The 71335-nt window shown below is 43.4% G+C and overlaps 5 protein-coding genes across 8 annotated transcripts; 3 read left to right on the forward strand and 2 right to left on the reverse strand.

Annotated features, from left to right (window-relative positions):
- Positions 1-5942: 5942 nt before the first annotated feature.
- On the forward strand, positions 5943-11305 carry LOC103654979 (uncharacterized). Its single transcript, XM_020552967.2, has 12 exons — positions 5943-6193; positions 6309-6380; positions 6454-6516; positions 7385-7486; positions 7649-7735; positions 7834-8412; positions 8521-8985; positions 9458-9519; positions 9618-9708; positions 10050-10129; positions 10235-10525; positions 10930-11305. The coding sequence occupies exons 1-12, from the start codon at positions 6116-6118 to the stop codon at positions 10964-10966; spliced, it is 2007 nt and encodes a 668-aa protein (XP_020408556.1). The 5' UTR covers positions 5943-6115; the 3' UTR covers positions 10967-11305.
- A 1213-nt stretch (positions 11306-12518) lies between these two features.
- Positions 12519-14631, forward strand: LOC100194065 (Protein WALLS ARE THIN 1). The gene is made up of 4 exons (NM_001139121.1): positions 12519-12943; positions 13031-13631; positions 13752-13903; positions 14053-14631. Exons 1-4 carry the CDS (start codon positions 12699-12701, stop codon positions 14240-14242), a joined length of 1188 nt encoding a protein of 395 aa, NP_001132593.1. The 5' UTR covers positions 12519-12698; the 3' UTR covers positions 14243-14631.
- A 4907-nt stretch (positions 14632-19538) lies between these two features.
- On the forward strand, positions 19539-21293 carry LOC542092 (nitrate transport 2). The gene has a single exon (NM_001111725.2). The coding sequence runs from the start codon at positions 19600-19602 to the stop codon at positions 21172-21174; it is 1575 nt and encodes a 524-aa protein (NP_001105195.2). The 5' UTR covers positions 19539-19599; the 3' UTR covers positions 21175-21293.
- Positions 21294-30359: 9066 nt separating this feature from the next.
- Positions 30360-32214, reverse strand: LOC606442 (putative high affinity nitrate transporter). Its single transcript, NM_001279422.1, has one exon. The coding sequence runs from the start codon at positions 32131-32133 to the stop codon at positions 30559-30561; it is 1575 nt and encodes a 524-aa protein (NP_001266351.1). The 5' UTR covers positions 32134-32214; the 3' UTR covers positions 30360-30558.
- A 2669-nt stretch (positions 32215-34883) lies between these two features.
- LOC103654984 (wall-associated receptor kinase 2) lies at positions 34884-40950 on the reverse strand. 4 transcript variants are annotated; one of them, XM_020552971.2, is made up of 9 exons: positions 40036-40950; positions 39786-39914; positions 39541-39690; positions 37802-39423; positions 36618-36697; positions 36411-36472; positions 36253-36323; positions 35429-35493; positions 34884-35142 (listed from the first exon to the last, which is right to left on the reverse strand). In XM_020552971.2, exons 1-4 carry the CDS (start codon positions 40916-40918, stop codon positions 38234-38236), a joined length of 2352 nt encoding a protein of 783 aa, XP_020408560.1. In that variant the 5' UTR covers positions 40919-40950; the 3' UTR covers positions 34884-35142; positions 35429-35493; positions 36253-36323; positions 36411-36472; positions 36618-36697; positions 37802-38233. The 4 variants fall into 4 exon arrangements, with proteins under 4 accessions (XP_020408560.1, XP_020408561.1, XP_020408557.1 ...); XM_020552972.2 differs by having other exon boundaries at positions 36411-36477; XM_020552968.2 differs by lacking the exon at positions 36618-36697.
- Between the last annotated feature and the right edge of the window lie 30385 nt (positions 40951-71335).

Raw genomic sequence — 71335 nt, forward strand, 5'->3', positions numbered from 1 at the left:
GTTGTTCTTGAGTCTAATAAATGTGTTGTGTCTAAACATGGTATTTTTGTTGGTAAAGGATATGACTGCGGAGGCTTGTTCCGCTTATCACTGCATGATGTGTGTAATAAACTGGTGAATTCTGTTAATTTTTCTGATGAGTCAGATTTATGGCATTCACGTTTTTGTCATGCAAGCTTTGGCTGTCTTATGCGGTTAGCAAATCTAAATCTAATTCCTAAATTTAACTTGGTCAAAAAGTCTAAGTGCCATGTGTGTGTTGAATCAAAACAACCCCGCAAGCCTCACAAGGCTGCTGAGGCGAGGAGTTTGGCACCTCTAGAACTTGTTCATTCTGATCTGTGCGAGATGAATGGAATTTTGACCAAAGGTGGTAAAAGATACTTTCTCACTTTTATAGATGACTCCACTAGATTTTGCTATGTGTATCTCTTAAAAACAAAAGATGAAGCGTTCAATTATTTTAAGGCCTACAAAGCTGAAGTAGAGAACCAACTTGAGAGGAAAATAAAACGTTTAAGGTCCGACCGAGGTGGAGAATTTTTCTCTAATGTGTTCGATGAGTTCTGCGTGGAACATGGTATTATTCATGAGAGGACACCGCCATTCTCACCACAATCCAATGGGATTGCTGAAAGGAAAAACCGCACTCTAACAGATTTGGTGAATGCCATGTTGAGTACAGCGGGATTATCCAAGGCATGGTGGGGTGAGGCAATTTTGACAGCATGTCATGTCCTGAATAGAGTTCCAACAAAGAACAAAGAGATCACACCATTCGAGGAATGGGAAAAGAGAAGATTAAATCTCTCATATTTGCGCACTTGGGGTTGCTTGGCTAAAGTGAATGTGCCAATCAACAAAAAGCGTAAACTTGGGCCTAAAACTGTTGACTGTATATTCCTTGGGTACTCTTTTCACAGCACTGGGTATAGGTTCTTAATTATAAAATCTGATGTGCCAGATATGTATGTTGATACTATCATGGAATCAAGAGACACAACATTTTTTGAGAATGAGTTTCCCATGAAGAATACACCTAGTGATACAAGTCATGAGACTATAATTCCCCATGAGCACGAACTGTCGATTCCTATAGATCATGCTGAGGATTCTCACGAGCACATCCCTGAGGAGGATGACACTATAGTCACTCGAAAGAGCAAGAGACAGAGGGTTGCAAAATCCTTTGGTAATGACTTTATAGTGTACCTTGTGGAAGACACACCAACTACCATTAGTGAGGCATATTCCTCTCCTGATGCTGACTTATGGAAGGAAGCAGTAAGGAGTGAGATGGAATCTATTATGTCTAATGGAACTTGGGAGGTCGTTGACCGTCCTTATGGTTGTCAACCTATAGGTTGCAAATGTATCTTCAAGAAAAAGCTTAGGCCTGATGGTACAATCGAGAGGTACAAGGCAAGGCTTGTGGCCAAAGGATATACCCAAAAGGAGGGTGAAGATTTCTTTGAAACCTACTCACCAGTGGCTCGGTTGACTACAATTCGCACATTAATAGCCGTGGGAGCCTCTTATGGTCTTATCATTCATCAGATGGATGTTAAGACAACTTTCCTAAATGGAGAGTTGGATGAGGAGATCTATATGGATCAGCCAGAAGGGTTCATTGCGGATGGTCAAGAGAACAAGGTGTGCAGGTTGATAAAATCATTGTATGGCCTAAAACAAGCACCTAAGCAATGGCATGAAAAGTTTGATAATACTCTTACAACAGCTGGCTTTGTTGTAAATGAATCTGACACGTGTGTATACTATCGGTATGGTGGGGGTGAGTCTGGTATGTTGTGCCTTTATGTTGATGACATTTTGATCTTTGGATCAAATCTCAATGTGATTGAGGAAGTTAAAAGTCTTCTATCGAGCAATTTCGAGATGAAAGATTTGGGAGAGGCTGATGTCATTCTAAACATCAAGCTTGTTAGAGAAGCTGATGGTGGGGTAACTTTGTTACAATCCCATTATGTGGAAAAGGTATTGAGTCGCTTTGGTTTTAGTGACTGTGATCCTGCTCCAACACCTTATGATCCTAGTGTGCTATTAAGAAAGAATCGGAGAATAGCAAGGGATCAATTGACATACTCCCAGATCATTGGCTCGCTCATGTACCTTGCAAGTGCAACAAGGCCAGACATCTCTTATGCTGTGAGTAAGCTAAGTCGGTTTGTGTCGAAACCAGGAGATGATCACTGGCGTGCTCTTGAGAGAGTGTTGCGGTATTTGAAAGGTACTATGACATACGGTATTCATTATACCGGAAACCCAAAAGTGCTGGAAGGCTATTGTGATGCCAACTGGATTCTGATGCTGATGAGCTTTATGCCACAAGCGGATATGTGTTTCTGTTTGGAGGTGGCGCTGTTTCCTGGAAGTCTTGCAAGCAGACTATCTTAACGAAGTCTACAATGGAAGCAGAACTCGCAGCATTAGACACTGCTGGGGCTGAGGCCGAGTGGCTTCGTGATTTCCTATTGGACTTACCGGTAGTTGAAAAACCGATACCGGCTATTTCCATGAACCGTGACAACCAAACGGTGATTACAAAGGTTAACAGTTCTAGGAATAACATGAAGTCTACAAGGCATGTTAAGAGGAGATTGAAATCTGTCAGAAAGTTGAAAAACTCCGGAGTTATAACTGTGGATTATGTCCACACATCAAATAATCTGGCAGATCAATTCACTAAGGGTCTATCACGCAATGTGATAGAAAGTGCATCGAGGGAAATGGGTATGAGACCCATGTGAGATTTACTCTAGTGGTAACCTGCTCTATGTGATCGGAGATCCCGTGAAGTAGAGTGGAGAAACAAGCTAGGAGTAGATTGTGAGGAAAGATCCCTTCTTTAACTCATTTCTGATGCACATCTTTCCTATCTGTAAGGCAAGATGGTTTTTACCTTAATGTATTCCAAGAGTCTTACAAAAGGTGAGATGTTGTCCTACAGAACATCTTTTAAGGAATACACCTATATGAGTCAGACTGCTGGTCACAGTCTATGGGACTTGGGTAATCCCTAAATACTCATGAAAGGCACTGAAGTGTGACTTATATGCTTCTAAACAGCGGGAATACCCTTTTGCAGCCTAGTATCAACAAAGGATTTGAGTGAATCTTATTTCGCACAAAACTGTCAATTCAAGGCATAGTCCATTGTTCAGTTGTGAATGAGTGAATCTCTTATTCTAGATGGATGTTCAACTTAACAGTCTCCATCGAAACACTGGTATATCAAAGGATTGTGATTCTGATACTTCATCATTACAAACCCTAGAGTTTGGTGGGGATTGTTGGATCTTTTATGGGCTTGGCCCATTTATTGAATAAACTCTATGATGTGTAATGTTGGAGAATACCAATAGTACCACATTGGAAGTCCAAGGGTCTTTTGCCTTGACTTATATGGTGGGATTTATTCCACTTAACTTGAGAAGTCAAGAAATGGACAAGGGCGTGCCACACGCGCGCGCGCGCCGCCGCCGCCGCCGGCCGGGCCGGGCGTGGCAGGCAGGCAGGCAGGCGAGCGGGCGAGCGGGCGGGCGTGGTGTGGTCGCTCGCGGGCGGGCGTGGCGTGGTTGTGTTAATTTTTAGCACTCACTAACCACGTTAACCTTTCAGTTGCCTGTCTCTACGTCAGCCGAGTGACCCTGTCTCTTCGTCTGCCGAGTGACCCTTCTCCTTCAGTTGCCGACTTATGGCGTGACTCGGCGAGAGCTGGCCGACTCATGGCATAACTCGGCTAGAGCTGGCCGACTCTTGGCGTGACTCGGCGACCTTTCTCCTTCAGCTTCCCTCTGCGAGAGGATAAATAGAGGAGCACCCCTGTCACTCGGTACAAGAGAGAGAACACTTTCAGAATCACAGTCCAGCCACCGAGTGAGGGTATTTCCATCTTGTAACTCTGCGCGCACAGAGAAGCGAGAGGGCAGGTGCCTCCGAAGCCAGTGTCGTTCGAGACCTTGCACGGGGGATCGGCAATTAGGTTTTTGGGGAGTGTCTACGCGACTGCCCAACGTCTGTCGTTGTCTTCATCGCTAGTTCTTGGTGTCTTCGTCTCGATCGGATGACAAGAGAAGTTGGACAAGGATCAGGATCCTCGGAGCGCATGGGAGGGTATGATCAATTTAGTTCATTACAGTTTTATATTCTGCATATTATATATGTCGTATATAGTTTTGTTCTATCGTATTATAATATGTTATATCTGTCTGTCTTAATTTTACAATCATCCTGTTTATATTATTATCTGTTTATTTCCAGTTGTTCCGCAATAATCCATGAACCATATTTATATACTTATTTATTTATATGATTTACATGCTTCATATGCTTTGTGTTCTCATGATCCATATTGTTATGGATATTTTTGAGATCATGTTATCTATGTTTGATTATCTATTATATGTCATCATCATAATGTTAATTTATGGAATTAAAATGGTACGAAAAATGCCTATAATTCTAACAACAACATCCTCAATGATCAGATCCTTGGTTGGACTTCGAGCACACAAATTTGGTGCATTCTCAGCTTCTTTTGCATGTGCACAACACACCAGAGCTCCTATAACTGTATTTAGGAGGTAAATTGACTCTTTCCACAAAAGTAGCATACAGTTGCCAGGAGGTGAGTTTACTCTTTCCATAGAAGCCACATATTATAGATGCAAATATGTGATGCTTGTAGATTTATCTCATTTCGTGAACTCTAATGCCTCTGAAGTTGCTAGATTTGCAAGTTTCGAAATCTCGTTGAATTTCCCATCCCTCATCAATTAATTGTAAAAAATATCATCAGACAAGATCACTGCAGATGCCCCTACTTCCATAACCCCTTTATTGAACCTGATATGCACAATCCACCAGATTGGAATAGTTCATACATGAGTTTCATTCAAAAACCGCTTTGGCGGTTCTGTGGAAATAATTCCATTGTGTTAACCAAATCAAAACTTTAGATATCTCTACAGGATTGACGTTTTTGGTTCTTTTGCAATTTTTCACTAGACTGTTATTTCACCATTTTCTTTCTTTTTTGCTGATTTAGGATGTTTGTTGTTGACAACGAATTCTGTAATAAAGGGATGTGAAATGGAAGAATCCTCTCACAGCTGCCATGCTCTAGGTTGACGAGGGCTTTGAATGTACTACAACCAATAGTTGGCTAAAAATTTGCTAGTGAAATTAGCCAGTTAACTACTAGCTAGCTAACTATTAGCCGATTTTAGCTAGGTTGAACCAATTAATGAACAAACAGATAGTTGAGTGTATATGTAGTAGTTAGCTAGATTATTAGCTAGAGGTCTTTGGATGTCTTAGCTAAAAATGACTAATATCTAAACTATTAGCTGGACTGCTTAAATATATCTTATATAGAAACATTAGTGCCTTTAGTTTTTAGTGCACCACATCTTTTTATGAGGTACCTAGGGCTAAATTATCGGATGTCATTTTCAATTCGTGAGTAAGTGGGGTTTGGTTTGTAGGTACTAATTTTTAGTCCCTTTATTTTATTTTATTATAGTTTTTAAATTATGGAATACAGAAACTAAAAATTAGTTCCTAAAAACCAAACATATAAACTACTGTGTTAAGTTGGCTTTAGCCATTTTAAGTTATATCTACTTCTATATTAACTATCTTGCCAGTTTTTATCTACCGCACTGTTGACCTATAACCTTTGATGTAACATAAAATACGATGTTTTATTAAAATACAAACATATATAATTATAATGAAATAACTTAAATTATATAGTTCATAAAAGCAATTAAAAATTATATAACTCAAACATAAAATAAAAAACAAAATTTATAAATAAAATTTTATAACTTAAACATAAAAATCTAGTGCTCCCTCTATTTTTTTATATTTGACGTTTCATAAAATTGATCTAACCAGTGTCAAATAAAAAATAGAGTAGTTTGGTACCGTCCCAGCCTTTCTTACTTTCTGTGCTGCACAGCCAAAATCCCAAATATACAGATTGTTCGTTTTCATTTAATCTGTACCTTGTACCTGTATCTTCGCTGCTCGATTTCCCCACCACCGCCGTTTGATCTCACACCAAACTGCAACTGGCAGCAACCAGTAGATGCCGCCGCCGGAGATGCAGAAGCGGAAGCTCGCCCGTATCTGCGACCTCGTCTCCTCCTCCCTGCTTCTCCACCTCGTAAGCGAGCAATCCGGCTCCGCACGCCGGCATTGGCCTTCCTCCCTTCTTTCTCCTGTAACCCCGCGCCGCTCTGCGCCTACATCTAACCCCACTCGCGCCTCTCGCACCGCAGGAACCCGCGCCGTCGCCGCCGCGGCAGCTGACGCGGGAGGGCGAGCGGCAGCTCCTCCTCGCGCTCTCCACGGTAACTTCAGGCCATCTTCCTCCAGTTTATAATCGTCTTTCGTGGTGGTTTGATTGGGACTAACCTGCTGTAGGTGAACAAGACGATACGGCGATGGGACCAGGAGGAGGATGAGTGGGCTTGTGAATTGTTTCAGGTATCACTTCGAGTTTCAGGATTTTTTTTTAAATAATTGAATCTATATATACCATTAAAAGATTGCAACTTTAGATATATACCATTGGCTCCACATGTCATTGACTCATCTGAACCCACACGGGTGAGATAGCAATGGTATATATCTAAAATTGTAATCTTTTATTGGTTTCGTTGTTAATCCGCTGATGGAGCTTCGTGTTGGTAAATTGCCTCTGTGTTACGACTTACAAGGAGTGCTATAACTGTGTTGGGTCTAGCACGTCCAATGGAGCAGCTGGGGACTGATAGTAACTTGGCTTCACTCTGTGTTTGGTTTTGTATCGCTTCAAAACTTTGTGCCCCATTTCTGTGAGAGCCTACTTATAGTTATAGCCCACGGCTGACCTTGGAGCAATAACCAGTGAATCTTCAAAAATCTGTGTCTGACGCTTCTGTAACCTTCGAATCTCAGACCACACTGGATATAATCAATAATTTTTATGTTTGATACTTACATAACACTTCCAAACTCTATCCATATTGGATGATAGCTTGCAGCTTCCATTTGTAGACATGAAATTTGTCATTTGTCAATACTTGGAAGCTGACTAAATCCAGAGGAAAAAAATCCTAATCGCTGTTATCAATGTACTGGCATATAATATCATGTTACCTTTTGCTCTACTCAACTGTGATATTTTTGAGCACTGCAATGTTAATGTGATATCATTTTTTTCATGGTGGAAGTATCTCTGTTAACTTATCTATGTGTAAACTTGTGAACCTGGCATCTGTACTTTTTAGTCTTCACAGCTATTTGCCATGTTATGTGCACAACTATCACAGGAGATAATGAAACATATTCATATCTTTCTCTTCTCGTTTAGGAAACTCTTTCTGATTCTGGAGAAGTTCATAGTTGCTGCTTACTACCTGAAGCGCGTCCATATGATGGATTTGGTTGCCTGGCAAATATTGTCTCTATGCTGGTAAAAACTTTTTTTGTTTGGCGAAAACTATATCATTGTTTCACTCTGCTCACTTCAGTTTTATGTTTAGCTAGTATTGTCTCATATGTGGCCTGTGCATTTCTGGCGGACCAGTATGAGTATCAGGTTACCAAAACTTATATCTTTTGTCATCCTTTTCAGGTTGGTTTCCTTGATTTCTGCAGCGACTATGTCAAACACTCAGCTGGCAACATCCTCATTTCCGTATCTAGTACCCTAATTAAGTTTGTACGCTTCTCATACACTTCCCTTTTCCTCTTTTGGTGCATTCAGTTCCATTTTCTGTCTACTAACTGTTGACTCCACGGCTGTTGCTCTATTCCTAGGAATCCATTTGGATTCAGTTCATTGAGCTTGCCTGGGGGGCTATACATGCAGCATCAAAATGTGTTCATAACACTTCACATTCTACAACCGACTCCAACAGTGATGACAGCACTAGTTCAGGCACAAGAATCACAAGCTTCATGACAGCACTTAGTGAGCATCGTCTTAATACCAGTCGGCAAACCATGTCCAGTCTCTTTCGAGTATTGCATGCTATCCTGAAGTTCCTTAAACAGAGTGACAGTGACTTGAAAGACGACTTCATTTGTCTATCCATTCATCAAATTCATAAGATGCCTTGGAATTTGTTCCATCAATTACATGCTGGAGGACTTGCCAGCTGTGCCAAGGATAGCAGATTTAGCACCAGTAATGATTCAGCACAGTCTAGAATTCTGACTGGCAGTCTTCTCCAGCTGTTGGGCTCTTTACTTGACCAAAGCTACCTGAGAGACACAGACGGACAAGATATGTTTGTGAAACTTGTGGATGTAGTTCCCAAGATAGCATCGTTGTCCTTAGGAGGACAGCATGATGGATCCAAAAGTCTTTATCAGTACTTAAAGCACAAAATTCTGGTAAGCTTTGACACTCGGAGCTCTTTTGTGTCATTTGCATTTTGCCGCTGATTATTTTGGCTTTCTAAACATTTTTTCACAGCTTAGGATTTTCAGTTTTGAATGCAGATGGTAATGATGCGGCTTAAGCCATACATACAGCAAGATTGTTCGCATATTGTTAGTTGGCTGAAATTGCTTCGACGTTACTTTGGAGACCTTCTTCATCAGCCTATCTCACAACATATTGCTAAACCAGAAAATTGTTTAGAAGATTCTCCGTTTTTATTGGACATGGTAGATTTAGTCGAGAGTCAGGATAAGTCAACTCGGCACTTGCAAAGGCAAGCTATCTATTTGTTCCTTAGTTGTTCCATATGTTTGTCTTACAACAGAAATGATGGTGCACTTCAGTGTTCATGCAAGCGTGATGAGTGTTTGTTGGGTGACAAAGTACAAGGCTGTAGTAATCATTGCAACTGTTTTGGCTTATCCGAAATTTCAGACTGGTTTCAGAAGTGTTATCTAAATGGGAGTATCGACTCAAAATCATCAAGTTTCGCGTTATCCTTTCTGGAATTGTATATGGAGGAGGTACACATCTATGCTATTATGCTCAAATGATGGTAGCTAAAAGTAACTTGTCCATTGTTCTAGGAAACACAACTTACCTCAAGTCATTTGATTTTATGTATGTTTGTTACAAAATCTAGATTGAAATCAGTTGTACAATCTAGTCCAGTTTGTCACCCCACTGTGGCTAGTTTCATCCTCTTTTTTTTTTCCTAAACAGGGTAGTTTCTTTCGATACAGTTGGATATTTGGATTCTGTTAATGCACATTGCCAGTGAGTTCCATTTTACTGCTAATTGCTACTAAGACAATCTATCAACTCTATTATCTGTATCTGTTCAAAGTGAGTTAGAAAGAATGCTGTCTTTTTTTTCCCTGTTATTTAATATTAACAAATTCATGCTTCATTCTGTAATCGAAAAGAACGCTTACCACTGGCTTTATGAAGTCCTAACAATCTTGGTAATATGTTCAATATCCATTCATATTTCAGGATGACATGCTATTCAGCATCCTCTTACAACTTTTAGATGCTCCACTCGTTTTCCTAAAAATGTAAGTAGGAAAATATGGTTTATTACTGAAGCAAGGAAAAAGGTCATCCTGACAATAGATGCTCATGTAACTTATGACCTTTTTGTCCAAACTTGCAGAGCTAACTTCGAAACTAAGGAACTTGTTGGTGTAAAACTGTTCTCAAGCATTTTTGACCCAGTTCACCTTTTCCATCTGCTGCTTTTTCTGGTGAGTCGATCAAAATGTTCTCATTATTTTTCAGGTCTGCTGGAGGCACAATATTTTCTTGTAAGGTAGCATCTTGACATTTAGTTCTAGTTTATGTTGTGGTACAAGTGATTGACTTTATTGTATGGGTTAATTATTCAGTGCTGCAACCATCATTGAGAACCTGGTCAACGTTACCATTTGTAATTGGACATGCTATGCAAAATTAAGTACTTTAGGACTCATAATTTTGCTCACACATAGTACTTTCTTCTATTAATCTTTCAAAATTTTCCCCTTTCACTCCATAATGCCTGTTTTGAGCATAATTTTTTTTTTCATTCATTGATACTATTCTGCAGCTGCACTATGATCACATGGTACTCGTTGATTATCTCATATCTAGGGATGTTGGTGTGCTTTGTGCTCAGTATCTATTAAGGTTGGTACCTATCTTACATTTTTTAACTATTTTTGCTGACGTCTTCAGATGGAACAAAGTGTCTTCTGAATTGTGACCTTTGACCTCTCTTACACACTTGCACAGGTGTTTGCGCTTGGTTTCCCAGTCTTGGCATGCTTTTGTTGATGATTCAGTTTACTCAACAAAAATAGAAAAGCTTAACTGTAAAAGGCAGAGGATTTCTGGGGATAAAGATAGCGACAGAGCCAGTTCAAGTAACCAGTATAAGAATGGTTCTGGTTGTGATAAAGAAGTCGAGGATTCACGGAAGCTTTTCCTCGATGCTAAAAAATGTCTTTATTTATTAAAGAGAACATTGGAAGATCTGCAAAAGAAGGATTTGTTCCCTTACAACCCCAAGCCTCTTCTTAGAAGGTCAGTCGTATGACCATGGGTTTTGTATGTTGTCTGGTACTTCAGTAAAACCATTTTCTTGTTCCTGCATTTGCCTCTTCTATTATTCTTTTGGCATATCAACTCCATGGCATTGTCAATTTAAATGATTGAACTGGAAATTCTAGCATATCAACTCAATGGCATTGTCAACCTAATGATTGAATTGGAAATCTTGGCATATCAAATCAATGGCATTGTCAACCTAAAGACTGAATTGGAGTTTTTGGCATATCAACTGCCAGGCAGACATGGTAGCTAACAAAATTGTGGTAGATTATAACTCATGTCTGCTTGAAACTGAATCTTAATTTCTCGCTTGGACAGACAGACATGTTATTTTATCATATGTTCATATGAATCATGCTTATAGTTTGTTCTTGTAGCTTGGCCCGGTTCCAGGAGCTGGGTGAGCAGGGGTGAAATTCGAGTTAAACCTGGTGAGGAAGCTACTATCTGTAGAAGTTGAAGAATGACCCTTGGGCAGATAGTTGTATCGATATAGTAGTTGGTAAAAGGGAGCTGTGAATATAATATATATCTCTTCTAATTCATGATCTGGTCTAGGACTTTGAGTCGTCTGAATCATACAGAGAAATTCCAGATGCTGCTACCTCTTTCTTTTTTTTTTTGCAAGTTGCCTGCTACTCTGATGCATTGGGCCATGCGAGGTCACCTATCATGCAAGACACCATTGTTCATTATACATTAAGTAGCATCATATCATGGTGGCACTTCAATTATACATCAATCATTTTGTCCTGTGCTCTTACCCAGGTCAATGTATAAGAGTGCAGAGCTGAACAGCGATAGACGATATATTCACGCATCCGCAAACACATGACGAAAAATTTAATGGTTTGCGGTTAATGTACCGAGTGTTTTTTTAAAATCTGTTTGTGTTTGAGTTTGGGAAACCGAATGAATCGCTCCCTGAAACGATGGTTTTGAAGGCTGCAATTTGATTATTCCTAATAACGTTCGGCCCGCAATGTATAAGTGATCACTGAAGTCCCACTTATGCACGCTGTTGATACAAAAAAGTCCAATCTCTCATGCCTTGCTTGATCCATAAATAAAAACAATAGCATATTTGTTCAATAAGAAACAAAAATATACTGGTGTCTGAATTTCTGTCGGTAATTTGCTGCCTAGCCTTCCTTCTTGGCGATTTGCTGTCTGATCCGCACGCACGCTCACATGCTACTGGTTACTTTTGATCTGCATTCATACATAATTTACATGTAAAAGGAGTGGACCTTAGATTTGCATTGATGTTCGCCAACACTGTGTCCCTCTCGCATTCACAACTTCTTTAATTAAAAGATATACATGCATACATATATATACTTACACTGCTGAAGAAGCTGAGGTTTCTTCTTGGGATCACCACAGAAGCACAGATCGATCTCATTCACCAGCTAGCTAACTAACTAACCACAGGCAAGGCAGCGCGGCGCAGGATTACTCTACTAGCTCACATGGGTACTCTCTCCTCCTCTCCCATGAATCTTTTTTTGAGGTGGCGCTGCATGATATGATGTGATACACAAGGGAGGCATGCAGCAAGCAAGAGAATCGTGTAGCAGGACCACCAGAAGGAATTGCATTGCTACAACGATCTCTCCAGCTAGCTAGGTGGTTCTGCAAGAATGTGAGTGGACAAAGGCACAAAGAAGCTTGTGGCGTCTGCATCTGCATGCGTTGTTGAAGAGGACATGCCTGAGCTCAGGCGTCGTGGGCCGTGGTAGTGGTCACCGACATGCATGTCTGGCGACAGCAGGTCATGTCCAACCACACTGCGACATGACATCTGGTAGCTCCTTCCCCCCCTACCACCCATGGAGACGGAGCACGCGCGCGCATGCAAGCCCCCCCGGCTCACCGGTCACGCACGTCGTCTCCTTCCCTGCCACTAGTCCACTACCAGTATATATACGGGACTGCACCTGCAGCCGCAGCACCATCTATTCCTCCATCTTGGCTTGCCGCTTGCAGCAAGCACCTGCACACTTGACACAGTCCTGTGTGTCCATCGCTACTTGCAGCAGCAGCTGCAGGTGTAGTGGACCTAGGTAGCTAGCTGTGTATAGCACGTGGCCACGTTCGTGACCCTGCACTGCAGCTGCAGCAGCAGGTAACGGGTGATCCTATCATGGGCGACGACGTGCGTGGCCTGCGCGCCGCCGCCGTGACGACCGCCGCCGGCGTCGTGCCGGCGAAGACGCCGGAGCGCGCGCGGCTGCACGTGGCGATGCTGGCGCTGCAGTTCGGGTACGCCGGCTTCCACGTGGTGTCCCGGCTGGCGCTCAACATGGGCGTCAGCAAGCTCGTCTTCCCCGTCTACCGCAACCTCATCGCGCTCTGCCTCCTCGCGCCCTTCGCCTACTTCCTAGAGAAGTACGCACGCGCTTCGTTCGTTCCCGCATTGCATTGCTATCATATTTGCACTGTCCGCCATGCATGAACACGAACGAATCCGTGCAGGAAGGACAGGCCCGCCATGACGCCCGCCTTCCTGCTCCAGTTCTTCCTGCTGGCGCTGTGCGGGATCACCGCGAACCAGGGCTTCTACCTGCTGGGCCTGGACAACACGTCGCCGACGTTCGCGTCGGCGATCCAGAACTCGGTCCCGGCCATCACCTTCGCGATGGCGGCGGCGCTGGGCATCGAGCGGGTCCGCCTCCGCCGCCGGGACGGCCTCGCCAAGGCGGCCGGCACCGTGCTCTGCGTCGCGGGCGCCACCGTCATCACGCTCTTCAAGGGCCCCGCCGTCTTCGGCCCGGCGCCCTCCGTGGCCGCAGCCGTGCCCGTGCCCATGCCCGCGCCGGGCGGCGGCAACAACAACAACAACAACAAGAGCTGGGCGCTGGGGTGCGTCTACCTCATGGGCCACTGCCTGTCGTGGTCCGGCTGGCTCGTGCTGCAGGCGCCCGTGCTCAAGCGCTACCCGGCGCGCCTGTCCGTCACCTCCTACACCTGCTTCTTCGGCCTCCTCCAGTTCCTCGCCGTCGCCGCCGTCTTCGAGCGCGACGCCGCCGCCTGGGCGCTCGGCTCCGGCTCCGAGCTCCTCACCATCCTCTACGCGGTGAGTTAGTCGTTGCATTGCATGCATGAGTTTTTTTTTAGCTCGGGTTCGCCGGTATGACATGCATGGCGCGACGACATGACATGACATGGCGCACGATCGAACGCATGCATGCTACAGGGGCTGGTGGCGTCCGGCGTGGCGTTCGCGGTGCAGACGTGGTGCATCGACCGCGGCGGCCCGGTGTTCGTGGCTGTCTACCAGCCCGTGCAGACGCTCCTCGTCGCCGTCATGGCGTCGCTGCTCCTCGGCGAGCAATTCTACCTCGGCGGGTACGTAATAAACGTGTCCGTCCGATCGATATCTTTCTTCTTCTCCTTCCATTATATACCTCTCCCTCCATCGGTAGGGTAGGGTGATTAATTAATCAAAAGTTTGCATGCATGATTCGTGTTTCTCTCCTTGCAATGCATGCATGCAGGATCATGGGGGCAGTGTTCATCATCGCTGGACTCTACCTGGTGCTGTGGGGCAAGAGCCAGGAGAGGGCGCTCGCTGCAAAGCAAACCGCCGCCGCCGCCGCCGGAAGCGTCTGCGACGACGACGCGGCTGCCTCCTGCCTGAAGCAGCCGCTGCTACCGCCGCCGCCGGCGACCTCGGAGGCCGTGTGATCTCCAATCGGACCCGACCGATCATTTTCATACGGCGGAGGAGTGTATGCATGCATCTGTCATCGCGCCTCATCATCAGCATGCATGTTAGGTTAATCCATCCATCCATCACCTATCACATGGCTAGATCTGAGTACCAATACAAGCAGTTGCGTGGCGAGTAACATGTACAACGATTGCAACCTTTCGTCAGCGAACTGCAGCTGCTCCCGTTTTTATATGATATTGCAACTGGACCTATATATTTTAATTTTGTTTAGCTTAAGTGGGACAGCAGTTGACCGAGCATGAGTGGCAACTGCCATGAATGTCGTCGATCATTAGGTACAATCCATGTGATCGGTGCTTTAGAGATCGAGTTATTAATTCTCACAAAAAAAACTTATGATATGAGACGGATTTTGAATGTTTCAGGGCCTGTTTGGTTTGTGGCTAAATGTGTCACACTTTGCCTAAGGTTAGTCGTTCGAATTGAATAACTAACCTTAGGCAGAAAAGTTAGGCAAAGTGTGGCAACTGAGGTAGTGAACCAAACAGGCCCTCAGTACCTTATATATATTCGATAGAACGGAGGTGTCCAAAGTCTCAAAATTGTCCTGAATCGCAGAATCTTTTTTTGAATTGCTCAACTTCATGCGTACCTTGAACTAAACATGATGCTGCCTGAATTGACTAACTGTCAGGCAAAATTCAGTGGCATGCAATGCATAACAGGCCTTCTTTAAGGTATGCCTTGTCAGTAATTAAGTTAAACAAATTAACTAATTAGCGAAGAAGGGTACATTAATATTTTTTTGGTAGACTACTAGCTCATTGTTGGGTCCTCAAAATTATTTAGACACCTTATAATTCAGGATAAAGACATATATAGAGCATTTAGACATTCATAACACGAGATGTAATAGTTCATGGTAGAATCTCTCAATTATATTGGACTCAATCTCCATTTTCTTCTTCCTTTAAAAAGGTATATGCCATGCACATGCCCATAGAAAACATGAATTAAATCAAACAGCTCTAAAGCACAATTAATAATTTAGTTGAAGATGGTGGCTGCCAAACTAGCTAGGACAAAGGGAGAGAGCAGCTTGGTGAGGAGAGAGAGGAATGAATGTTCGCTTCAGATTAAAACCGTCTGCTTAGACTGCTACAACTACAATTTATAAAGACAAAAACATTAGAATCCGGTACAGAATAAAACCAAACGAACATATGACGGTTTGGAGATCAAAGCGGCTAGGATTTGGTGGAGAGGACAGAGGCACGCGCGCTAGAACGTAGGGGCGACAGCTGTCAGGAGGAAAAAAGAGGAGAAAAGGAAGAACAAAAAAAATGCTTAACTCTACCATCTAATGCTTCAGATCATATGGTATCCTAAAAACTCGTTCGAAAATCAAACAAAACAAGTTACTTGTGTACCTGGCAGTAGAGCTCAGTGTGCCCATGGCCCGGCCTTTCTAACCGTGAACCAAAATGCCGCTACTAGACAGCCCACATGGACCGCGTCTTTGCGTCAACAGATGGAGCATCCAGATGTATAATTAGTCCAGGAGACACCGCCACCTATAATATTCGTATAATTATGTTCACAGCAACTTTACTACTAACCATGCTACCCGGCAATGTATAAAGTTACTCCGAGCTATTCAGTTTTATGCACTGTGATAAAGTACCGCTACTAAAACTGTATAATATAGATGGTGCTTGAATGCGCTAGAGTTAATAGATAGTTAGCTAAAAAATTGCTAGTAGAATTATCTAACTAACAAATAGTTAGCTAACTATTAGCTAACTAGCCAAAAGTAGATAATAGCTGAATTATTAGTGTTGGACATCAAAATGATCGCGCAGATGGTCCAGCCCCGAGTCCGGACGGTCCGCGGACGCGCAGAATCAGTTAGGTTCCGAGTTTCTTGCGGGATTTGGCTCGGGATACGGATTGAAACGGGCCCAGACCTCCCCACTTTATATATATGGAGAACTACGCCCGATTAATAAACAACAATCGAATCAATAATCAATTTACATCTCGTTTTACCTTAGACATTAGGAGTAGTTCTAGTTTAGCCCTAGATTAGTCTTCCTCAACCCCAAATTCTCCGCTTCTCTTCGGCTAGCTCTACGTCGATTAGAGGTGTCTAGAGTGGCCTGTCGACCCTAGACAAGGCCTAAGACCTCTCCTCCCAGACGTCGCCGGCGAACTCCGCCGTCCTACGCACGCGCGGACCGTCTGGCCTACAGGCACGGACCATGATAAAGGCCCTGTTTGTTTCGGCTTCTGGCAGCTTCTGGCTACCAAAAGCTGCTGCGGACTGCCAAACGCTCAGCTTTTCAGCCAGCTTCTATAAAATTCGTTGGGACAAAAACCATCCAAAATCAACATAAACACGTAATCGGTTGAGTCGTTGTAATAGTAGGAATCCGTCACTTTCTAGATCCTGAGCCCTATGAACAACTTTATCTTCTTACACACGTAATCGTAATGATAATCAGATTATTCTCCCCAGAGCCAGATCCTGAGCCCTTCGTTACAGGAAGTGAGCCGTATGATTGCTAGGACTGAAAGTGAAGTCGAGCTTTTTTTGATCAGATGGATGAAGACTTCGATTGGGCAGGTGATATGACAAAGCATCATCAGGTTCGAAAGTGGCTTCGTGTTAGCTGCACTGAAGTAGATGCTGTGGTGGCAAGTCTGTCCAAAAAGCCGTCAAGAAATATGTCATCTGGGGGCATTGCTTTAGACATTACTGATACACCTGAGAAAAGAAGGGGGGCGGCCAAAGGGTACTGGCAAGTACTAACTATATCTACAGGGAGATTGAAGATGAAGATGTTGAAGAATCTGATGAAGATTCTGAGGAGAGGAATACTGCATCCCTACCTGAAGAAGGGGAAATAGGGAAATTCGAAGATGAAGAGGACAATGATGAATCAGAGGAAGAAGAGCCAACGAATGATGATGTATATGAATTTACTGAAGGACCAAGAAGCAGAAAAGCTAATAGGATGGAAGAAGCTGGTCCAACAGGCTCTTTTTTCTGGAAGCCGGAGATTACCACCACCTGTACCTTCCTCATCTTCAAAAAAAATTGCGGTCTCTATCTGCATTGGAAGCCCGCCAGGCTCCTTGTCAAAAAGAAAGCTGTATGTGTTGACACATGTTGTTATTTATCTATTTTGTTGTTTCCTTGAATTTCTGTGTCAACTGACTATATGTTCATGCTTTTAACTGGTGATTTGCGGCTGGATGACCTAGATGAAGGTGAGATTGCAATGTCTGGGGACTCACATATGGACCTCCAGCAGTCAGGGACTAAGGCTCTCTTGACTTGAATACCTGCAGTGCAAAAATGTGATAAGCAAGCTTTGGAGGAGGATTGACAAATAAGGTCATCAAATGATACCCAATATATCTTCTTGGTGGCGGAGGAATGAAAATTCCTCATTGAGAGGTCCGGCTGGTAGGGGTAGCACCCTTGACCTAGAAAAAATTGAAGAGCGAGTTGATGGATTGGAGTATGGTGCTGAAACTGGAGTTCATATATAGCGGACATGCAGCAGATGTTGAAAAGTGTGGTTCAGCACTTCAGCTGTAGGCATGAGGTATCAAACATTGTGCCATCTATTATGTATATGCTTCTACCTGTTATGGATCTTGACGCTATAAGATGACTAATCTACTCCATCCGACTACATGATGCAGGTCCGGATAGAGGCTGAGACCCTCCATAACTTGTTTTTCAACATAATGAAGATCGCCTTCCCAGATTCAGACTTCAGCGAAGCTAAGAACGCAATGTCATTTTCGAGTCCCGGAGGATCTGCGAGTGGTGGCGCTGCTGCTCCTGCAGCCCCATCGTCGAAGCACACCGCATCAGGCCATAACTTGTTTATCATCCGAGCAGTCTGGGATTCCACTGTCCTGTTGACGGGCATGGCGTCAATCTGTAGTGCCGGCACATGGCCGATGGGTTCCATTCTCGTCAGAGCACCTGCAAACAGTTCCAGAATCCCTTCCTACTCATCTATATCGACTGGAGAAGAGAAGCACAAACGCCTTCAACGACAGGAAAGGCCAAGCTACTCAGTCAAACGCCTTCTTTTGCAACACAATGCACGGTTGCCGGTAGGTGAGCTGAATCGTGTCGCAGACCGTCGTGTAACCGTTCGATCCACTGATGGTATCGCGACTTGTTTTCTCTGCTGTATTATATAGAGTAAAATATATTAGCGGCCTTTGAACTTGGCACGCTACGTCACTAATTTTTTTTAAAAAAACCCCCACTAAATTGGGTCATTGGACTTTGCTAACCTGTGCAAAACCGTTTAAAGTCATATTTGCTCAAATCGGATGCCGACGTGCCGTGTCATGCTGAAGCGCACTAATGCTTAAGCTCACTAACGAAATTTTAGTGACCCAAATAAAAAAGCAAACTAAGTTCGAAAACCAAAGTGACATAATATGTCAAATTTGGAGGACTGCACATACTAGTTGGCACACAACAAGTGTGGCGAGGCTTCAAGGTGGCATGCCGCGATGTCATCTGAACGATTTTGAAAAGTTAAAGAACCCATCTTTATGGTTTTTCACGTTCGGTGATCCAAGTGGTACAGCGTGCCAAGTTCGAGAGACTCCTTTATCTTCTAATTTAGAGAGGCAGGCATTATAGTCGTCTCTAAAGTTTGTGATTAATAGTGACAGTAGAGCAGAGGATCGGAGGAGGAGGCTGGTGGTGGGCACGTGCATTTTTTATTCTATGCCGTTTAGTCGGCTGCTGCTGCTGGGTGCTGGGATTCTGGACGCCGCATCACCAACAAGGATAGCTAGCTGCGATAGGAAGGAGATTCTGATCCTTGGCTGATCCCACGGGATGAGGCCAAGCCCAAGGTCAAATTCCTCTGCCGGTGATGCGGCGCCGAGGAATCCATTTAATTAATTTCTTTGCTAGCTAATACCAAATGCCAACCTCCAAGCATTCTCTCTAATCTATTCTTTGTAGCCTCTGTTCCAGTTCTACTAGCTCCAATCTAAAGATTAACCCTGCACCGATGATTCTGTCAGACCCAATAATTGCCTTATTAATTCAGCTCTCAAGCTCAGCTGAGCTTGACGACGACCCTTCATGTCCATGACACGCCAGAGCTCAATCTTTCTTTATTTCTTTTTCTTCTCCTTCTCCCACGCTCGATCGAGAAAGTGATATAATATATCGAGATGCCCAAAAATGTCAACCATGCACCACAGCTCACTATAAGTATAAATACGTACCCCCACCGATTCCATTGCCGGAACCTCAAGCACAAGCAACCAGCCAGCTAGTTTCCAAGGGATCACCTGCTCTCTAGCACTAGCAGCAATGGCGGCCGTCGGCGCTCCGGGGAGCTCTCTGCACGGAGTCACAGGGCGCGAGCCGGCGTTCGCCTTCTCCACGGAGCACGAGGAGGCGGCGAGCAATGGCGGCAAGTTCGACCTGCCGGTGGACTCGGAGCACAAGGCGAAGAGCGTCCGGCTCTTCTCCGTGGCGAACCCACACATGCGCACCTTCCACCTCTCCTGGATCTCCTTCTTCACCTGCTTCGTGTCCACCTTCGCCGCCGCGCCGCTGGTCCCCATCATCCGCGACAACCTCAACCTCACCAAGGCCGACATCGGCAACGCGGGCGTGGCCTCCGTGTCGGGCTCCATCTTCTCCCGCCTCACCATGGGCGCCGTCTGCGACCTGCTGGGCCCGCGCTACGGCTGCGCCTTCCTCATCATGCTGTCCGCGCCCACCGTGTTCTGCATGTCGCTCATCGACGACGCCGCGGGCTACATCACCGTCAGGTTCCTCATCGGCTTCTCCCTCGCCACCTTCGTCTCCTGCCAGTACTGGATGAGCACCATGTTCAGCAGCAAGATCATCGGCACCGTCAACGGGCTCGCCGCCGGATGGGGCAACATGGGAGGCGGCGCCACGCAGCTCATCATGCCGCTCGTCTACGACGTCATCCGCAAGTGCGGCGCCACGCCATTCACGGCCTGGCGCCTCGCCTACTTCGTGCCGGGCCTCATGCACGTCGTCATGGGCGTCCTGGTGCTCACGCTGGGGCAGGACCTCCCCGACGGCAACCTCAGGTCGCTGCAGAAGAAGGGCAACGTCAACAAGGACAGCTTCTCCAAGGTCATGTGGTACGCCGTCATCAACTACCGTACCTGGATCTTCGTCCTCCTCTACGGCTACTGCATGGGCGTCGAGCTCACCACCGACAACGTCATCGCCGAGTACATGTACGACCGCTTCGACCTCGACCTCCGCGTCGCCGGGACCATCGCCGCCTGCTTCGGCATGGCCAACATCGTCGCACGCCCTATGGGCGGCATCATGTCGGACATGGGCGCGCGCTACTGGGGCATGCGCGCTCGCCTCTGGAACATCTGGATCCTCCAGACCGCCGGCGGCGCCTTCTGCCTCTGGCTGGGACGCGCCAGCACCCTCCCCGTCTCCGTCGTCGCCATGGTGCTCTTCTCCTTCTGCGCGCAGGCGGCCTGCGGCGCCATCTTCGGGGTCATCCCCTTCGTCTCCCGCCGCTCCCTCGGCATCATCTCCGGCATGACGGGCGCCGGCGGCAACTTCGGCGCCGGGCTCACGCAGCTGCTCTTCTTTACCTCCTCGACCTACTCCACGGGCAGGGGGCTGGAGTACATGGGCATCATGATCATGGCGTGCACGCTGCCGGTGGTGTTCGTGCACTTCCCGCAGTGGGGGTCCATGTTCTTCCCGCCCAGCGCCACCGCCGACGAGGAGGGCTACTACGCCTCCGAGTGGAACGACGACGAGAAGAGCAAGGGACTCCATAGCGCTAGCCTCAAGTTCGCCGAGAACAGCCGCTCAGAGCGCGGCAAGCGCAACGTCATCCAGGCCGACGCCGCCGCCACGCCGGAGCATGTCTAAGTCTACTACTAAGATGGATCGATCGACGATCACCTATACCTCTTTGTATGTACGAATATGCCTTGTTATTACTGTGCGCGCGCATATACAATACACGTGTGCTCCGTTGACATGAGTTATATAGCACTAAAAACTCTTTTGAATTCGCGTCTATTCAGCTCAATCAACGTATGTTGAAGCGATTAGGTGTTAAATTTAAACAAAATTTCACACAAAACCACTTAAACACATGTTATTTTACCACAATCCAACTTATATAATCTAAGATAAGAGGGCCATAAGATCCATACACAGACATGGAAACAAGTCCTATAATATCTGTTGAGGCACAAGTATGTACTAGTAAGTATACAAACTAAACTTACATTTTTGTTGTGTATAATAATGTGTGTTATTGATTGTTTTAAGCACAACATTTGTATCGACACACTTTGCATGCACATTGCCATTCCTTCGGTGCCACAAATGTTTTATGATGTGTAATTGGTGTACTGGATTTGGCACACTATCTTAGAACCAACAATCTCTGTCCATTCAAAATTCGCTTTCATTATCGAACTTCAAACTAACAGTGTCGACTTCGACTTTTAAGCAAAATATATCAGCGATTCTCGAACTTAGCATGTTGTGTCATTTGAGACCCCGAACTCTCAAAACCAAGAAAAACAAGTGATGTAACTTGGTTGACCCATCCAAAACCGAGTTTGATCAAATCGGATGCTGAAGCGACGTGTCGTGTTGGAGTTATTTAGGTCCCCGAATTGGCATGTTGTGTCACTTGGATGCCCAAACTTTCATTAGTGCTCCAGCGTGGCATGATGAGAAAGATTGTCAAGCATATGAGTTTATTTGGACGTATCTCATACACAAAGATTTGTAGCCACAAATATTGATTTATTATAGTAGATGACTTCTCGAGGTTCACATGGGTTTTCTATCTCAATGCAAGAGTGAAGTCTTCAACATCCTCAAATCATTTGTTAAGAAAGTGGAAATGAGTTTGAGTTTAAAAGCAAGGAAATGAGAAGTGACAATGTAAGTGAGTTAGAAACTCAAAAAATATATGTGCTATGTGATGACATAGAAATATGCATGAGTCGGCCAAGTACACTCTACAACTAAATAGCCTTGTTGAGAGGAAAAATAAGACACCTATTGATATGATAAGGTATATGTCAAGGGAATACAATGTGAGTATATTGCCACCGGTTATTGAGAAAGACACCATATGGGCTATTGATCGAAAGAAAACCATTCACCACATATTTTAGAGTCCAAGAGCATCTCCAACAACGTGACCTATAAACATGCCATATAATTTGAAAATAATTATATTTTATAGAATTTAGGGCACCAACAAAACACCCCGCTCCAACAGTAAAGCCCCAAATCTAGATTATATGGCAGCCCACTACGGTGTAGTATATTTGAGTCACTTGAGAGGGTGCCCTATAGTTTTTTGATAAAAAAATTATGAAATAGGGCACTGTTGGAGTAGTTTTTCCTGTGTAGAGCCCCATATTTCAATTTGAGGCACTAGTTTGAGGCATTGTTGGAGATGCTCTAAGGTGCTCGATTATATATTTATTGGTCTTGCAAGCTCGATCAAAATATCCATACAAAGTGATTTTCTAAATCTTTCTCCTTGCAAGAAAACCAATGTGTGGACCATCCTATCTCCATTATATCTTGTCCCTTTGTCACACACTATGTGTGCATTGCTATTTTTGACTTTGATATGTGACACGGGTTTGATATGCTCATTTGCAACAGAACATATATAAAACACTCATTAGTCATTTAATTGTTTTCTCATCCAACCACCAAAGTCCATTGGGGGTGGGGCGCAAGTTGCACTTTCAGGTACAATATATGTTAATTACACACTCACCGTCATAGAAGGATGCACTAAACAAATTATGTTACCTAAAATCTCTACCTAATACTTTTGCTGGCTCTGCAGGGCTGAAGATGAAGTATACTACATTTTTCAAGGTGTGAACATATATCACCCGAAAAAGGGCCAATCTTACATCACCATTTGGTTGTTCTATTGGGTCTATGTGTTTCACGTACTTCAGATATATGTAGGGACGGTAATGAATCGTGATCCAAATATTTCTTTATAATTTGTTTAAGCCCTTAATTAATTTTGGTTTAAAATTAAATAGAAATAGAATTTGATCGTAATTCGATTTGATCCTCAAATTTTATAGTGTAGAATTTAGAGTCCATTACCACCTATAGATATATTGTGAAGCTCGATTTCTCCTCACATGAAACGTGTACTCACGCACGGCCACTGTCATGACATTGTTGATGGCCGCTTATGCTTATCTGCAAGCTAGGTATTGGGAGGCACACACACACATGTATGTGTCGGCACAGGTGTACTTATCATGGTGTCGCTGTCACCTATATAAGCTAGCTATATATACAATTAATGATCTTGTATTGTTGATTGTTCCTCTGACTTTGCCTAATCTGACCACTGCAGCCTCTCCTGCTTGCTTCCTAGCGTCAGGCTAGTTGACCATTTGATTGGGGGCCCGGGCAAATAATATCTCCAAGTGCACATTTCGTCTGGCCCTTCATGCTGCTCAAAATCATGTCATGACTGATAAGCCACTGGATCGATGTGGACTGTGTGTGATCAGCTCCAACAAGATCCTGAGCTGTCCACCCAAGCTGTTTGTTTGATGCCACCCTTCCATGGACTTTGGGCTGCCCCTCCAATCCTTCTGAAACTTTTCTTTGAATGCTTCTGGTAGTCGGCAGCTATACTTATATTAGCTGAATTTTGGTTTTGTCATCTAAATATATTTATGTCAATGTCACAGAATGTGTTAATTAGTTGAGTTCTGGCCAGCCAGGTAATCTAAAAAATAAACTGAAAGCCAAGTTTTTCACGGCAGTTCTGGAACATAGGCCTAACAGGAAAACAAAAAAGTGGGCACCTGAATTTCTTTAGTAATTCTATTTTTATCTTTCGGTTTGTCGTTCCTTCTATATAAAAATAGCTTTGAATGCATGATATATCTTTGGGTTCTTTTTTTAATCCATTTAACTATTTGTATTTTCTATGAATATTTGTGTGTATAGCTAGACAGACGTACATATATACAGAACATTCTCAAGTAGTTCCTGTGGCAGATCTATAGTAGTACCCTGGCCTAGCGGTTGCATGGTTCGTTTGAGCAAATTTGCATTGCCAAACTTGAGCTACGTACTTTACACACGACACTTGCTAGTAAAAATGAACTGCGAAAGAACTTTTGCGTGTAAAAACAGAAACGCATCAACACCCCAAGACTATGTTTATACGGAGCATTGCCAACCAGCTCTCTAAATTAGTCCATTTATTTATACACTATTTTTATTTCTACTAGTTCCACTTGTTGCCCAGTTGTACATGTAGATTCAGAACCCCGCAAAAAATGCTTTCAAAAGTAAAAAAATGACTCAAACCATCTCCGATTGACCTTAAATTTGCCAAAGGCGTTCCCTAGGATAAATAGAAGCTATTCCCAAAATATCATCACCTAGAAAATATCATAATCAAACGAGATAAAAAATCATCTAGAAAAAAAAAGGATTTTCTCAAATTTTTCTCCAAATGGTGGACCTTCGCGCGCTCGCTCGTAAGGAATCTACGCAAAATGTCTGTCAGAGATGTTTCTTGAGGGTCCTAGCATGAATCTGTCCACTCAAATCGTCCAAGAAAACGCATGAAATTTAAAACCATAAAGAGAGCGAGAGGGAGACCGAGACCGAGAGAGAATGAAATAGCCAAATTCAATCAAAACAACAAAGACTCAAGCATGATCTTGGACAAGTGATTTAGAGGACATGATTAATTTATTCTAAGATCAGTTAGGTTTAGTGTTACACAAATGAAAGTTTACTGAGTTCGGGTAGTCATCTTTGGATCTCTCTCAGATGGCATGATTGAACTGTAAAACTAAACTACCAACAAACGATGGAACTCGAAGTGCGAGAAATGAAAGTTGGACTTTCATTTAAGAGCCTATTACACATCTCTAACTCGTTCTTAACTATTTTATACTGAACCATTTAACCCTACAGTCAAAATGGTCTAACTCTTCATCGATGCATCTAACGGCCACAAGCTCATCACGATTTTGCTTGAACTCAACGTAAGATTTGCGATGATGCCGCATGTTATTTCCTGTTTCCGTTGGAACTCAAACTAGGCTCTGAGGCCCAAAACCAAAAATCTCCACCCGATGGTTTTGAGATCCAAACCTCTTGTGAGTAATGTATTTGATATGCTCCCTCTATGATCTCAACACATGTCACCTCTAGTCCTCCATTGATCAACAAGTTCTTTAACACCTCCAACTGACTTGGTCAACCATCATCATGACTAGGTCAACATGGTATACTCATTTATATACTCTTGCACTTATGAATGTCCCCAGGTGTCACCCATTCACTCTCCTTGTTTCCTTGGTCGCCCGGTCCAAACCTCAAGGTGTTTATCTACTATCCTTCACTGCTCTTAGTTCGTAGGCATGAATCCGCTTGATCTTTATCATCACCTTCAATTGTTCATATAATCTTTACTACTTATTAAGACAACAAGGGGTAGGCTGTCATTCCCTGTTCTGCCATTTCTAGTTCTGTCATTCCCATTCCTGTTGTGCCATTCCCATCGTGAAACCGCTCCCCAGCACTACAGCCCACTGTTCCCTCTCCCCTTCCTCGGCCCTCGAATCTCAACCCGCTCGTTCCCCTCCCCCTCCTCCCCTTCTCCCTCGCGCCCGACTCCCCTATCGTCCCTTCTCGTCCCCACCCCGATGCTGGCAACCATCCCTGCGCTCTGCTCCCCGCCCCACCCTGACGCGATGAACGGGAGGTTCATGCCCGCCCCCTCCCCTCCTTCTCCCTCACATCTGGCAGTTTCCCTCCACAAAGCAGGCAGCAGGCAGCGTTGTCGACTGTCGCGAGCATCAACGACCACCGACGACCAACAACACCTTTCCTTCGGCCCAAGATCGGCATCTGCAAACTCCTTCAATCGTCCGTGCCTGGATCCAAGCTCAAACCACGGGCAAGCAAACACATCGCGTCTTCGGTGTCCTCGGATCGACAGCTTGTTAGGTGATAGAGTGCTCCGCCTCCCCTTCTGAGTTCCGAAAGTGTGTTCCCCCATTTTTTTTTATTTTTTTGGATGGACCCTAACTTCATCTTATCTGTATATGACCCTAATGTGGCATGACATTTTGCCTTCTCCTTAGACAAATACATTGTTGTTAGCTTATGGATTACCAATATCAAGTAGAGTAGCTTCGATTTGGGTTTAGGGTCGCATGACTTGGTGGTTGTGTACTTCAATCTGTTATTAATAGATCATGAAGTCAAGATTTGTTGCAAGAACCAAAAAATGCTCTCTGTCACCTAGCCATTCCCAGAAAAGAAAGGGCAAACTCCCTGGTTGGCATTGTATATATTTGCAGTAGGGTGAACTTTCAGGGTCATGCATATACACATAGGAATGACCTATGTTAACTTGGAATTGTTCAAGAAATATGTCATCGAAAGCAATGTCTTAGCATGTATGATGTACTTTTTATCACAGAATGGTTGTGGTATGGACCAATGAAATGCATTTATGCCTTTGGCTAATTTTTTAAGCTCACATTTTTCATTTATTCCATTTGTTTGTATACTCATGTGAGGCGATGTAAAAGGCATGGGCACAATTTCACCGACCACGACAACGAGTAGGAGATCGCCGACATGGGGTTGTTGCAGAATGGCGACCACCTCGACATGCAACTCAAAGGTATGCTCAACTTCTCTCCTCTCCTACCCTGCTCCTCTACCCTCATACAGTCATGCTCCAGACTGGGTATGACTATTCTATGGTGGATTAAGTTTATACAGGTAAAAGTTCAAAGATTATATGGTGGATTGAGTTTATATTGTTAGCAAAATACTTCCATCTTTGTAAATATATTCTTTTTTTGTAGTAACATATTTTCCCCCTAAGCCACCAGCAATCCAAATGAGAAAAAATGAGAACCCATCTAGTTTGAGAATAAGTCGCAATGTTCTTTTTAGATTGATTTTTCAATTGTTGACAAGAATAACTCTATATTTAGCTAGAATTTATATGTAAGCTATTGGAGTTGCTCTAACAAAATCACGACACAAAAAGAGAATTTCCTGTCCTTTTAACGTTACTTACAGTTTTCTTATCTCTATTTGCTCCTGCAATCTTCTGGTCCCAGCCCTCTTTGCTTGTTATAATATGAACATTTCCACCTTTAAAATCAAGCTTTTCTTCATCATCACGACGTACCTGAACAAAGTCCCAAAAAACATGTTAACTTCTGAAGAAAAACACTTGCAGTTTTAAGACTGATATTGTCTAAGAAGGTCACCTTTCCCACACAACCTCCCATTGCGTACTCCAATCAATAAAGCTGCCACACCAGTGAACAAAATGCTGCCTGAATAATGACATACCTATCGGTGTGTATCTAACCAAAAAAGGAGTTTCCGGCATTAGAAAAGTATACACACGTTCTGATAACACCAGATTTGAGTAAGGTGCATTAGTCATCCAAAATTAGAGATGGTCCAATTTAATTGTTCAGCAATGGATCAAGGGTATTTCTCTCCAACCTATTATCATCATGATGGTTCAGTCCTGTTGGCACTTGCCTTCCTGGGCAAGTAGATCCAACGGGAGAGTGGAGAGAGTGTTTGCAAAGTTCAACGGGGAATGACAATAGCTCTGTTAAATCTGGCCTCTCAAGGGCACTGTACAGGGGTATTTATAGGCACTCGAGTGACCGTCGTCCTTTGGTAAGGACGTTTATGCCCTCGGGTACCCGGACTATCCCCAGAATATTCTCACAAGGGGAGGTTATAGACCGTCATTACAGAAAAGGCTATTACAGACGCGGCCCGTAACATGCTTATCCGCGCGGGGCCCGTTACAGTGGGTCGAATCCCACATGGGCCTCCGAACGCGATGAGGACGTGGGACTAGTAGACTTCGACGGAGCCTTGCCTTTGTCTTGCAATGGAGAGGACGAAGGGCGACCGTGTCGGTCCTCATCCGGCCGACGCCCTCGACTCGCTCGGACGTGGTCTTCGTTGGTGTAGCGAGTCGACGAAGGCATCGAGCGAAGGGTAGCGTCTTCGCCTTCGCCCCAACAAGTCCAACTTCACATTTCTAGGTGGTGGTACCCGACCAGATCTAGGATTGATGGTAAGATGAGGCTATTTTTCTCTCCTTCAGCACTGCTATTATTTTGTCTATTTTTTTTCTTTCACCTCTTTCGTATATTTCTCCAGTGTGTGCAAAAACATAGGAGGCTAGAGCACCCCAGTCCCCACGTTACATCTGCTCCTGAAGCTGTATTGATGGAGAGTTGATTGAGCCTAACATAGTAACATGTTTAATGGAATTGAATATGCCTAATCACTTATTTTAGCAACTGCTAGGATAATGGGACATTGTGTTGGGCTACAAAATATGCACTAGGACATTTCATCCTGCTGCTTTTCAAACTCCTTCAGTGACTACATAATTACCATGAAACATTTGCACTAAACTCATGAATTCGCGTGGACATACTTGAGTACAGTCAATGCTGAAACTTGATTTTTTGTATGGCCTATTACAACCTGATTGTTGTCTTGTACTTCAACAAGAATAACATCCTCTGGCTCTCTAGATAACTGAAACATAAGTGGTAACGGATGGTTCAAGAGTACTATCTGTTTCCCTGTTCTACTATTGAAGATTTTCCATCTGAAATGCACTGTGAGCTTTAAGAAACCAAGCACAGAGGATGTCTTAGCATCCCAATTATCAAAGTTAAATATGCATATTTGGCTTACTATTATGTACTGCAATATCATTCTATTTGCTCCTTATCAATGTATGATGTTGCAGTGTTGTTGTAGGTTGGCAAAGAGAAGCTGGTTTTAGAAATTGGTTAGGCGGCTCTACAATGCCCTTGCTCTAAACCTTGTTTCTTGGGTCAAGCAACGTATAAACTACTACCCACTGAAATGGTGGATCTACTTTCTTGGGACACTTTGGTTAAAATCCGTAAAAATAATAGATCATCAGTCCCAAAACTAGCGGGTTGTAGTTGACTTCAACTACTTCTGCATGGTGATGCTCGCTCACCTTGCATTTGGATTTATAGCCCGCTAAATTGAGCTGGTACCTGTTTTTCTCACCCGATTGACAACCTGTAGAGGGTGTTGTCTTTTTGCCTTATTTTTAATATGTTTTACTTGTGTAGATCAAGAAAGCTAAAACCATATGTGAATGTTTAGTTGCATCTGAGAGCACAGACCTAGCGACTTCAAAGTAATGGAAATTCAAATTAAAAGAATTATGGATTAGATAAAAAGAAAGACATCAGTGACAAGGTCACTATGAACCAATCACTGGTATGTGGCATCTGTTCAATTGGAACAAATAAGCTTTACTATTACTTGCTCAAGGCTCATGGGAGACAACTTTTTACCATCAATTGTGGTTGAAGGATGTGACCCTTCTCATTTTGTGGATACCAAAGATTGTCTGCCATCTTTGGTACTAAAATCACATAAACCACAACATCTTCTGTTAACTATTTTAATTTTTCTAATTCTTATGTTAGATCAACTTTTTTGGAGCTTACTAAGCATGTCCTTAACAGAACCAAACAAAAACTGGGATGTGTGCGGCCCTCCCTTGGCTCGCCTCTAGACAGTCGCACATGGGGCCCACATCCGTAGATCTCAACTCCTTCACGACGGTGCCGTGGCGTGGGGTGACGTCACCGGACATGCAGTGAGAGCCACACATGGAATATGTAAGACAGTGAGGTCGATAATAATTTGTGTTGTTCGCTTTCACGTAATCGTTATGCACTAAAATTTTGTTGAATAATTTATATATCGTTGCAACGCATGGGTATTGTACTATATTTTTTGATGATGTAAACATCCACTTGATGCTAACTAAAATATAGAATAACAATCATTATTTTTTGCATATCAATGTATTTTATCATAGTCCTTTTATATCTCAATGTATCTTATAATTACATGTTGACTCCGTAGCAACGTACGGTCATCCACCTAGTACACACCATAAGCCAAGAGACGTGCTGTACAACATCACCCATACTCATGCTAAGATTAGTCAACTGTAAACCAAAGATGATATCTTTTTGGTAATCACTCATCATGATGAATATCGTTGGCACATCTCAACTATGTGTTGGTAACATGTGCTTTTGTATCAAACAAGTGCTCCGGTCCGGCGCGTTACAAGGCATACACGTAGAGGTAGGTAGCAGGTGAACATGGATGATGGATCGATCCATCTTATTAGTAGTAGACTTAGACATGCTCCGGCGTGGCGGCGGCATCGGCCTGGATGACGTTTCGCTTGCCGCGCTCTGAGCGGCTGTTCTCGGCAAACTTGAGGCTGGCGCTATGGAGTCCCTTGCTCTTCTCGTCGTCGTTCCACTCGGAGGCGTAGTAGCCCTCCTCGTCGGCGGTGGCGCTGGGCGGGAAGAACATGGACCCCCACTGCGGGAAGTGCACGAACACCACAGGTAGCGTGCACGCCATGATCATGATGCCCATGTACTCTAGCCCCCTGCCCGTGGAGTAGGTTGAGGAGGTGAAGAAGAGCAGCTGCGTGAGCCCCGCGCCGAAGTTGCCGCCGGCGCCCGTCATGCCGGAGATGATGCCGAGGGAGCGGCGGGAGACGAAGGGGATGACCCCGAAGATGGCGCCGCAGGCCGCCTGCGCGCAGAAGGAGAAGAGCACCATGGCGACGACGGAGACGGGGAGGGTGCTGGCGCGTCCCAGCCAGAGGCAGAAGGCGCCGCCGGCGGTCTGGAGGATCCAGATGTTCCAGAGGCGAGCGCGCATGCCCCAGTAGCGCGCGCCCATGTCGGACATGATGCCGCCCATGGGGCGCGCGACGATGTTGGCCATGCCGAAGCAGGCGGCGATGGTCCCGGCGACGCGGAGGTCGAGGTCGAAGCGGTCGTACATGTACTCGGCGATGACGTTGTCGGTGGTGAGCTCGACGCCCATGCAGTAGCCGTAGAGGAGGACGAAGATCCAGGTGCGGTAGTTGATGACGGCGTACCACATGACCTTGGAGAAGCTGTCCTTGTTGACGTTGCCCTTCTTCTGCAGCGACCTGAGGTTGCCGTCGGGGAGGTCCTGCCCCAGCGTGAGCACCAGGACGCCCATGACGACGTGCATGAGGCCCGGCACGAAGTAGGCGAGGCGCCACGCCGTGAAGGGCGTGGCGCCGCACTTGCGGATGACGTCGTAGACGAGCGGCATGATGAGCTGCGTGGCGCCGCCGCCCATGTTGCCCCATCCGGCGGCGAGCCCGTTGACGGTGCCGATGATCTTGCTGCTGAACATGGTGCTCATCCAGTACTGGCAGGAGACGAAGGTGGCGAGGGAGAAGCCGATGAGGAACCTGACGGCGATGTAGCCCGCGGCGTCGTCGATGAGCGACATGCAGAACACGGTGGGCGCGGACAGCATGATGAGGAAGGCGCAGCCGTAGCGCGGGCCCAGCAGGTCGCAGACGGCGCCCATGGTGAGGCGGGAGAAGATGGAGCCCGACACGGAGGCCACGCCCGCGTTGCCGATGTCGGCCTTGGTGAGGTTGAGGTTGTCGCGGATGATGGGGACCAGCGGCGCGGCGGCGAAGGTGGACACGAAGCAGGTGAAGAAGGAGATCCAGGAGAGGTGGAAGGTGCGCATGTGCGGGTTGGCCACGGAGAAGAGCCGGACGCTCTTCGCCTTGTGCTCCGAGTCCACCGGCAGGTCGAACTTGCCGCCATTGCTCGCCGCCTCCTCGTGCTCCGTGGAGAAGGCGAACGCCGGCTCGCGCCCCGTGACTCCGTGCAGAGAGCTGCCCGGGGCGCCGACGGCCGCCATTATATTGCTGCTAGCGCTATAGCAGAGCTAGAGCAGCAGGTGATGTATCCCTTTCCCTTGGAAACTATAGCTGCTGTTGCCTGCTGGAATGGAATGACATCCAACATGGAAAGGCGACGTATTTATAGGAAAGCCGCCATGGAGGAGGAGATTCAGATGGGAGTTGACATCTAACTGGACGATGACACGACAAGGCTGGCCGGATCGGGTGTTTTGGCGGCCTTTGGAGGTCGTGGATATGTACGGTCGACTAGCCGAGACGACGGAGTCGATTCGTTCTTAACTCTGCCGCATATATTTGTCAATCAAAACAAACAAACAAACAAACAAACAAAAAAGAATGCATGCGGATTGGTGTACTAAACTAGAGTACACCAAGCGCGCGAGGGCTGGCGTTGACCTTGGAGAGTTGAAACTGGCAGCAGGCAGGTAGAGCGAGGATGGAACAGAAGAAAATTAAGGAAGGCCTGATCGCCGCGTCTCCTTATGGCCACTGCAGCTTGGGAAGAGGCCGGCCGGGGCTAGTAGCAACGACGACTAAAGCACGTACTGTTCATTCCTGGCTCATAGGAAGGAAAGGAACAGACAATAATTCAGAGTGCCGACCTAGCTAGCTAGGCGTAACGTACCCGCAGTCGAACGGCCGCAACAGCGAACAGGATGGGTCGAAGACGAGGTCGTTGAGATGATGTGGATTAGTCATACATTCATGGTACATTATATGCTTGCTTCTGCTGATACATCGCCTACACGTGAGAATGTTGTAAGAGAAGATGTGTGTTTTAACGAGTTCGGACGGGCCAACATATACGTACGAACGCAGTTATTAGATAGATAGGTTTCCTCTATATTGTTGTTCATCGTATATCTACCGACCAGATTTAGGGGTGTTCTAGGAGCCCATAACGATGAGGCCGTATAGTATTCATGAGTCTACCGGTGAAAAATAGAATCCATAGCAGCTTAGTCGATCTTTAGTCGATCTCTCTAGCTAGATCAACAGCAGCTGACATGGACTCCTATGTCCTATGACTTGAAATAGAGAAGCTAGCAGGCAATGAATGAGCACAGCACAGGGAGTGAAAACCTTGGCGCCGCATCTCCGATCCGAACGTAATTATCCCATGGAATCCTCCAAGGATCACATCACACTCACACTGCTTGCATGCGTCGTTTTCCTTTCTTTTCCTGTTCTCTCTAACAACTAATATATATAATTTCAAGCTAATCAAGCAAGGAATATGCATGTGGCCCTTAGGACTTATCAGAGCTGCAGCCGACCCTGCGATATCATGAGCTTTTACAGCTCTGATAGACGTTTTATTCCATTCAGTCTCAACACTAATTAACAGCCATGCGTTCACATATATATACATCCATTCTTATATCTATTTTATTTTCAGCGGTTACGTTAGGTGTTTGACTTAAACACACAAAAAAAATAGCAAAAAATAAACTTGACTGTTGGTACGTACAACAGCCGTACACAGCTAGTCCTACTAGAATATACTCACTCTGCTCTCATAATATAATTTGTTTTAGACTAATCATATAGTAGTTTATATGTATATTTATATTTATTATGATTCCAATGTATATGGACAAAAAAAGTCTAGAAAGAACTATATTTTAGGATGGATGAAGTATTTCTGATGAAGATGAAACACTTTTATAAGTTTGTATTTTCTTAACCTTTTTATTTTTTTTATAAAAATTACATATTTTCTGTTAAAAAACTAATTAACGTGTGTTGATGGTTTTTTTTTGTACGTGGAGCACACTTACCCTTTTCGCTTCACTAGGCCCATTTCTCTCTAGTTGGGCTGTTGTTCATTGGTGGGCTGTCACTGTCAAAAGAGTTTCCTAAGTTCCATCGAATGCATCCTCTACTCAACTTCCAATTATTCGAACTGAGGTACTCTTTTTTCTCTCCTCTTTCAGAGATGCGGTTGTTTTGTCCCAAAATAAAATTCGTTTTACTTTTTTAGTTGGAGATGCTCTTAGGCAAACCAAATCGCTCTGCTCTTATTTGGATCTCCTTCTACTAACCTACATTCTATATTCTAGATAAAAGAAGACCCTATGTCATTCACATAATGGTTATTTCCTTTGCATAGTGAGAGTCTCCAAATTGCAGGGTTAGTATAGATATGTGGGTTCTGAAATCCAAGTGTCTTTGGATCTTATTCTCATTCTTTTGGAGATATCCAAATATTAAATTAATCAGCTTCTGGAAAACCAAACATACAATAAATTTATAGGTCCAAACTGTTCTGTATAATGTTATGTGAATGTTTCCTGGGAATCAGATAAATGGTTAGGGCATGTTTGGTTGGGCTCCTTCTCAAGTGATCCTTTGGTGGAGCCAGAGCACTTCAGGTCCCTGAGCCACTTTGTACAAACTCCAGCTCCTCACCTAAAAACGGCTCTAGCTCCTCTACTGTACAGAAAACAACAGCTCTTCTTTTTTAAAAAAAGTTTGGTACGGCTCCTTCCAAAAACTGATGGTAAAGCTCGAATGCCAAACAGACCATTAAGCTGTATTGAACCAAGACTGCAGACCAGAGGCCTACCTAATGCTCCACTTTACATGGCCGTTTACATGGCGGCTGAATATGGCCTTAGGTGCAACAACTGTTGGCTTTATAATATTTACTAGTAACGGGTGCGCGCAAAGCGCGCGTGGTAAATGGTATGCAATATTGCTGTACTAATAAAGCAAGCGATTTTTTTAATAATACAGAGTAAAAGACAGTTTAGAGCATAGCAGATTTGTATAAAGTAAAATAGAGTTAAATGAGCACTGGCAGAAGGTAGTATGTTTGTTGCAACATTTCAAGCTACCTTGTTATATTTACATGAAATGTCTTCATAAAAGTTGAGCAGTTATATATAATTATATAAAGGACATTCTACAACCTAAAAGCTGCTGATAATCTGAGAAAATCTTCAGTTGTTGGAAGATCTTGTGTCCGACCTTTCTTTAATACGTAGAGGTCCATTTTGAACCTGTATAATTGGGAAACAAATGTCTTAGTTTATGGAAGCAGAAGAGAAAATGATGGAAGTGTTCGGCATAAATGGTTATCACAAATAATTTCTGTTTTCTATTTGCATGTATATGTGGTGTTAAATTTTGTATAAGTTAAATATAGGAAAAAATATATGCGAAAGAAATATAGTTTTGGATAATTCACTTTTAAAGTCGCAACAATTATCAAATAAAAAATGGAACGATGCTTTTTATAATAGATAGAAAATAATACATATAGGATATTGTGTAGTAGAGTATAACCTTTTGGGTGGAGATTCAATTGTAACGGTTGGACCTTTTCCTTTGTCGTCAAGTATTGCATCATGCTGTATATGTAAAAATTATTTATAAATGAGTTAATACAGTGTTTGAATACGAAGAGAAGATAGTTTAGATTTAATATCAAAGAATGATATCATTCATGATAAGAATAATTTATGTAATAATCTGCTACAGAACAACATGTTGGTGTAATTTTTTTCAATCTCTTCTTACCAATATTATCTATTACATATGAATTGTGCATATGGAGTAAATGATAGTGCGTAGAATGGAGTGATTTTGGAGCAGTAGACTGTGCCCTTTTTTCCCTATAAGTACTGTGTATATATAGAGTAAGTGTTTGTGTGAACGATCATAGTACTCTAGTTTAATTACATGAAAGTATTGTGGTAGATTAACTAAACGGAAAGGATTGTAGTTTATGATATATTATTGTGTTGTGTGATTTAAAAAAATGAAGAATGGTGTTCTACTGAAACGCTAATTTCGATTTCATTTTTCTCTGAAGTATTACCTGATCTGATGATTTACACTGGAGTAAGGAGGACATAGAAAAGGTATTTGTGTTCAACGAACATGAGCACATACGTGTGCGTACTATATATGCATATGCATATTTATAAGGCATATAAATATGTAAACATGTGGGCATTGGCGATGCTAATCATCTATGCTTCCACAATTTAATACAACAACATACATAAATATATGGCAATATCACCATTTATTTTTGGTATATTTAGTTGAGTAACACATCGAAAAAACATAGAAGTGAGTGTATTGTCTGAAATAAAAACTCGTACCTGTTTTGGAAGTAGATGCAGTAGATATCCTTCCAATTGGATTTTGCAGTAGATGGAAGAGCATAAACACCCTTTAATAGTTAGGAATGAACTGGTCAGAAGATGTTTCGTCGATGTCGAGAAGTGTCAGGTAAATTTGATACATTCGTTGATGATACCTGATCCTTCAGGGTGTAGTGCTTCATCTCAAGCTCTGTTTTGATCCAAGTGTTTCAGCGACCTGTTCTATTTGGGCCAAATTATAAGTTGCCATATGTACGCTAAAGAATTTTTTTAGAAGAAAGGATAACAAATTTATACGTTGTTATATACAATAGTTAAATGTGTCAAGCAAAAGTATTTTTTTATTTGTAGGGTGGACGAACCTAATCTTGATAGAAAAAAAGTAGGATGTAATAACAGATTCTCGATGATTCTAAGCAACAAAACGGTCTAGCGAGAGGGCCTGCAAGATGTAGAATTATCATATCAAATCTTGTTTTGTACATACTAATGGCAATGAAAATAGAGCTATGATGGTGCCCTAGCAAACAAATCAAGTTTAGCTGATGGTGCTTCTATAAACAAATAAAGTTTAGTTAAGTACTAAGAAAGGATTGCCAAAGCGAAATCACAAATAAAGTTTAGTTAAGTACTAAGAAAGGATTGCCAAAGCGAAAGCACGTTTGCTCTGGTGGACACAGTATAATGGCATCTGCTTTTACTATACGAATTAATGCAAGGAGAATTAATGGGAGTGGCTACTGCTGCTTTCGCTGCTAAATGGCCAGGTTTCTTTTGGACCTCGCATTTTACATCCGTGTGATATCCATTTGATAAAAACACATTATATCCTCTCTATCTGTTAGTGTAAAGAGTAGTTTTATGTAAATCTATACTACATTTTTTTGGTAAATGGAGTATCTACCTGCAATCGCGAATTAGTGCAAACTGGAGTAAAGTCCGAGTCAGTGTAGTCGGCACAAGAAGCAGGCCAGCAGTTGGGACCGAGTCGAACCGAAGGACGAAGAGCTGCTGCCATGCCGGTGCCAGGGTTTGGCCGAATCGCTAGTCGCTCATACTCAGACGGCCGTGCATTTGTGTGATCGCAGGGACTCGGACTGCAGTGACTCAGACTGCAATGGCAGGGTTTGGCCGACTTTGTGTGACTGCAGTGACTCGCTACTTCGGTCTCCAAGCCTGTGAAGAAACTATGCGCTTGGTAGATCTGGCACAGACTGACATCCTCTCGTCGCGGGTAAGAAGAGCGAGGGCGAGAGCGACATTGACGGTGGCCAAGATCGAGAGGTTGGAAAACCCTAACTACCAGTATGCGGTTTTGGGAAAAAAAAAACAACTCTGCCATTTGTAGATCCGACACAGGCGGACCCCATCTCTTCACGATTAAGAAGAAGAGCGAAGGAGACGGCGACATTGGAGCCGGACATTGAAACCGGCCAAGATAAACAAGATAGAAAACCCCACCTAATAGTATGCGCTGCTGGGGAAGGAAAGGCTATGGAGACGAACAGAGCAGTATGCGAGGGAGAGTATGCGATGTTGGACGAACCTGCACAAGCTGTGGAGATGGACGGAGCAGACGAGGAGACAGGACGCACGGTGGTCGCCGGCTCTGCGGTCGCCAGCGCTGCAGACGGCGGGCCTTTGAGTGACCTTTTCAGAAGACGGCGGACGATTCGTAGTCTCACTGGAACTCTCCAGATTAAGACAACTGAGAAGGAACTGTGTCCGTTGATGAGCAATCGTACGCACATATTTTTTTACGCCAACGTGGATGAACGAGGACGCGCGTTTGCGTCGCGCTCTGTATAGTAGTAATTTAGGGGGGGCAATGATACTTATACAGTGACAGAAAAATAGCAAGAACACTAGCAGAATAACCAAGAAGACAGTAAAGAAGGAGACATTCTGTGTTGGCTTCCTGGCTGGAATCAATATATGAAGCAACAGCATTTTCCATGAAAGCACAGAACCAGCCCAGCTACCTCCCGGACAAGAGTGTGTCCTCTTCCATGGTGTACTGTCTGCTGCTTGTTTCAGTAGAGACTTGCTCATTTGACATCCAACGAGCCACAATCTCTTCATCTCTTAACGATGTATCGCATGGAACATGTTTCTTCTTAACTAGCAGATTCTCAAGCGTCATCTCTACTTCCCTCATCGTCGGCCGGTCTTCTCCCTTGAGCTTAGTACACATCGCCGCGAGCGCTGCCACTTCCTGGATCTCTCCGTCCTCTTCGTCGATGACCTGAGGATCCATTATCTCCAACAGTCTGCCTTGTGCGAGCAGCGAGACAAAATACGAAACGATACCGTCGCCGGCATCGGAGCGGTAGGCGAACGGTTTCTTCCTGGTAAGCAGTTCAATGAGGAGCACGCCATAGCTGAAGACGTCGCTCTTGTCTGTCAGTCTGCCCGTGTAGTAGTACATGGGATCCAGATACCCGATGGTGCCCTGAATCGCCGTAGTCACCCCAGTCTGGTCGATCGGGATGTATCTGGAGGCCCCGAAGTCCGACACCTTTGCGGTCAGAGTGTCGTCAAGAAGTACATTGGAGGACTTGATATCTCTGTGAAATATGGGCTTGGAGGTAGCTGAATGTAGGTAGGACAGTGCCTTAGCAACCTGTAGCGCGATCCTTGCCCGGTCGTTCCATCTCAGCGACACCGGCCCTTGGACATGGAGATGGTGGTAGAGCGTTCCGTTGGAGATGAACTCGTAGACAAGAAGCGGAACCTCTGTCTCGAGACAGCATCCCAAGAGCCTCACTACGTTCCTGTGGTTGACCTGGGAGAGAACCGCGACCTCGTTCACGAACTCGTCGATCTCTCTCTGCACCACGATCTTGGACCTCTTCACAGCCACGACATGGAGGCCTAGGATCCCCTTGAACACGACGCCGTGCCCCCCGCCGCCGACTATGCGGGATCTGTCGAAGTTGTCCGTGGCCTTCTCTAGCTCCCTCAGTGTGACTATCATCCTCTCACCAATGTCTGCCTTGTGCGATATCAGCTGCTGCAGTAGTAAACCATGGTTCTGCCTGAAATATTTCTCCCTCGTCTTCTTCGCCTTTCTCTCCTTGGCTTTTCGGATTATCAAAGGACTACCGAATGTTAGGAGCAAAAGAATTGTGCCACCAGAGACTCCTAGCCCGATGCCTAAACCAGAAACTACAAAAAAAAAACATATGAATGTATGTATATATATAATAATAATGTTGGGTCAGATTCATATAGTTAACGTATCAAGTAGTGTGAGAAGAAACAGGTTCACATGCTTGTTCTCACCTGCGGTTGTGTTCTTGATTGTAAGACATCCCCATTTTTGGGAAGAGTTCCCATAGGTTCCACTAGGGCATTGGCACTGGAAAGTTCCAGGGAAGTTCAAGCAGACGCCGTAGCAGGAGTGGGCTTCCGGGTACTCACACTCGTTTATGTCTAGAACAGTAAATAATTAATGTGCACTCATTTGCTAATTATGCACTAATTAATTGGGAAACCCGTGTTAATTAGTTGGAGAGCTATTACTATACCTTGGCATCCATTTGGAAGCGAAGCATTTCCATAGTACCCATGAGGGCACTGGCAGATGAAATCTCCTGGGATATTCTTGCAGTCGCCATAACATGAGTAGGTGCTTGGAGAAGTACATTCGTCGATATCTACGATATATAGGACAGTAAATTTCTATAATATAATTAAATGATATTAATTATAGGTACAAAAGCCTTACAATTTAGAACGAGAAAAGAGAGATGAGAAGGGTAGATTGATGATATATACCTTGGCATCCATCCCCGACGTAAGGGTTGCCTCGGTAACCAACCCCGCCGCCGCACCGACTCCCACGATCAGCAACATTGTAAGGTCCTTCTAGGCAAACACTGTGTTCCATGGAGCATTCGCCATTGACGGGAGGAGGGTCGTGTGAGTACTCATAGGGTGTGGGGCATGTGTAGTTACTGGTCACCCACTCCAGCGTGGCCGGGAGCGACTCAGGGAAGTAGCCATAAACTGCACTGATCATGTCCTGGGCATTGCGGAAACCCTGATCGACGAAGTACACAGAGGCCGTCAGCGCATAGACCGAGCCGTTGAGCTTGTTGATCCGGATGCTGTAGAAATCGTAGCCCAGGACGATGTTCGCCTGGCAGCAGCCGACGCCAGCGCAGGCACCGCTGCTATCGACCACTATCCTCCCGTCGCCGTCCAGCGGGCAGACGGCGGCGCAGGACGCGACCAGGCTGTTGTCCACTCCCCCTCGCACCTCCACCTGCGCGCCGCAGCCGACCAACGCGACGCTGCTCCTCGACTCCGACAGGAAGAAGGGCCCGCCGGGCGGGAGGCCCCGGCCCCACGTCCCGCTCGTGGTGCTCACCCCGCCCACCGTGTACAGCAAGCGGGTGCTGTTGATGCGTACCGTGCCGTTGGCGACGGAGATCTCCAGCACCTGCACCGTGCCGTCGCCGAGGAACAGCTTCGCCGGCTCGTACGAGTGGTCGCAGGTCAGGTTGAACCAGGCGGCGAGGTAGCAGCCGGGCTCGATGCCGAATGGGTATGGGATGCTGATGTTGCCGCAGCTCCTCGTGCAGTTGCTCGCTTCCCCGGTGCCGGTGGCTCTGGCTGCCGCCGCGCCACCGAATGACGGTAGCATCATCAGTACCATTGCAACGACTGCAGCTAACGACGCTACAACTCTTCTACCTGTTGGATCTTTTATGGGCTTGGCCTATTTATTGAATAAACTCTATGGTGTGTAATGGTGGAGAATACCAATAGTACCACATTGGAAGTCCAAGGGTCTTTTGCCTTGACTTATATGGTGGGATTTATTCCACTTATCTTGAGAAGTCAAGAATAGGACAAGGGCGTGCCACACGCGCGCGCGCCGCCGCCGCCGGCCGGGCCGGGCGTGGCGTGGCGAGGCGAGGCAGGCAGGCAGGCGAGCGGGAGCGGTTGTGTTAATTTTTAGCACTCACTAACCGCGTACGTCAGCCGAGTGACTCTGTCTCTTCGTCTGCCGAGTGACCCTGTCTCTTCGTCAGCCAGCCGAGTGACCCTTCTCCTTCAGCTGCCGACTCATGGCGTGACTCGGCGGGAGCTGGCCGACTCTTGGCGTGACTCGGCGACCTTTCTCCTTCAGCTTCCCTCTGCGAGAGGTTAAATAGAGGAGCACCCGTGTCACTCGGTACACGCGAGAAAAACTTTCAGTCTCACAATCCAGCCGCCGAGTGAGGGTATTTCCATCTCGTGACTCTGCGCGCACAGAGAAGCGAGAGGGCAGGTGCCTCCGAAGCCGGTGCCGTTTGAGACCTTGCACGGGGGATCGGCAATTAGGTTTTTGGGGAGCGTCTTCGCGACTGCCCAACATCTGTCTTCATCGCTGGTTCTTGGCGTCTTCAACTCGATCAGATGACAAGAGAAGTTGGACAAGGATCAGGATCCTCGGAGCGCATGGGAGGGTATGATCAATTTAGTTCATTACAGTTTTATATTCTGCATATTATGTATGTCGTATGTAACTTTGCTCTATCGTATTATAATATGTTATATCTGTCTGTCTTAATTTTACAGTCATCTTGTTTATATTGTTATCTGTTTATTTCCAGTTGTTCTGCAATAATCCATGAACCATGTTTATATGCTTATTTTATTTATATGATTTACATGCTTAATATGCTTTGTGTTCTCATGATCCATATTGTTATGGATATTTTTGAGATCATGTTATCTATGTTTGATTATCTATTATATGTCATCATCATAATGTTAATTTATGGAATTAAAATGGTACGGAAAATGCCTATAATTCTAACAATCCAAAAACCTAATTGTTAGGCATTTTTCTGTCAGAGGTTTTGCTGCTGTGTTAAAGCCTGATCCTTTTGATGGTAAAAACTTCTTGATATGGAAAGCTAAGATGGAATTGTGGCTAACTGCAATGTCTTGTTTTCATGCCGCTGAGGGCAAGCCTGCCAACTTACCTCCTGAGGATGAGGCTAAGTTTAAGGCTGAAGACAACCTCTTTCGAGGTGCAGTGATTAGCGCACTGGATACTAAATTCCAGAAAAGCTATATCATCCTTCCCACGGGGAAAGAGCTGTGGGATGCTCTTGTAGGAAAGTTTGGAGTTACTGACGCTGGTAGCGAGCTGTATCTCATGGAGCAGCTGTATGACTACAAGATGGTTGAGAACCGATCTGTAGTGGAACAGGCTCATGAGTTTCAGGCACTAGCTAAGGAACTCGAACTTTTTCCTTGTCCTTTGCCTGACAAGTTTGTGGCTGGCGGTATAATCGCCAAGTTGCCACCTTCTTGGAAGGACTTTGCTACCTCTCTTAAACATAAGAGACAAGAGTTCAATGTGGAAGAGCTCATTGGTACTCTTGATGTTGAGGAAAGGGCTAGAACAAAAGACAATGGAAAAGGTGTGGAGACCTCTACTGCTAATGTGGTGCAGAAGAGAAACTTCCGCAAGTTTAACAAGAAGAAAAACCAGAATAAACCAGAGAACGCGAATAAACCTGTTCAACCAGCACAGTTTAAAAAGAAGAACAACAACAACAAGGGAAAGGGAGGTTGCTTTGTCTGTGGCAGTGATCAACATTGGGCAAGAGAGTGCCCCGATCGCAAGTTCACTCAAGACAAGAAATCAGCTAATGTTGTAACCACTGAAACTGAAGAAGGAACAGCTGGGTATGGTAATTCTTTACCATTTGTTCTTTCAGTCTGTAATTCACCTGAGTGGTGGATGGACAGTGGTGCAAACATTCATGTGTGTGCTGATGCCTCTATGTTCACTTCCTATCAGGTCGGGAGGTCTGGCGCCTTGTTGATGGGAAATGGGTCGCGTGCTCATGTTCTTGGTGTTGGTACGGTCATTCTGAAGTTTACTTCGGGAAAGACGGTGCCATTGAAGAGCGTGCAGCATGTGCCCTCTATCAAGAAGAATCTCGTTAGCGCGTCTATGCTATGTCGAGATGGATACAAAGTTGTTCTTGAGTCTAATAAATGTGTTGTGTCGAAACATGGTACTTTTGTTGGTAAAGGATATGACTGCGGAGGCTTGTTCCGCTTATCACTGCATGATGTGTGTAATAAACTGGTGAATTCTGTTCATTTTTCTGATGAGTCAGATTTATGGCATTCACGTTTTTGTCATGCAAGCTTTGGCTGTCTTATGCGGTTAGCAAATATAAATTTAATTCCTAAATTTAACTTGGTCAAAAAGTCTAAGTGCCATGTGTGTGTTGAATCAAAACAACCCCGTAAGCCTCACAAGGCTGCTGAGGCGAGGAGTTTGGCACCTCTAGAACTTGTTCATTCTGATCTGTGCGAGATGAATGGAATTTTGACCAAAGGTGGTAAAAGATACTTTCTCACTTTTATAGATGACTCCACTAGATTTTGTTATGTGTATCTCTTAAAAACAAAAGATGAAGCGTTCAATTATTTTAAGGCCTATAAAGCTGAAGTAGAGAACCAACTTGAGAGGAAAATAAAACGGTTAAGGTCTGATCGAGGTGGAGAATATTTCTCTAATGTGTTCGATGAGTTCTGCGTGGAACATGGTATTATTCATGAGAGGACACCGCCATTCTCACCACAATCCAATGGGATTGCTGAAAGGAAAAACCGCACTCTAACAGATTTGGTGAATGCCATGTTGAGTACAGCGGGATTATCCAAGGCATGGTGGGGTGAGGCGATTTTGACAGCATGTCATGTCCTGAATAGAGTTCCAACAAAGAACAAAGAGATCACTCCATTTGAGGAATGGGAAAAGAGAAGAGTAAATCTCTCGTATTTACGCACTTGGGGTTGTTTGGCTAAAGTGAATGTGCCAATCAACAAAAAGCGTAAACTTGGGCCTAAAACTGTTGATTGTGTATTCCTTGGGTACTCTTTTCACAGCACTGGGTATAGGTTCTTAATTATAAAATCTGATGTGCCTGATATGTATGTTGATACTATCATGGAATCAAGAGACGCAACATTTTTTGAGAATGAGTTTCCCATGAAGAATACACCTAGTGATATAAGTCATGAGACTATAATTCCCCATGAGCACGAACTGTCGATTCCTATAGATCATGCTGAGGATTCTCACGTGCACATCCCTGAGGAGGATGACACTATAGTCACTCGAAAGAGCAAGAGACAGAGGGTTGCAAAATCCTTTGGTAATGACTTTATAGTGTACCTTGTGGAAGACACACCAACTACCATTAGTGAGGCATATTCCTCTCCTGATGCTGACTTATGGAAGGAAGCAGTAAGGAGTGAGATGGAATCTATTATGTCTAATGGAACTTGGGAGGTCGTGGACCGTCCTTATGGTTGTCAACCTATAGGTTGCAAATGGATCTTCAAGAAAAAGCTTAGGCCCGATGGTACAATTGAGAGGTACAAGGCAAGGCTTGTGGCCAAAGGATATACCCAAAAGGAGGGTGAAGATTTCTTTGATACCTACTCACCAGTGGCTCGACTGACTACAATTCGCACATTAATAGCCGTGGCAGCCTCTTATGGTCTTATCATTCATCAGATGGATGTTAAGACAGCTTTCCTAAATGGAGAGTTGGATGAGGAGATCTATATGGATCAGCCAGAAGGGTTCATTGCGGATGGTCAAGAGAACAAGGTGTGCAGGTTGATAAAATCATTGTATGGCCTAAAACAAGCACCTAAGCAATGGCATGAAAAGTTTGATAATACTCTTACAGCAGCTGGTTTTGTTGTAAATGAATCTGACACGTGTGTATACTATCGGTATGGTGGGGGTGAGTCTGTTATGCTGTGCCTTTATGTTGATGACATTTTGATCTTTGGATCAAATCTCAATGTGATTGAGGAAGTTAAAAATCTTCTATCGAGCAATTTCGAGATGAAAGATTTGGGAGAAGCTGATGTCATTCTAAACATCAAGCTTGTTAGAGAAGCTGATGGTGGGGTAACTTTGTTACAATCCCATTATGTGGAAAAGGTATTGAGTCGCTTTGGTTTTAGTGACTGTGATCCTGCTCCAACACCTTATGACCCCAGTGTGCTATTGAGAAAGAATCGGAGAATAGCAAGGGATCAATTGACATACTCCCAGATCATTGGCTCGCTCATGTACCTTGCAAGTGCAACAAGGCCAGACATCTCTTATGCTGTGAGTAAGCTAAGCCGGTTTGTGTCGAAACCAGGAGATGATCACTGGCGTGCTCTTGAGAGAGTATTGCGGTATTTGAAAGGTACTATGACATACGATATTAATTATACCGGAAACCCAAAAGTGCTGGAAGGCTATTGTGATGCCAACTGGATTTCTGATGCTGATGAGCTTTATGCCACAAGCGGATATGTGTTTCTGTTTGGAGGTGGCGCTGTTTCCTGGAAGTCTTGCAAGCAGACTATCTTAACGAAGTCTACAATGGAAGCAGAACTCGCAGCATTAGACACTGCTGGGGCTGAGGCCGAGTGGCTTCGTGATTTCCTATTGGACTTACCGGTAGTTGAAAAACCGATACCGGCTATTTCCATGAACTGTGACAACCAAACGGTGATTACAAAGGTTAACAGTTCTAGGAATAACATGAAGTCTACAAGGCATGTTAAGAGGAGATTGAAATCTGTCAGAAAGTTGAAAAACTCCGGAGTTATTACTGTGGATTATGTCCACACATCGAATAATCTGGCAGATCAATTCACTAAGGGTCTATCACGCAATGTGATAGAAAGTGCATCGAGGGAAATGGGTATGAGACCCATGTGAGATCTACTCTAGTGGTAACCTGCTCTATGTGATCGGAGATCCCGTGAAGTAGAGTGGAGAAACAAGCTAGGAGTAGATTGTGAGGAAAGATCCCTTCTTTAACTCATTTCTGATGCACATCTTTCCTATCTGTAAGGCAGGATGGTTTTTACCTTAATGTATTCCAAGAGTCTTATAAAGGTGAGATGTTGTCCTACAGAACATCTTCTGAGGAATACACCTATATGAGTCAGACTGCTAGTCACAGTCTATGGGATTTGGGTAATCCCTAAATACTCATGAAAGGCACTGAAGTGTGACTTATATGCTTCTAAACAGCGGGAATACCCTTCTGCAGCCTAGTATCAGCAAAGGATTTGAGTGAATCTTATTTCGCACAAAACTGTCAATTCAAGGCATAGTCCATTGTTCAGTTGTGAATAAGTGAAACTCTTATTCTAGATGGATGTTCAACTTAACAGTCTCCATCGAAACACTGGTATATCAAAGGATTGTGACTCTGATACTTCATCATTACAAACCCTAGAGTTTGGTGGGGATTGTTGGATCTTTTATGGGCTTGGCCCATTTATTGAATAAACTCTATGGTGTGTAATGGTGGAGAATACCAATAGTACCACATTGGAAGTCCAAGGGTCTTTTGCCTTGACTTATATGGTGGGATTTATTCCACTTATCTTGAGAAGTCAAGAATAGGACAAGGGCGTGCCACACGCGCGCGCGCGCCGCCGCCGCCGGCCGGGCCGGGCCGGGCGTGGCGTGGCGTGGCGTGGCGTGGCGAGGCGAGGCGAGGCGAGGCGAGGCAGGCAGGCAGGCAGGCGAGCGGGCGTGGTGTGGTTGTGTTAATTTTTAGCACTCACTAACCGCGTACGTCAGCCGAGTGACTCTGTCTCTTCGTCTGCCGAGTGACCCTGTCTCTTCGTCAGCCAGCCGAGTGACCCTTCTCCTTCAGCTGCCGACTCATGGCGTGACTCGGCGGGAGCTGGCCGACTCTTGGCGTGACTCGGCGACCTTTCTCCTTCAGCTTCCCTCTACGAGAGGTTAAATAGAGGAGCACCCGTGTCACTCGGTACACGCGAGAAAAACTTTCAGTCTCACAATCCAGCCGCCGAGTGAGGGTATTTCCATCTCGTGACTCTGCGCGCACAGAGAAGCGAGAGGGCAGGTGCCTCCGAAGCCGGTGCCGTTTGAGACCTTGCACGGGGGATCGGCAATTAGGTTTTTGGGGAGCGTCTTCGCGACTGCCCAACATCTGTCTTCATCGCTGGTTCTTGGCGTCTTCAACTCGATCGGATGACAAGAGAAGTTGGACAAGGATCAGGATCCTCGGAGCGCATGGGAGGGTATGATCAATTTAGTTCATTACAGTTTTATATTCTGCATATTATGTATGTCGTATGTAACTTTGCTCTATCGTATTATAATATGTTATATCTGTCTGTCTTAATTTTACAGTCATCTTGTTTATATTGTTATCTGTTTATTTCCAGTTGTTCTGCAATAATCCATGAACCATGTTTATATGCTTATTTTATTTATATGAATTACATGCTTCATATGCTTTGTGTTCTCATGATCCATATTGTTATGGATATTTTTGAGATCACGTTTTCCATGTTTGATTATCTATTATATGTCATCATCATAATGTTAATTTATGGAATTAAAATAATACAGAAAATGCCTATATATCTAACACTACCAACCGCAGCCTCCATTGGAGTGGAGACTCTATCTACTGGGTGCTCGTGCTTTGTTCGCGCGCGGGGAGGCGTTCCACAAAACACTTATCTTATATCTTATCCCCATCGGCCATCGCGGCCTCGTCAATGGTCAACCAGCGACGCCGACGTTGATTACCGGTGATTCGACAAAACACTTATCTTACTCGGTAAGAGATGGCAATGGAGACTTAATCTCCGATTTCTCGTGGGAAATTCCTCTATTAGAATTAGTTATTATGACTAGTTTGGAAACCCCATTTTCTTAAAGTATTTTCATTTTCCAAGGAAAATTAGTGAAAGATGCCTAGAGGGGGGTGAATAGGCAAGTTAAAACTTTTTCAACAAAAACTAGAAGCAAACTGGGTAAAACTGAATTGATCTCGAAATTCACCCAGTTAACTTTGGAAATGAGATGTTCTAAATGATCCACAGGGTTCAAAGTAGTAGATCAGAGGGTTCAAAGTAGTAGATCAGAGAAGGGCACTTCTCAAAATCCACACACCAAAAAGATATAAACAATCTTCCACGGAATGGTGAGAGAACGAAGAACACTAACAAACACAATGAGCAAGAACACAAGATACACAAGATTTATCCCGAGGTTCGGTCACACCACAAAAGGTGCCCTACTTCCTCGTTGAGGCGCCCACAAAGAGCCGGGTCTCTTTCAACCCTAATCTCCCTTTGCCGACCACAAAGGTCAAGCCCACACAATAATCTTTGCTCAAACGAGCGGGTAATACAAACTTTCTTGTGGTCTTCCACAAGATTTGGAGACTCACAAGAGACACCTAGTCGTCTAGGAGCTAGAAGCTCCAAGAGTAATGAATCCACAAAGAACTCGATGTAGTACCAAAGCTCGAATGAAGACGAAGAGCAAGAGAGATTTAGAGATGAAGCACAAAACCGCAGCTCTCAAGCTCACTCAAAGATTTCTCTCCAAAGATTTGAAATGGGAGAGGCAAGAGATGTGAGAGAGAGAGAGGGAGGTGTTTCTTGGGTTAGAAATGGAGTTCAAATCGTGCTCACTACTTTGGGGAGAGAGGTAGGAGGTAGTATATATAGGTGGAGCTCAAAACTAGCCGTTGGGCAGATTTTTCTGCCTGAGACCGGTTCAACCTCCCCCTAGGGCGGTTGAACCTCCCCTGGCAGGCCTGGCAGCCTGTCTGCCAGTCTGACTGGCAGACTGACGCGCAGACTGACTTACAGACTGGTCAGGGTTGACCAGACCGGTTGAACCTCCCCCTAGGGCGGTTGAACCTCCCCTGGCAGGCCTGGCAGCCTGTCTGCCAGTCTGACTGGCAGACTGACGCGCAGACTGACTTGCAGACTGGTCAGGGTTGACCAGACCGGTTGAACCGCCCCCCAGGGCGGTTGAACCGCCCCTGACACCTCTGGCGACCTGTTTGCCAGTCTGACTTGCAGACTGTTGGTCAGAGGTCAGAGGGGTCAGAGACCAGCTGAACTGCCCCTCAGGACCAGTTCAACTGGTCTTGACCAGAGAGTTTAGGAGAGAAAACCCCAGCTCAACTGCCCGGAGGCAAGTTCAGCTGGTGTATGGTCAAAGAGGTTCACAGCTGAAGTTGAGTTCAGCTGAAGTTGAGAAAGCTCAACTCAGCTGAAGTTCAGCTCAGCTACAGCTGAAGAAGCTCAACTCAGCTGAAGTTCAGCTCAGCTGAAAAGCTCAGCTGCAGCTGAAGAAGCTCAACTCAGCTGAAGTCAAGTTCAGCTGGAAAGCTCAGCTGCAGTTGAAGAAGTTCAGCTGCTTTTCAGTAAGAACACTCTAGGTTTCTAAACCCTAACCACGGTCAACCATAGAACGTTAAAGAGATGTTTGCTTTTCAAAAATAGCTTTTGAATAGAGAGGTTTGAGCTTTGGCAAACACCAACCTTCTTTTTGGATCCCCCTTTATAGTACGACGATTCCTATACTCAAGTTAAATAAAATATAATGAAGTAAACTCCTTGAGTCATTGGTGTCTCATGTGTGATTTCTCCATGGCATTGCTTCATAAGGATCACAAACATCTTTGTCTCACCTTTTGAAGCAAACTCAAATCAAACCCTGTGACTTGTACCATATCACCTTATATGAGTTCAAATCATGGCTTCAAGTCACCTTACTGATGCATCAACATGTTATAACTCTTCATAGCTGATTAGTTCATCGACTTAGTGCAAGTACTCTCTTCTTCACCTTAGCCATGGTACCTCGGTCTACAAGCCGTCGCTTGGCCTTCACCTTCGCTTAGTTCCTCGAAGCCCTTTCCTTGCTATCTTCACCCTATCAAGCCATTCTTGAGTCACATCATATTGATCAACCATTGAGAGAATCATTTCTTCAATATTGTGAACCTTGCTTGAATGTCTTCTAGATATAACCGTTAAGATCAATCAAGCTCTAGTTTGATTCTCATAGAAGCATATATGGACTGATAGTAATATGGTCAAGCCAATTCACGATTCCTCATATCTTATTCTCTTTGGCTTGACCAATCCTCTAAATCACTTTGTCCTCTATTCTGGTCATATGTATGTAGTGATTTCTCAGGTCTTGTCCATATATTCAAACCAATATAGAGATCATATTATATCCATTTGCATTGTCTCATTGGTTATATAACCTCGTGTTGAACCTTTGTTCACTGATCATTATACACTATTCAATTATGTTCATCATACTGAATTTCCTGTTCAACACTTAGCAAACTCGTTAGACCTTTAAATGTGTTGTTATCCAAATCACCAAAACTCACAAAAGGGATGAATACACTTTCAATCTCCCCCTTTTTGGTGATTGATGACAACACATTTAAAGCTTACATAAGATTTGATAAATAAGATTTTAAATCCTATGATATAGTTTTCTCCCCCTAAATATGTGCATTTCAGAAAATAACACTTTTGTACTCAAATGCCAAAAGCACATATTTAGGTCAAAGTATAGACAACTTATATCATACTATTCATAGGGTGCAGTGTGTCATAAAATAAACGTGATGCTCATGACATGGAATGCACTTATCAACTTTCTTCATCTTATGTTTTTCTTATGGCTTCCCCTTTTTGTTAATTATTTCTCCCCTTTTTAAAAGTCTTCTAACACTTAGTTACATAAGACTAAAGGTAAGCTTTAATGCACAATTTCTCCCCCTTTGTCATAAATCTCCAAAAAGGATACAAAGAATATAAAGGATAGAAATTATGATTAAGCGAGATGTGAACACACTATCATGAAAGGGATCCTTAGATGGCACAAAGGTAATGGATAAGTGTCATAAGTGATGTACCTTTGTGTTTTACCTTTTCAAGGGGTTTCCAGACTTGTGTTGGATTTAGAATTCATTTGCAAGCTCTTGTTGGCATAATTGTGACATAGGTCCAAGATATCAAATGAAGATTGTCATACTAACTGAAAGATAAATCTTGATACCTGGAGTCTAGATGTCACCTAGCATTTTCTTATCACAACAAGAGGCAACATGAAAATTGCACAAGTATGGATTATGCAACTAGTGATCATGTATGAAAAATATCAATTGAAAAACACCAATTGATACAATTTGATAGATAAATAGATCACTAATAGCATATTACACTAAGTTCTCCTCAAGTTTTAGTGCACACATATATATATGAATTCAATTGATATCTGTTGAGAGTACTTATTTGCAACTTAAAGTACCATTGGCATAAAAGGAGTATCAATTGAACATAATCATGTAACATAAGAAACATGTGCACTATTTAATCAATTAAGTTCTAGATAGGAGAATTTATAAGCTATGCTACTTCAGACATTTGCAATCCAAAAGGATGTGATACATATTTACCAATTTTAGATGACGTTGGAGTAGCATATAAAAGAGAAACTCATTCCCTTATGAAATGTATAAAAGATACATTTATTGGAGCAAAGAATTTTTGATACCCATCAAATTTGCAGTGGAAGTGATTTTCTTTGCCCAAAAATTCCTTTCTAATTTGAGACTACACACATAATAGACTTGGAAATGAAGTTAGTCTCAAAGATTCAAATTATAAACCATTCTCCCCTAAATGTGTGCATACAAGTGATGAATACTTGTTTAGCTTATGCACTTGGACTTATGAGGCCAGGGGATTAAGTTCTACAATTTGAACCTTGGTACAAGTAAAGTATGAAAATGTGAAATTGTACCAATTGAAAGAATTACTCATAATCAAAAGGTATACTAATAGACTTGATATGCAATATTTTAAGCCAAGATTCTTGAGAAGCTAGCATGTTTGACTCATACCTCACTAAGATGACTTAAGACTAACTTATGATATCACCACAAGAGGTATTAATCAAATATCTAGAGATTCTTTAATTGTCACCACAAGTGCAACCTTATGATGTGACTTAAGATATTGCATTTACATGCACACATTAGCATGTAAGAGTCTAGATACACAAATGTAATATAATAGTTCATGGAGTGACACACCTTTGTTCTATGCCACATGATCTCCATTATAATCATGAATTTCCATCTTAGCTTTTGATAGGCTTGACATTTCAAAGAGAAACTTATCCTCTTCACACGATCAAGAGAAACTTGAAAGGGAATTAGGCTTACACCTAGTTCCTAAATAATTTTGGTGGTTGAATTGCCCAACACAAATAATTGGACTAACTAGTTTGCCCAAGTGAGTAGATTATACAGGTGTAAAAGGTTCACCCTCAGCCAATAAAAAGATCAAGTTTTGGATTCAATAAAGGAGCAAAGGGGCAACCGAAGGCACCCCTGGTCTGGCGCACCGGACTGTCCGGTGTGCCACCGGACAGTGAACAGTACCTGTCCGGTGCACCAGGGGACTCAGACTCAAACTCGCCACCTTCGGGAATTTCCAGGGCGACTCGGCTATAATTCACCGGACTGTCCGGTGTACACCGGACAGTGTCCGGTGCGCCAAGGGAGGTCGGCCTCAGGAACTCGCCAGCTTCGGGAAACGCCAACGGCTAGCCCGCTAAAATTCACCGGACTGTCCGGTGTGCACCTGACTGTCCGGTGCGCCTCCGAAGCAACGGTCATCTCCGCGCCAACGGCTCTCTGCCGCGCATTTAATGCGCCCTCTGCGCGCGCAGAAGTCAGAATCGCCCATGCTGGCACACCGGACATCAAACAGTACCTGTCCGGTGTGCACCGGACACCCAGGCGGGCCCACAAGTCAGAAGCTCCAACGGTCAGAATCCAACGGCAGTGATGACGTGGCAGGGGGCACCGGACTGTCCGGTGTGCACCGGACTGTCCGGTGCGCCATCGAGCAGACAGCCTCCCAACGGCCACTTTTGGTGGTTGGGGCTATAAATACCCCAACCACCCCACCATTCATGGCATCCAAGTCTTCCACTTCTCAACTACTACAAGAGCTCTAGCATTCAATTCTAGACACACCAAAAAGATCAAATCCTCTCCAATTCCACACAAAACCCTAGTGACTAGTGAGAGTGATTTGCCGTGTTCATTTGAGCTCTTGCGCTTGGATTGCTTCTTTTCTTTCTCACTTGTTCTTGAGATCACAACTCCATTGTAATCAAGGCAAGAGGCACCAATTGTGTGGTGGCCCTTGCGGGGAAGTTTTGTTCCCGGCTTTGATTTGAGAAGAGAAGCTCACTCGGTCCAAGGGACCGTTTGAGAGAGGGAAGGGTTGAAAGAGACCCGGCCTTTGTGGCCTCCTCAACGGGGAGTAGGTTTGAGAGAACCGAACCTCGGTAAAACAAATCCGTGTGTCACACTTCATTATTTGCTCGCGATTTGTTTTGCGCCCTCTCTCGCGGACTCGTTTATATTTCTAACGCTAACCCGGCTTGTAGTTGTGTTTATATTTGTAAATTTCAGTTTCGCCCTATTCACCCCCCCTCTAGGCGACTATCAATTGGTATCAGAACCCGGTGCTTCATTAGAGCCTAACCGCTCGAAGTGATGTCGGGAGATCACGCCAAGAAGGAGATGGAGACCGGCGAAAAGCCCACTACAAGCCACGGGAGCACTTCATCGGAAGAGTCCAGCACCAAAAGGAGGGAGAAGAAGAAGAGCTCCTCCAACAAAGGGAAGGAGAAGAAATCTTCTTCTCACCACAAAGAGAAGAAGGAAAAATCTTCTTCCCACAAGCCGCATCGGAAAGGCGACAAGCACAAGAGGATGAGGAAGGTGGTCTACTACGAGACCGACACTTCATCAACATCGACCTCCGACTCCGATGCGCCCTCCGTCACTTCTAAGCGCCAAGAGCGCAAGAAGTATAGTAAGATCCCCCTACGCTACCCTCGCATTTCCAAACATACTCCTTTACTTTCCGTCCCATTAGGCAAACCACCAACTTTTGATGGTGAAGATTACGCTAGGTGGAGCGATTTAATGCGATTTCATCTAACCTCGCTCCACAAAAGCATATGGGATGTTGTTGAGTTTGGCGCGCAGGTACCATCCGTAGGGGATGAAAACTATGATGAGGATGAGGTGGCCCAAATCGAGCACTTCAACTCTCAAGCAACAACAATACTCCTCGCCTCTCTAAGTAGAGAGGAGTATAACAAAGTACAAGGGTTGAAGAGCGCCAAGGAGATTTGGGATGTGCTCAAAACCGCACACGAAGGAGACGAGCTCACCAAGATCACCAAGCGGGAAACGATCGAGGGGGAGCTCGGTCGGTTCCGGCTTCGCAAAGGGGAGGAGCCACAACACATGTACAACCGGCTCAAGACCTTGGTGAATCAAGTGCGCAACCTCGGGAGCGTAAAATGGGATGACCACGAGATGGTTAAGGTTATTCTAAGATCTCTTATTTTCCTTAACCCTACTCAAGTTCAATTAATCCGTGGTAATCCTAGATATACTAAAATGACCCCCGAGGAAGTTATCGGGAATTTTGTAAGTTTTGAGTGCATGATCGAAGGCTCGAGGAAGATCAACGAGCTTGATGATGCCACCACATCCGAAGCTCAACCCGTTGCATTCAAGGCAACGGAGGAGAAGAAGGAGGAGGCTACACCAAGTCGACAACCAATAGACGCCTCCAAGCTCGACAATGAGGAAATGGCGCTCGTCATCAAGAGCTTCCGCCAAATCCTCAAGCAAAGGAGGGGGAAGGACTACAAGTCCCGCTCCAAGAAGGTTTGCTACAAGTGTGGTAAGCCCGGTCATTTTATTGCTAAATGTCCTATATCTAGTGACAGTGACCGAGGTGACGACAAGAAGGGAAGGCGAAAGGAGAAGAAGAAGTACTACAAGAAGAAGGGCGGCGATGCCCATGTTTGTCGGGAATGGGATTCCGACGATAGCTCAAGCGACTCCTCCGACGACGAGGACGCCGCCAACATCGCCGTCACCAAGGGACTCCTCTTTCCCAATGTCGGCCACAAGTGCCTCATGGCAAAGGACGGCAAAAAGAAGGTTAAATCTAAGTCCTCCACTAAATATGAATCCTCTAGTGATGACAATGCTAGTGATGAGGAAGATAATTTGCGTTCCCTTTTTGCCAACCTTAACATAGCTCAAAAGGAAAAATTAAATGAATTGGTTAGTGCTATTCATGAAAAGGATGACCTTTTGGATTCCCAAGAGGATTGTCTAATTAAAGAAAACAAAAAACATGTTAAGGTTAAAAAGGCTTATGCTCTAGAGGTAGAAAAATGTGAAAAATTATCTAGTGAGCTAAGCACTTGCCGTGAGTTGATTGACAACCTTAGGAATGAAAATGCTATTTTAAATGCTAAGGTTGATTCTCATGTTTGTAATGTCTCAATTCCCAATCCTAGAGATAATAATGATTTGCTTGCTAGGATTGAAGAATTAAACATTTCTCTTGCTAGTCTTAGAATAGAAAATGAGAATTTAATCGCTAAGGCTAAAGAACTAGATGTTTGCAATGCTACCATTTCCAATCTTAGAGATAAAAATGATATTCTTCATGCTAAGATTGTTGAACTTAATTCTTGCAAACCCTCTACATCTATTGTTGAGCATGTATCTATTTGTACTAGATGTAGAGATGTTGATGTTAATGCTATTCATGATCATATGGCTTTAATTAAACAACAAAATGATCATATAGCTAAATTAGATGCTAAAATTGCCGAGCATAACTTAGAAAATGAAAAATTTAAATTTGCTAGAAGTATGCTATATAATGGGAGACGCCCTGGCATCAAGGATGGCATTGGCTTCCAACGGGGAGACAATGTCAAACTTAATGCCCCTCCTAAGAACTTGTCTAACTTTGTTAAGGGCAAGGCTCCCATGCCTCAGGATAACGAGGGCTACATTTTGTACCCTGCCGGTTATCCCGAGGACAAAATTAGGAAAATTCATTCTAGGAAGTCTCACTCTGGCCCTAATCATGCTTTTATGTATAAGGGTGAGACATCTAGTTCTAGGCAACCAACCCGTGCCAAGTTGCCTAAGAAGAAAATTCCTAATGCATCAAATGAACATAGCATTTCATTTAAGACTTTTGATGCATCATATGTTTTGACTAACAAATCCGGCAAGGTCGTTGCCAAGTTTGTTGGGGGCAAACACAAGGGCTCCAAGACTTGTGTTTGGGTACCCAAAGTTCTTGTTTCTAATGCCAAAGGACCCAAAACAGTTTGGGTACCTAAAGTCAAGAACTAAATTTGTTTTGTAGGTTTATGCATCCGGGGGCTCAAGTTGGATACTCGACAGCGGGTGCACAAACCACATGACCGGGGAGAAAAGGATGTTCTCCTCTTATGAGAAAAACAAAGATCCTCAACGAGCTATCACATTCGGGGATGGAAATCAAGGTTTGGTCAAAGGATTGGGTAAAATTGCTATATCTCCTGACCATTCTATTTCCAATGTTTTTCTTGTAGATTCTTTAGATTACAATTTGCTTTCCGTATCCCAATTATGTCAAATGGGCTACAACTGTCTTTTTACTGATGTAGGTGTCACTGTCTTTAGAAGAAGTGATGATTCAATAGCATTTAAGGGTGTGTTAGAGGGTCAGCTATACTTAGTAGATTTTGATAGAGCTGAGCTCGACACATGCTTAATTGCTAAGACTAACATGGGTTGGCTCTGGCACCGCCGACTAGCCCATGTTGGGATGAAGAATCTTCATAAGCTTCTAAAGGGAGAACACATTTTAGGACTAACAAATGTTCATTTTGAGAAAGACAGGATTTGTAGCGCATGTCAAGCCGGGAAGCAAGTTGGAACCCAACATCCACACAAGAACATCATGACGACCGACAGGCCGCTTGAGCTACTCCACATGGATCTATTCGGCCCGATTGCTTACATAAGCATCGGCGGGAGTAAGTATTGTCTTGTAATAGTGGATGATTATTCTCGCTTCACTTGGGTATTCTTTTTACAGGAAAAATCTCAAACCCAAGAGACCTTAAAGGGATTCTTGAGACGGGCTCAAAATGAGTTCGGATTAAGGATCAAGAAAATAAGAAGCGACAACGGGACAGAGTTCAAGAACTCTCAGATTGAAGGCTTCCTTGAGGAGGAGGGCATCAAGCATGAGTTCTCCTCTCCCTACACGCCTCAACAAAATGGTGTAGTGGAGAGGAAGAATCGAACTCTTTTGGACATGGCAAGAACCATGCTTGATGAGTACAAGACACCGGACCGGTTTTGGGCCGAAGCGGTCAACACCGCCTGCTACGCCATCAATCGGTTATATCTTCACCGAATCCTCAAGAAGACATCCTATGAACTCCTAACCGGTAAAAAGCCCAACATTTCATACTTTAGAGTTTTTGGTAGCAAATGCTTTATTCTTGTTAAAAGAGGTAGAAAATCTAAATTTGCTCCCAAAACTGTAGAAGGTTTTTTACTTGGTTATGACTCAAACACAAGGGCATATAGAGTCTTTAACAAGTCCACTGGACTAGTTGAAGTCTCATGTGACGTTGTGTTTGATGAAACTAACGGCTCTCAAGTAGAGCAAGTTGATCTTGATGAGATAGGTGAAGAACAGGCTCCATGCATAGCGCTAAGGAACATGTCCATTGGGGATGTGTGTCCTAGGGAATCCGAAGAGCCTCCAAATGCACAAGATCAACCGTCCTCCTCCATGCAAGCATCTCCACCAACTCAAAATGAGGATGAAGCTCAAGTTGATGAAGGGCAAAATCAAGAAGATGAGCCACCTCAAGATGATGGCAATGATCAAGGGGGAGATGCAATTGATCAAGAAAAGGAGGATGAGGAAGAACCGAGGCCGCCACACCCAAGAGTCCACCAAGCAATCCAACGAGATCACCCCGTCGACACCATCCTCGGCGACATTCATAAGGGGGTAACCACTCGATCTCGTGTTGCACATTTTTGTGAACATTACTCTTTTGTTTCCTCTATTGAGCCACACAGGATAGAGGAAGCACTTCAAGATTCGGATTGGGTGGTGGCGATGCAAGAGGAGCTCAACAACTTCACGAGGAATGAGGTATGGCATTTGGTTCCACGTCCTAACCAAAATGTTGTAGGAACCAAATGGGTCTTCCGCAACAAGCAAGATGAGCATGGTGTGGTGACAAGGAACAAAGCACGACTTGTGGCCAAGGGATACTCCCAAGTCGAAGGTTTGGATTTCGGTGAAACCTATGCACCCGTAGCTAGGCTTGAGTCAATTCGCATATTATTGGCCTATGCTACTTACCATGGCTTTAAGCTTTATCAAATGGACGTGAAAAGTGCCTTCCTCAACGGACCAATCAAGGAAGAGGTCTATGTTGAGCAACCTCCCGGCTTTGAAGACAGTGAGTACCCTAACCATGTCTATAGGCTCTCTAAGGCGCTTTATGGGCTCAAGCAAGCCCCAAGAGCATGGTATGAATGCCTAAGAGATTTCCTTATTTCTAATGGCTTCAAAGTCGGCAAGGCCGATCCTACACTCTTTACTAAAACTCTTGAAAATGACTTGTTTGTATGCCAAATTTATGTTGATGATATTATATTTGGGTCTACTAACGAGTCTACATGTGAAGAGTTTAGTAGGATCATGACACAGAAATTCGAGATGTCGATGATGGGGGAGTTGAAGTATTTTCTAGGATTCCAAGTCAAGCAACTCCAAGAGGCCACCTTCATTTGCCAAACGAAGTACACTCAAGACATTCTAACCAAGTTTGGAATGAAGGATGCCAAGCCCATCAAGACACCCATGGGAACCAATGGGCATCTCGACCTCGACACGGGAGGTAAATCCGTCGATCAAAAGGTATACCGGTCGATGATTGGTTCATTGCTTTATTTATGTGCATCTCGACCGGATATTATGCTTTCCGTTTGCATGTGTGCAAGATTTCAGTCCGACCCTAAGGAATCCCACCTTACGGCCGTAAAACGAATCTTGAGATATTTAGCTTATACTCCTAAGTTTGGGCTTTGGTACCCTCGGGGATCTACTTTTGATTTGATTGGTTATTCGGATGCCGATTGGGCAGGGTGTAAGATTAATAGGAAGAGCACATCGGGGACTTGCCAGTTCTTGGGAAGATCCTTGGTGTCTTGGGCTTCAAAGAAGCAAAATTCGGTCGCTCTTTCCACCGCCGAAGCCGAGTACATTGCCGCAGGCCATTGATTGCGCGCAATTGCTTTGGATGAGGCAAACCCTGCGGGACTACGGTTACAAATTAACCAAAGTTCCTTTACTATGTGATAATGAGAGTGCAATCAAAATGGCCGACAACCCCGTCGAGCATAGCCGCACTAAGCACATAGCCATTCGGTATCATTTTCTTAGGGATCACCAACAAAAGGGAGATATCGAGATTTCTTACATTAACACTAAAGATCAATTAGCCGATATCTTTACCAAGCCTCTTGATGAACAATCTTTTACCAGACTTAGGCATGAGCTCAATATTCTTGATTCTAGAAATTTCTTTTGCTAGCTTGCACACATAGCTCATTTGAATACCTTTGATTATATCTCTTTTATATACTATGACTAATGCGTCTTCAAGTCTATTTCAAACCAAGTCATAGGTATATTGAAAGGGAATTGGAGTCTTCGGCAAAGACAAAGGCTTCCACTCCGTAACTCATACTTCGCCATCACTCCAAGCATCTCTCTATTCCTTGGGGAGAAATGAGAATTCAAAGCAAAAGGACTTCGTCTTTGGTATAATCTTAACTCATTTACTTATGACCAAAGGGGAAGATAGTACCTAAGGGCTCTAATGATTCCGTTTTTGGCGATTCATGCCAAAAAGGGGGAGAAATGAGCCCAAAGCAAAAGGACCGCACCACCACCAATTTCAAAACTTAGTGTTTTCCAAGAAGTATTTATCAATTGGGATCCTGTTGTGTTCAAAAGGGGGAGAAAGTAGTATTTCAAAATGGTATATCAAAACCCTCTTGAACACTAAGAGGAGGATTTAATTTAGGGGGAGTTTTGTTTAGTCAAAGGAAAAGCATTTGAAACAGAGGAAGAAAATTTCAAATCTTGAAAATGCTTTGCAAACTCTTATTCATTTACCTTTGACTATTTGCAAAAGATCTTTGAAATGAATTTACAAAAAAATTTTGCAAAAACAAAACATGTGGTGCAAACGTGGTCCAAAATACTAAATAAGAAAGAAACATTCCATGCATAACTTGTAAGTAGTTATATTGGCTCAATTCCAAGCAACCTTTACACTTACATTATGCAAACTAGTTCAAATATGCACATCTCTGTTTGCTTTGGTTTGTGTTGGCATCAATCACCAAAAAGGGGGAGATTGAAAGGGAATTAGGCTTACACCTAGTTCCTAAATAATTTTGGTGGTTGAATTGCCCAACACAAATAATTGGACTAACTAGTTTGCCCAAGTGAGTAGATTATACAGGTGTAAAAGGTTCACCCTCAGCCAATAAAAAGATCAAGTTTTGGATTCAATAAAGGAGCAAAGGGGCAACCGAAGGCACCCCTGGTCTGGCGCACCGGACTGTCCGGTGTGCCACCGGACAGTGAACAGTACCTGTCCGGTGCACCAGGGGACTCAGACTCAAACTCGCCACCTTCGGGAATTTCCAGGGCGACTCGGCTATAATTCACCGGACTGTCCGGTGTACACCGGACAGTGTCCGGTGCGCCAAGGGAGGTCGGCCTCAGGAACTCGCCAGCTTCGGGAAACGCCAACGGCTAGCCCGCTAAAATTCACCGGACTGTCCGGTGTGCACCTGACTGTCCGGTGCGCCTCCGAAGCAACGGTCATCTTCGCGCCAACGGCTCTCTGCCGCGCATTTAATGCGCCCTCTGCGCGCGCAGAAGTCAGAATCGCCCATGCTGGCACACCGGACATCAAACAGTACCTGTCCGGTGTGCACCGGACACCCAGGCGGGCCCACAAGTCAGAAGCTCCAACGGTCAGAATCCAACGGCAGTGATGACGTGGCAGGGGGCACCGGACTGTCCGGTGTGCACCGGACTGTCCGGTGCGCCATCGAGCAGACAGCCTCCCAACGACCACTTTTGGTGGTTGGGGCTATAAATACCCCAACCACCCCACCATTCATGGCATCCAAGTCTTCCACTTCTCAACTACTACAAGAGCTCTAGCATTCAATTCTAGACACACCAAAAAGATCAAATCCTCTCCAATTCCACACAAAACCCTAGTGACTAGTGAGAGTGATTTGCCGTGTTCATTTGAGCTCTTGCGCTTGGATTGCTTCTTTTCTTTCTCACTTGTTCTTGAGATCACAACTCCATTGTAATCAAGGCAAGAGGCACCAATTGTGTGGTGGCCCTTGCGGGGAAGTTTTGTTCCCGGCTTTGATTTGAGAAGAGAAGCTCACTCGGTCCAAGGGACCGTTTGAGAGAGGGAAGGGTTGAAAGAGACCCGGCCTTTGTGGCCTCCTCAACGGGGAGTAGGTTTGAGAGAACCGAACCTCGGTAAAACAAATCCGTGTGTCACACTTCATTATTTGCTCGCGATTTGTTTTGCGCCCTCTCTCGCGGACTCGTTTATATTTCTAACGCTAACCCGGCTTGTAGTTGTGTTTATATTTGTAAATTTCAGTTTCGCCCTATTCACCCCCCCTCTAGGCGACTATCAAAACTCATTTTCATTTCTATGGAACCATTCATCCTCATTTGATGTTCTCCAGGGTGTGAGACTACACAACATGAACTTGAAAGAAATCATTAGTCTCACAAGATATAGGCTAAAGTCTCCCTCAATTTATGCATGCAAGAGTACACAAAGTACACTTATGCACATCAACAATACGAGGTTAAAGGAGATGTTTGCACTATATCTTGGTTTAACATAACATGCTTTACATAGATGATGAAAATTAAACCAATTGAAAGTTTAAGAACTGAAAGTATATCAATTGAAATCCTGAAGGGTAAAGCATGCTAATATGAACCTTAAACCTCATAATGAAGGATATCATATAAATATGTCACTACATCTTCATTATTTGGTTGACAAAAAAAATAACTCCCTTCTTGAATCGTTGTGATCTCTTTTCTCTTTACGATTTCATCCAACCAAGTGATCTTGAACTTCTTTCATCTTTTCTTGATTTGATCATACTTGATATAAGACCTATTGAAACTCAATGATTGAAAGAACCAAGACTCTTATATCCATAGATTTTGAATCCATCTTGAAAGCACTTGGAAGGACCTTATTGAACCACTTAGAAAAGAGAGCATTAGAAACACAAGGGAGGGTTTCACAAATGATGATCCTTATATGTGGATCGCAAATGAATCATCATTCTTAGAACCCAAAAGGATAGATTAAATTCCTTTAAATTAGTGCATACATATAGTTGATGTCAAAGTTTTATGCATCATTGAACATTTTATATTGCAAGGAATTTAACCTATACTATGGTACATCCCACTAAGGATAGAAAACTAAAACAACTGAAGGAGAGGAAGTTTTCATACCTTGGCCTCTTATCAACTTCATCTTACTTTAGTTGAATAGTATCCTTTAAGCTTGTGATTTATCCAATGTAAAACAAGCACCATCTCTTAACATAGATTTTCTATGGATAAACTCAACATAAGAGATGGCATTAGTAGCACAAGCACTAGTTTCTTATGTAGCAACCCTTTATATGTGCGAGTTGCTAAAATAGAGAAACCTCATAATATGGACTAAATTTCCTTGAACCCTCATGCACAATATATTTTGAATGACATGGATAATATGCATGGTTATTCAATGAAGTCTAAAGGGTTGACTTAATCCATGTTATGGTGAGTGTCTAATAAAGAAGAATCAAATCCAAATTAACTAGATAGAGAATACGTCACATATTTTTGGATTGTTCACCATATGATAATATTCATTCAACTTCCAATTAGACCTTTATTTCATAATCAACAACTGATGTATATACTCAAGTGCTTCTTTTCCCTTAGTGGCTACACAAGTCACAAAAGAGATAAGATTTGAAAATAATTTGCACTTGAGATTCAGTTGTTACCACCCTTGCTACTATCTTCAAAGATGATTTATACATTCATTATCGAGCACCCAACTTGATCCATTGAAGGAGTGATCCTACAAAACAAGTTTAAGCCTCATATCTTGGTACCCAATTTGAATTGGGTCCTTTGAGATTAGTAGTAAGAGCCTTAAGTACCCACATAATCCTTATTGTGGCCTTTCTCTTTGTGTAGGCACCCACATATACTTGACAACCATCTTACATGGTTTTAAGTCAATATTTAATCACACAGATAAAAGCTAGAGTTAAGAATAGGAGCCTTTTCTCCTTTTCTTGATACATCATTGTGTTGCCTTCTTGATGATGAACCTAGCTTGACCTTGAGTGCACCTAGCTTATCAAGGTTAGTCACACAAGCATTCATATCATAAAGACAAGTTATGCATGGAATGTACAACTTAGTGATCCAATTCAATATGAAGCATATGGATACCGATTGAAGTAGATTTCTAAGATATCAAAATATGGGTTTCCAAAATTCAGAGAGTATGGATCACTAATTGTACCTTTTATAGTTTAAAAATCATATCCATGTTAGTGCATATGTATGAGATGAATATCAACAAAAAGATTCTTATGCACTTTTAGATTTAACTATAAGGGAATTTTAAACTGCATCAAGAGTAGCTATTAAAAAAACAAAGATTACAATCCATATGAATGAAATACAAATTTACCATTTTGGATTGTCTTAGTATAGCTTACTCAAGGGAAACTTATTCTCTACGACACAATATATATAATGTTCTCCCACTAAATATGTGCATCAAGTATTTGAATGACTTACCTCATGCACTTTCAATTCAGTTAAGAGTTTCATGAGGAGTACATTACATATCATGGTCAAGGCATGACAAATTTGCAATGAATTAACTTATGCCTAAGAATACTTACCACCATATAGAACGTATCATTTGTTATACCAATTTGATAGATCTTACTATCTGTGGTGGTGTCACCTTAGTATTCTTTTTTTCATCATTTGTGGAGACTTCCTTCTTTGTTTTCTCTTTTCCTTTTAAAACTAGTCGATAAAACACTTTGAAAATAGGTATTAGTAGTACAAGGAAGTATTTAATGAATGATGATATCTATATATGAATGGCAAACAAATCATCATTTATCAGGCGTAAAGGTATAAATTAAATTCCTTTTAAATTGATGCACATGGATGAGTGAATTAATAATATGCACCAATTTACAAATTTAAGCCAAAAAGAATTTAACTTTCATATTGACATTTTTTTCACAAAATAGATTATTACCAATTGAAAGAATGCCACTTGAAAGGATCTATAATTGGTCATATACCAAATGAAACAGTAAAAGTCTGCAAAAATAAAGCTGAAAAGGTACTGCAGAAAAAGTGAAAAAGCAATTGACGCGTTCTGAAAAGGTGCTGTTGCAGACTGAAAAAGGCGTCTGAAAAAGGGCTGATGCAGTCTGAAAAAATGGTCAGACTTGCCGGTCAAACTGTGCCAGACCGGTTCAACCGGTCCTAGACACCAGTTCAACCGGTTTCAGCCAGGGGGTTTTCTGGTGAATACCAGCCGAACTGAAGTTCAACTCAGAAGTTCAGCTGGTCTCCCCAGCTGAGCTAGAAAGTTCAGCTGGTCAGACCAGTTGAGCTTAGAATGAAAATTTTAAAATAATTTTCCACAATAAACCTCATTTAAAATTTTAAAATGTACGCATAGATTGAATGACACACTCTATTTTAGAAACACATTCTCATGTTGTGAAACTACATAAATCACTCAGATAAGAACATTAGTCTCACAACTTTAGTCATATAGAGAATTCCCCTTTTGATAAGTGCTTTAAGAATTTGAATTTCTTACTTAGCACTCTATTCATTTAAGAACATGGGATAATACTCTTTATGTCTAGGTCATGGCAATAATATGATGATTAACTTGAAATATGCCACAAGATACATACAATCAATTTAAAGCATGTAGATTGTCACAATATAAAAATATGAACTTGCAATCTACCATATAATTAGATCCTTTCCAAAGCAAGGTAAAATCTTTTAAGTTCATTCTCAAGTGCTTCATTTTTCCTATGTGGATACAAAAGACACAAAGGAATATACCAATTAAAAGCAATGTGCACTTAAGAATTAATTGTTACCATCCTTTGGATATCACTTGGATGTAGGCCTTTTGCTTGATTCCCACAAAGATTAATCCTTATTCCCTACAACACAAGTTCTTGCTAGAGATGAATATGAAGTTAGTGATATAACAACTCAATTCATCTTTGGGTCAATCTTAAATGATAGACAATGTAAGATTGATAGTTTGAGATAAGAATTGAGTTAAACCGCTCAAGCACCCCAAAGCTTCATATCATCTCTGGATATCTGCAAAACTTATTAAGTACATTTTGGTACCCATCTCATGATAGGTCCATCAAGGTTAGCCAATAAGGACTTAGGCACCCAAATAGCCTTGGTCCTAGAATGTGGTGAACTCATCACCTTTCTAGCACAAGAGTCAAATTTGGGTCTCCTAAGCATATTTGAATGTATTGACAAGTTAGGCTTAGGAGTTTTACCCTTTGGACAAACCTTGAATAGATGACCTTTTTCACGGCAATTGTAGCAAATGCGATGCTTGTCCTTGCAATGCATTTGCCTTTTGCTTTCATCCTTTTTGATGGTCATCTTTCTTGATCGTGCAAGGTCTTGATTCTTCATGTGGGGGCATGAATCAATTTCATGGCCCTTCTCCTTGCATCCATAGCACCTCCTATCGCTTCTCTTTGATCTTTCTTTGTTGAAGCACATAGGTACATTGTTAGAGCAAATCATATGAGCATTAATTTTCTCACCATGGATTTTGCTCATGCCCTTCTTGGAAAGCTTGGTATTCTTTTGAAGGGGTTTCGTGCATGCTACGGTTGTCCCCTTCTCAAGCTTTTTCACCATATTATCACGGTTATCTTGAGAAGGTTGAGCATGACACTTTCCCTTCAAAAGAGTTAAGCTCTTTCTTAGCCTCTCATTTTCTTCCTTGAGCTCATTGTTTTCTTTTGCATAGGAAACATTACTTGTTCCTGAAAATTTTAGCTCAATGGAAGATTGGCTTTCTTGAGAGCAACATTTGTTAGCACATGATAATATAGTTTCTATTTGAGTACATGTGCATAAGTGAGGTTGGTATGATTTCAAATTAGTTAACACAACCTCATGAGCCATTTCTAACATGATATGTGAATCCATAAATTTATTATGAGAACACACAAGCATATCATGTTTTTCTTGCAAAGCTAGATTTCCAATATTTAGCCTTTCTATCGTGTTCTTGAACATAACATTTTTATTTTCTAATCGAGCAATATATGATGAATGATTAACAGCTTTAATTTGCTCAATTGAAATGTCTTCATACCTTTGGACCAAATCATCATGAGAGCACTTTAGCTTCTCATGCTCTTTGGTCAACTTCTCTAAGTCTTCGATTTTTCTGATGAGGAAGTCTTCTTGCTTATGAAGCATTTCTTTTTGTTCTTCCGCTCTTTTCATGAGTTTGAGCAAGCTCATCCGATGTTTCTTGCTTAGCTGAGCGAAGAATTGTTGAAGATCATCCTTATCTTCACTATCACTTTCTTGCTCCTCCTCATCCTCACTTTCGCTTTCACTGTCACTCCCATTAGCAATAAAGCACATATGAGAAGTGGATTTGAAAGACGAACCTTGTGAAGAGGTGGATTCGTCGTTTGGTCTCCATCGATCATTTTCTTCTTCAATTTTGTTCTTCGCCTCATCTTCCTTCATTTTGAGGAACATCCTTTCGGCGATTCTCATGGCAAGATCTATTGCCCTAGGATCAACATCTGCACCAAAAGATGAAATCGAGGCAATCTCAACTTTTTCAAGCTTAGAAGCACTTTCGTTTCTTAGTCCCCCCGACATGATCTTTTCCTCACGCGGTTAAGCGTTAGAATGAGGATTAGGTTCTGATACCAATTGAAAGATGCCTAGAGGGGGGGGTGAATAGGCAAGTTAAAACTTTTTCAACAAAAACTAGAAGCAAACTGGGTAAAACTGAATTGATCTCGAAATTCACCCAGTTAACTTTGGAAATGAGATGTTCTAAATGATCCACAGGGTTCAAAGTAGTAGATCAGAGAAGGGCACTTCTCAAAATCCACACACCAAAAAGATATAAACAATCTTCCACGGAATGGTGAGAGAACGAAGAACACTAACAAACACAATGAGCAAGAACACAAGATACACAAGATTTATCCCGAGGTTCGGTCACACCACAAAAGGTGCCCTACTTCCTCGTTGAGGCGCCCACAAAGAGCCGGGTCTCTTTCAACCCTAATCTCCCTTTGCCGACCACAAAGGTCAAGCCCACACAATAATCTTTGCTCAAACGAGCGGGTAATACAAACTTTCTTGTGGTCTTCCACAAGATTTGGAGACTCACAAGAGACACCTAGTCGTCTAGGAGCTAGAAGCTCCAAGAGTAATGAATCCACAAAGAACTCGATGTAGTACCAAAGCTCGAATGAAGAAGAAGAGCAAGAGAGATTTAGAGATGAAGCACAAAACCGCAGCTCTCAAGCTCACTCAAAGATTTCTCTCCAAAGATTTGAAATGGGAGAGGCAAGAGATGTGTGAGAGAGAGAGGGAGGTGTTTCTTGGGTTAGAAATGGAGTTCAAATCGTGCTCACTACTTTGGGGAGAGAGGTAGGAGGTAGTATATATAGGTGGAGCTCAAAACTAGTCGTTGGGCAGATTTTTCTGCCTGAGACCGGTTGAACCTCCCCCTAGGGCGGTTGAACCTCCCCTGGCAGGCCTGGCAGCCTGTCTGCCAGTCTGACTGGCAGACTGACGCGTAGACTGACTTGCAGACTGGTCAGGGTTGACCAGACCGGTTGAACCTCCCCCTAGGGCGGTTGAACCTCCCCTGGCAGGCCTGGCAGCCTGTCTGCCAGTCTGACTGGCAGACTGACGCGCAGACTGACTTGCAGACTGGTCAGGGTTGACCAGACCGGTTGAACCGCCCCCCAGGGCGGTTGAACCGCCCCTGACACCTCTGGCGACCTGTTTGCCAGTCTGACTTGCAGACTGTTGGTCAGAGGTCAGAGGGGTCAGAGACCAGCTGAACTGCCCCTCAGGACCAGTTCAACTGGTCTTGACCAGAGAGTTTAGGAGAGAAAACCCCAGCTCAACTGCCCGGAGGCAAGTTCAGCTGGTGTATGGTCAAAGAGGTTCACAGCTGAAGTTGAGTTCAGCTGAAGTTGAGAAAGCTCAACTCAGCTGAAGTTCAGCTCAGCTACAGCTGAAGAAGCTCAACTCAGCTGAAGTTCAGCTCAGCTGCAGCTGAAGAAGCTCAACTCAGCTGAAGTCAAGTTCAGCTGGAAAGCTCAGCTGCAGTTGAAGAAGTTCAGCTGCTTTTCAGCAAGAACACTCTAGGTTTCTCAACCCTAACCACGGTCAACCATAGAACGTTAAAGAGATGTTTGCTTTTCAAAAATAGCTTTTGAATAGAGAGGTTTGAGCTTTGGCAAACACCAACCTTCTTTTTGGATCCCCCTTTATAGTACGACGATTCCTATACTCAAGTTAAATAAAATATAATGAAGTAAACTCCTTGAGTCATTGGTGTCTCATGTGTGATTTCTCCATGGCATTGCTTCATAAGGATCACAAACATCTTTGTCTCACCTTTTGAAGCAAACTCAAATCAAACCCTGTGACTTGTACCATATCACCTTATATGAGTTCAAATCATGGCTTCAAGTCACCTTACTGATGCATCAACATGTTATAACTCTTCATAGCTGATTAGTTCATCGACTTAGTGCAAGTACTCTCTTCTTCACCTTAGCCATGGTACCTCGGTCTACAAGCCGTCGCTTGGCCTTCACCTTCGCTTAGTTCCTCGAAGCCCTTTCCTTGCTATCTTCACCCTATCAAGCCATTCTTGAGTCACATCATATTGATCAACCATTGAGAGAATCATTTCTTCAATATTGTGAACCTTGCTTGAATGTCTTCTAGATATAACCGTTAAGATCAATCAAGCTCTAGTTTGATTCTCATAGAAGCATATATGGACTGATAGTAATATGGTCAAGCCAATTCACGATTCCTCATATCTTATTCTCTTTGGCTTGACCAATCCTCTAAATCACTTTGTCCTCTATTCTGGTCATATGTATGTAGTGATTTCTCAGGTCTTGTCCATATATTCAAACCAATATAGAGATCATATTATATCCATTTGCATTGTCTCATTGGTTATATAACCTCGTGTTGAACCTTTGTTCACTGATCATTATACACTATTCAATTATGTTCATCATACTGAATTTCCTGTTCAACACTTAGCAAACTCGTTAGACCTTTAAATGTGTTGTTATCCAAATCACCAAAACTCACAAAAGGGATGAATACACTTTCAATTAGTTTATTTTCCCTTAGAAAAATAGAAATAACTAAAAAATAGTGTTCCCAAACTAGCCATTAAAGGATGGAGATTAGGATGAGGATGGGGAAGTTTTTCCCCACGGGGATGTAAATGGGAAAAACTTCTCCCCCGACAGGTAAACAAGTATGGAGATGGAGACCCGTTAAATTTACATGTGACAATGTTTTAATTTAATAGTTAATGATAAAAATAAACAATTAATTTGTCAAGAGATCATCTGTTGTACAAATGTGTTCATTTTAATGTACATATAATGATTTTTACATCTAACAATATGTATAAGTGACAATGTTTTATATTAATAACAAATAAAGTACAATCTAAATATAATTTAAGTGGGAACGGGGATTTATCCCCGCGGGGAACGGAATGGGAAAGAAATGTTCCCGCAAGCATTCGTGGGGATTCCCATGGAGAAATTTTTTCGTCGCGGGGACTGGGATTGGGAGCTAAAACCCGACAGGGAATTTCTTGTTGCCATCCCTACTTCGTGCGCTTCAAAAGTGCACAATCATGTTTAATACATATAAAAAATTTAATATTAAAGTGAATCTATAGTCCATGTATCAGATAATCCCTTCGTCCCAAAAATATTAGTCATTTTAGCCCTGAATTTTATATCTATATTCAAATGAATAATAATAAATCTAGAAATATATAAAAAACACATACATTAAGTATTGTATGAATATATTAAAATGCTAAAGCATTAATATTTTGGGACTAAGAGAGCATTAAACGGATAAGAACAAATATCACACATTGTCTTAGTCAAAAGGCTAATAAGATATGAGTTGAAAATGAATCTGGCCTCTTTTTTATATCTCGCGTGGTCGCTCGTCCCTCTTCATCTACTGAGGTGGAACTATGTGGAAATGATGTATTGTGTGTGGCTTCATGATGTGTTAGACTTAGGGGTGTTTGAATGCACTAGAGCTTTAGCTAAAAAATGCTAGTGAAATTAGCTAGCTAACAAATAACTAGCTAACTAATAGCTAATTTACTAAAAATAGCTAATAGTTGAACTATTAGCTAGGGTTTGGATGTCTATAGCTAATTTTAATCATTAACTATTAGCTCTAGTACATTCAAACACCACCTTAGTTGGTTTCTGATGGCCTATCTGTAGTGTAAACAATCTATTGGGCTCATTGTTATGCGAGAAGTAGGAAACAGAAACATATCTATGTGTTTCGCACGTGACACATGAAACCGGTAGTTTAAAGAAGTAAAGACTAGTTTAGGCCACTCTAGAGTGGCTCTGCTCTAAAACTCTCGATGGAACAACTCTACTCTATAGATTAGATTGCTTTCTCATCACTAGTGGCAATGACAGATAAAAACCATAAAACTCTATTTCTAAATTGATTTTTAAGGATTTCTAGTAAACGAATTTAGGGTGTTTGGTTGACTCTGCTAATTCCTCGTTGATGTTTTACTCTAGAGCCATACCAAATATCCTCTTATTTAAGACCTCAGCTAAGATACTAAAGGCTTGTTTGGTTCGCTGTATAACTTGCCACAGTTTATGTAACTTAGTTCTTTCAATTTAATCAACTAACATTGTTCAAATTATGATACAGTTAGCCTTGAATCGAACAAATCCTAAGTTAATTCGAAACAAACAAAGACAAACAAAATAAAACCATACGTCCACGTCCTGAAGTCACGTAT

The sequence above is a fragment of the Zea mays genome, chromosome 4, assembly GCF_902167145.1.
Source record: "Zea mays cultivar B73 chromosome 4, Zm-B73-REFERENCE-NAM-5.0, whole genome shotgun sequence".
Lineage (NCBI taxonomy): Eukaryota > Viridiplantae > Streptophyta > Magnoliopsida > Poales > Poaceae > Zea > Zea mays.

Coding starts and splice junctions, on each gene's coding strand:
- LOC103654979 (XM_020552967.2), top strand. CDS start 6,116: ATGCCGCCGCCGGAGATGCAGAAGCGGAAGCTCGCCCGTATCTGCGAC. Junction 7,487..7,648: donor CAAATATTGTCTCTATGCTG/GTAAAAACTTTT, acceptor CATCCTTTTCAG/GTTGGTTTCCTTGATTTCTG. Junction 8,986..9,457: donor TGGAATTGTATATGGAGGAG/GTACACATCTAT, acceptor TTCATATTTCAG/GATGACATGCTATTCAGCAT.
- LOC542092 (NM_001111725.2), top strand. CDS start 19,600: ATGGCGGCCGTCGGCGCTCCGGGGAGCTCTCTGCACGGAGTCACAGGG.
- LOC606442 (NM_001279422.1), bottom strand. CDS start 32,133: ATGGCGGCCGTCGGCGCCCCGGGCAGCTCTCTGCACGGAGTCACGGGG.
- LOC103654984 (XM_020552968.2), bottom strand. CDS start 40,918: ATGGTACTGATGATGCTACCGTCATTCGGTGGCGCGGCGGCAGCCAGA. Junction 39,915..40,035: donor CGTCGGGGATGGATGCCAAG/GTATATATCATC, acceptor TATATATCGTAG/ATATCGACGAATGTACTTCT. Junction 39,691..39,785: donor GCTTCCAAATGGATGCCAAG/GTATAGTAATAG, acceptor TTACTGTTCTAG/ACATAAACGAGTGTGAGTAC.
- LOC100194065 (NM_001139121.1), top strand. CDS start 12,699: ATGGGCGACGACGTGCGTGGCCTGCGCGCCGCCGCCGTGACGACCGCC. Junction 13,632..13,751: donor TCCTCACCATCCTCTACGCG/GTGAGTTAGTCG, acceptor TGCATGCTACAG/GGGCTGGTGGCGTCCGGCGT. Junction 13,904..14,052: donor GAGCAATTCTACCTCGGCGG/GTACGTAATAAA, acceptor GCATGCATGCAG/GATCATGGGGGCAGTGTTCA.